General features: G+C 39.5%; 2 protein-coding genes and 2 non-coding genes across 4 annotated transcripts; all 4 read left to right on the top strand.

Annotated features, from left to right (window-relative positions):
- The first annotated feature begins 6,907 nt into the window (after nucleotides 1-6,907).
- Nucleotides 6,908-12,898, top strand: rpl37.S (ribosomal protein L37 S homeolog). Its single transcript, NM_001092508.1, is given in 4 exon segments — nucleotides 6,908-6,925; nucleotides 9,460-9,595; nucleotides 11,525-11,609; nucleotides 12,796-12,898. Coding segments are annotated over 4 exon segments (294 nt in total). The 5' UTR covers nucleotides 6,908-6,922; the 3' UTR covers nucleotides 12,866-12,898.
- LOC121399591 lies at nucleotides 9,311-9,387 on the top strand. The gene has a single exon (XR_005965164.1). It is a non-coding gene; the product is annotated as a small nucleolar RNA SNORD72 (small nucleolar RNA).
- LOC121399590 lies at nucleotides 12,649-12,726 on the top strand. The gene has a single exon (XR_005965163.1). It is a non-coding gene; the product is annotated as a small nucleolar RNA SNORD72 (small nucleolar RNA).
- Nucleotides 12,899-23,139: 10,241 nt separating the features above from the next.
- On the top strand, nucleotides 23,140-55,518 carry prkaa2.S (protein kinase, AMP-activated, alpha 2 catalytic subunit S homeolog). Its single transcript, NM_001090413.1, is given in 9 exon segments — nucleotides 23,140-23,360; nucleotides 31,985-32,126; nucleotides 38,724-38,817; nucleotides 45,544-45,688; nucleotides 46,922-47,009; nucleotides 48,263-48,487; nucleotides 50,278-50,767; nucleotides 52,545-52,671; nucleotides 54,783-55,518. Coding segments are annotated over 9 exon segments (1,683 nt in total). The 5' UTR covers nucleotides 23,140-23,233; the 3' UTR covers nucleotides 55,028-55,518.
- The last annotated feature ends 16,571 nt before the right edge of the window (nucleotides 55,519-72,089 follow it).

The raw sequence follows: 72,089 nt of genomic DNA on the forward strand, positions 1-72,089 counted from the left end.
GCCCATCACTGCTCATATAAACTATATACCCATATCTATACTAATTATAGATTTTAGTAGATTTTAGTATCATAGTAGCCTTTTTATATTTGCTTGTCCAATAAATCATCCAAGCCACTTTTAAAGGCTTAACAGAATCAGTCATCACAACATCATTCGGTAGGGCGTCCCTCAACCTTGCTGCCCTTACTGTGAAAAACTACTTACGTTGTTTTCGCCATGCCAGAGTCCAGGTTCCTACTCACTTCCTCGTAAAAGGCAATTACATTAGTCTCACAAGAACTGTTACGCATAAAACCATCCTGGCACAAACTCATAGTATTATTATTAAAAAAAAATAACAGTTTAGAATCTCTTCTTTTTTTCTGTTTTCATCAACCAGTTGACTCCCCTCTGATATTAATGTTTTCACCCCTTTCTGCTTTTTTTTTTTTTACTATTTACATATTTATTAAATAATTTTGAATTTGTTTTACTTCTTGTTTTAATACCCTTTTCCATCTCAATTTTAGCTTGTCTTTTTTGAATGATTTATTGGCCTCCTAGTACTCGAAAAACATTTCAGCTTCCTTGAAAGCCTTAAAAGTGTATCTTTTCTTATCACCCTCAACACCAACACATCTATCAAGCCACAAAGGTTTTGCTTTGCGACAACGTTCCTAGTTTATAAGAGAGATATAATTATGTGTATATTTATTAAGCAGCAATTTAAAGACATTCCATTTTATTTCTGTGTTTATCTTGTATCCCAGTTGATATTGTTCAGAGATGCCCTTATACTGACAAAGTTTGCAAGTCTATAATTTAGACCCCACTTAAATTCCTGTGTTCATAACTCCATTACAAAGTCCAACTTTAACTCCTGTGTTTGTAACTTCGCTTACAGAGTCCCTACTTAAAAGTAACCCACTTAAAGAGCAGCTATCCAATGGAGTTCCAGGGGTTCTATTTAAACAGAACAAAAAAACTTTAAAAATTAAACTACAGTAGTTAAATATACAAAGCATTTGTTAAAATAACAGTTAATAAAAAATACTTATCATTTTGTGTTGAATTGTTTGCTTCAGTTGTTTCCAAAGCTTAAAGCCAGAGACAGTCCTCTCTGCTAAGCAATAAGCCCTAGCAATAACCCATTGGGCCAAATGAATTTGAATGATTGGGAGGGTAGATGGGCTAATTAACAACTTAGATCTATATTAACTGGCAATCATTAAACATTATCAATCATTCCATAACAATTTTTGGGTTTATAATGAGAATCAAGGTCAATGTACTACTGTATGTACCCGGAAAGCAGAAATGTAATAAACATCAATAAGTATTGAAATTTATCAAATTTACTGGTAAAAAAAACTGGTCTGGACTCCCAACGGCAATATTGATATTGATCATTATTAATCAAATCTATAGAAATAGTCTACTAAACAGAAGACCATCTGGATCATTTGCTAAAAATTCCATCAAAGCTCTAACCCTGCAGGATTCCCAGACTTTGATATATCTACCCTATAGAAAAAGTTCTATTCATTATACAGTGGAATCTCAATTTTACATCCCCTGATTTTAAGTTTTCCCTCATTTTACATTGTTGTTTTGTGGTCCCACCTATAAATTATGCATAATAAATTTCCCGGATTTTACATTTTCCTGGATTTTACACTGTTTTTTTCTGGTCCCCTGAAAATTAAATGGGAGTTCTACTGTATTTGCATACACTCATATGGCTACAGTTTTATATACAAAAAAATAATAAATGGGGACATAATATAGTTTATATGTAAAAATGAAAACAGGGACAAGCACAGCTTATTCTCTAAATTCAGTTCATTAAAAGTAACAGTCCTCTTATATAATAAAGGACAAGGATAATACTGCACAAAGTTCATCCCCAAGAGCTCCTATTAAAACAGCAATACCGTTACATTTAGTCCCAGGAAAGACAAACTGTACAGAGATTGCCAGGGAACTGTGAAGTTAGTGTATACGGTAGAGAGATGTTTCATTTCTAAAAAAGAATGACATCACAAGATATCCCTGATTTCACTAAATTACTTCTCTGCAATGAAAAGCAAGTACTGCTGTTCTTTGTATAATCTTTTGCTGTGGGATAAGTCAACACATATAAAGAATAGTAATAATAATGCATGGCTGACACATTACATATAAATGTATGTACTGAAAATAAACTGAAATAAAATGTCAAAAGCAATAAATTGTTTAAAGCAAGTTAGTGTAGAACGGCAGCTCCATCTGCTGGTTGCAATATACTGCAAACAGCTGGTAACAGAATCATTCATACTGACAGATATATATATAAACAGTACATATTTTTAGGAGGAAAAATTATCTCTGAGAGGAATATTTACAGTTAATAAACAGCATGATAAATTAAATAAAGTTAGAAGCAGAAAAAAATTCCAACCGACTGTTGGTTGAGCATGTGTGCTATTTAGAATCGTTCAGAGGATTGATGGGACATTGTCAGAGATGTTATGGCGGTGCTCAAGGCATAGTAGCCTTGTCTCTACGGTAAACCATCACATTTACTAAAACAGGGGTCCCCAACCTTTTTAACCCATGAGCCACATTCCATTCCAAAAAAGTGCCTCCAAGCCAAGAATTCAAAAATAAGCACCTGCTTTGAGGCCACTGCGAGCAACATCAAATGGGTGTTGCTTGCAAGCTACTGGTTGGGGAACACTGCACAAAAGGGTGCCTATTTAACACAATGGAACCCCCCCGTGAATTTGACTTTTTTTGCTTTTTATTTATTTTAGCAATTTTTCTAGCAATCTGTGCTCTTTCACTTTAGGGGCATTTCCTGGGGGGCATATATATATAGTGAATAAAGTACCCCCTCTTGTAAAATATAAGGATATTATAAGTTACCGAGGAGTTTCATGACCATATAAAAACACGAGGCCGAAGGCCGAGTGTTTTTATACAGGTCATGGAACTCCGAGGTAACTTCTAATATCCTCATATTTTACAACTGGGGGTACTTTATTTATTATAATACACAAATTTTAGTGAGTCATGTGACAGAAATGACATCACTACTCACCGTTTATAACTGATGACATCACTACTCACCGTTTATAAGAATATAATTTACACGATATTCATGGCTTTTGTGTATTATATATATATATATATATATATAATAATGCACATGTTCCGCACTCCGAAAAACAAAGGCTCAACCTGGGTGCCAATAAAAATGGATACAAATGCAGGGTGGCAGCACTCCAAGGATTTTGCAACAAGATAAGGTGTCAAATAAAGCAGGTTTATTAAATCTGACACTTCAGTTCCGTACAGGAACTTTCTTCAGGCAAAAACAGAACACAGTGCACAGTGAGGTGTTTAAATCTGCAAAATGGCGCCAATCAACGTTACTAGGCAACCAGTGCACAACATTGACAACCCCCAGCCCCAGGGAGTGTAGGATAAGAGTGTATCGTGGGGAATAAGCAGTCTTGTAACCAAGGCCTCCTCACCAATTATTAACTAACAGTGCTTAGGAAATGTAGAAGCATAATATCAAAAAACATGGAGCAAGGGGGAGTGTCTACCGCTCCGTCCATGGTCCTGTAGAGGTGGGTGTTGTGCAGTGCGACTAAGGCTTCCGCGGGGCGGAGCGGAATGACGCTCCAATAAGGCACATCCCTCAGTAACCTGGTCCATTGCCCATAGCAATGCACAGCAGCATCTTGCGGCCTTAAAGTTTGGGACACCGTAGCGCAGCGGCAGAGTCGCATATACTGCGGAAGCTCGCGCATTGCTACATTTAGTCCGACTGTTGAGCCAGGGGTAGTTTGTGCCACATATAAGCGTTTACATGTCCCCACTTGCCGCACCACCTCGCCCACTTACCCACATACCAGGACCAGCGAACAGCTCCATTGTAAGGGGGCAGCCCTTTCGCTAGGTTCCATAGCCAACTGTTATCCTATAGGGCATAGGTAAAAGCTATGCCCAATCATAAAATCGTGAGTCATTGGTCTTGAAAGTGGGTTAAAAGCAACAATGTTGCAGATGGTACTGTGACAAATGTCAATACAGAAAAGACATAGTTATAATAATAACAAAGTAGCCAAGGCGAAATCACAAAACAGAGAAGACAATATATGACAATATTTAAATAAAACACCCCAATGGTAATAGTTCATTGAGTCCACGGGGGGCCACGGTATCCAGTTTATGGATCCACCTGGACTCCCTCCAGAGTAGTGCTTGGTCTCTGTTGCCTCCCCTGGCCAGGGGGGGGGTTGGTGGTCAATCGCCATGCACCTGAAAGTTGGAAGTGAATGTCCTTTTAATAAAAAGTGTTTGGCTACAGGTTGTAAAGCTTTACCTTCTTTTAATGCTTTACTTATGACCGAACGATGGTTACCAATCCTCTCCTTCAATGTTGTGCACGTTTTTCCAACATAGTACATGCCACATGGGCAAGTGATGATATAGACAATGTAGGTGGAACAGCAGCCCAATATATGCAAAATGTTGAATCTTTTGCCAGTGTGTGGGTGGGGAAAATCTGGCCCAGTTAATAAACACCGGCATGTAACACAATCAGGGCATTTATAACATCCCTTCTTCCTCTGTGATGTTAGCCAGTCAGTCTCTGTGTTGGAGACCCCCTTGAAATCAGTCCTAACCAGAAGGTCTCTCAAGTTATTGCCCCTTCTAAAGCCCAACACTGGTTTCTTGGCAGCATGTAAGCTCAAAGAGTCATCCATGCTCAGCATAGGCCAGTATTTGTTAATGCTTGCTGATAAGTGACGAGATACAGATGAAAAAGTGGTGGTAAAAATCAGGGGGTTACTGGACTTCTCTATGTCCTTTGGTGTCATGCAGAGGAAATTACTTTGAGTATGCTGTAATGCCCTGGCCAATTGTTCACACAAAGATTCATGGGAGTATCCTCTGTTTAAAAATCTGTCAAACATCTCACGAAGTTGTATTTCAGCCGTCATCCTATTACTGTTGTTACATATTACTCTCATTGTGAGTATGGAATTCAACGAATAGTGGTCGGGGGATGATGGCTTGCTGCGTGCAGGTTTTCTGAAAAGTCTAGTACCCACCCCCGATCCTTCCAAAAAAAATGTTAAGGTCAAGGAAGTCAATATCCATTTGGCTGTGATTCAGGGTGAGTTTGATTGGACTGCCTATTGAATTAAATTCCTGATGGAATGACAGAAGAGCTTCCTCCGTGTCTGTCCATATCAGGAAGAGATCGTCAATGTAGCGAATGTAGGTAAGTATCGAATGCCCCAGACGTGGAAGTATGTTGATAGTCTCAAATTCCAGCACATAGATGTTGGCATACGAAGGTGCCAGAGCACTTCCCATTGTCGTGCCCGACGTTTGGAGATAAAATGAATGTTCAAACCTAAAGAAATTCCTGGATAATGTAAGTTCAAGCAGGTGAAGCAGGAACTCAGTGGGTACATCGCTGGGAGGTATGGTCTGAAGAGCTTTGCGACAGGCTTGGGATCCCCTGGTCATGCTGGATCACAGTATACAGGCTTTTGACATCCATCGTGCCCAAAATATTGTTTGGAGGAATGGGTGGCAGTTCTTTCAGTCTCCTGATCACATGGCCCGGAATCTTGTGTATATGAAGTCATGGCATGTACAAGGGGCTGCAGATACTTGTCTACATAGGTGGAAATGGACTGATATAAGGAACCTACCGCTGATATGATTGGTCTTCCGGGAGGAGCCGACAGAGACTTATGGACTTTAGGCAAAGTATATATGATGGGCGTCCTAGGGTATTGTGTAAAAAAAAATTAAAGGTATTGGTGTCCAGCCATCCAGCATTTTTGGCCATCATCAAAAAGTCATTTTATATATATATATATATATATATATATATATATATATATATATATATATATATATATATATATATATATAATAGGCAAAAGCCATGAATTTCATGTAAATGATATCCTTATAAACGGTGAGTTCTGATGTCATCAGTTATAAACAGTGAATTCTGTGATGTCATTTCTGTCACATGACTCACTGAAACTTGTGTAATTAATAAATAAAGTACCCCTAGTTGCAAAATATGAGGATATTAGAAGTTACCTCGGAGTTCCGGCCTCGTGTTTTTATATGGTCATGAAACTCCTCAGTAACTTATAATATCCTTATATTTTACAAGAAGGGGTACTTTATTCACTATATAATACAAAAAAGCCGTGAATATCCTGTAAATTATATCCTTATAAACAGTGAGTTCTGATGTCATCAGTTATAAACGGTGAGTTCTGATGTCATTTCTGTCACATGACTCACTGAAACTTGTGTATTATAATAAATAAAGTACCCCCAGTCGCAAAATATGAGGATATTATAAGTTACCTCGGAGTTCCATTACCTGTTTTTATATAATAATATCCTTATATTTTACAAGAGGGGGTATTTTATTCACTATATAAAACACAGCCCAGAGCAAACGTCATAAGATTATAAAAGAAATGTGGAAGACTGCCCTAGATCATGTTCTGACTTGTGTGTTTTTCCCACTGTATAACTTATACAATACTGAAGTTATATTACTACACTTCTCTAGGAAAAGTCTTTTGCCATTCAACCATCTCTAGAAACATCAACATTTTCCTGGTTGTTAATTTCTATTCGCATCTTCACGTTCTATTTATTTGTGAAAAGTATAACTTCCAGCATTGTACACATTTATACTTTATATGTTAATAAGTACAAAACATTGTCCGTCCATTGTAATAACAATGCAGTTTTCTTTCAAGCAAAATGGCAAATGCCTTCACTAAACATGGCGCGGAGGACTTCTCGCAGGTCCTGTGCATTCCCGGAAGCGAGGCATGCTGATATAGCGGAAGTTCTTACCTAGTTCCGGTCTCTAGCCTCTGGGCCGCCGGGAAAGATGGTGAGTGTGTGGATTTTTCGTCTTGATGAATCCGTTGGCATCTATCGAAATCCGTCGGCCTTGTGCTTAGCGTTGTTGGTTATTGGTACCAGGACGGTTGGCGGGTTTATCCAGCCCAGTATGTTTCGGATGCGGCGGCTATTGAGCGATTTCTAAGTGTAAATACGGAGAGTGAGGGACTGGATGACTCGGGACTGAGGGAAATGGAGAATGGCTGCGGGATTTATCCTGCTCTTCTGTGGATGCCGAGTAAAGATGTTGAGAAGCGATTTGCTTGTACTCTAGCTCTGCGTAGGTCTTTCTTCTACCCCCAGTAAATTATTCTGTTATTTGTAAATGTAATTGCCATGGAAAACAGTGTCTGGCTGCTTTCTGCACTGCTGGTTCTGACTTTGAATAGATGTACCTTAAAGGGGTGGTTCACCTTTAACTTAACTTTTAGTATGTTATAAAATGGCCAATCCTAACCAAATTTTCAATTGGTCTTCATTTATTTCTATAATTTTTCTTATTTGCTTTCTTTTGATTCTCTCCAGCTTTCAAATGGGGGTCACTGACCCCATTGAAAAGCAAATGCTCTGCAAGGCTAAATATTGATAGTTATTACTAATTATTACTCCTCTTTCTATTCAGTCCTCTCCTATTCATATTCCAGTCTGTTATTCAAATCAATGCATGGTTGCTAGGGTTTGGATCCTAGCAACCAGCTGAATCTGCAAACAGGAGAGCTGCTGAATAAAAAGCTAAACTCCAAAAACCACAAATAAAAAATGAAAACCAATTGCCAATTGTCTCAGAATATCTCTCTTTACATCATACTAATGTTTCGTTCAAAGGTGAACTTTAAAGGGGTGGTTTGCCTTCAAACAAATAGTTTTCAGATTGATCACCAGAAATGGCTTTTTCCAATTACTTTCTATTTTATATGTCCTTGTTTTTCTAATAAAGTTTAAAGTGTCACACTGTAAACTGTTCTAAATTGATACATTTAGTTGATATATTTCTTATCTTTGTCCCTGCTGAGCAGAAACCCTAGATTTTATTAGAGGCAACTGTTAGAATTGATACAATAGTTGCTAATACTCCAGAGATACTGCTGAGAAATGTATCAACTAAATGTATCAACTAAATATTGCAAAATTGTAAGTTTAGAGTCTGCACCTGAATTACTGAGCTGCCAGACTTAAAGGGGTTGTTCCTCTTTAAGTTTAGTATGTTATAAAATGGTCAATTCTAAGCAGCTTTTCAATTGGTCTTCACTATTTAGTTTTTTTTATATTTGCCGCCTTCTGACTTTCAAATGGGGGTCACTGACCCCATCTAAAAATAAAGGCTCTGTAAGGCAAGGCTACATATTTATTGTTCCTACTTTCTATTACACATCTTTTTATTCTGCCCCGCTCCTATTCATATTCCAATCAATGCATGGTTACTAGGGGAATTTGGACCCTGGCAACCAGATTGCTGACATTAAAAACTGGAGAGCTGCTGAATAAAAAGCGAAATAACTCAAACAGCAAATGATAAAAAAAAAATGAAAACCAATTGCAAATTGTCTCAGAATATCACTCTTTACATTAAACTAAAAGTTAATACAAAGGTGAACAACCCCTGTAAACACCAGAGATGGGGAAATTTAGATTTTGGTAAAACCAGTAAAAAATAATGGAAAGTAATTGGAAAAAAAGGCTTTTTTTCTGGGGAATCTGAAAATAACTTAATTGAAAAAGTGTTTGGATGGTGAACTACCCCTTTAAGCAGGATGAGGGTTTTACCATAAGGCAGGGGTCCCCAAACTTATTTATCTGTGAGCAACATTCAGATGTGAAGAGTTGGGGGAACAACACAAGCAGGAAAAAATATTCCTGGGTGGTGCAAAATAAGGGCTGTTATTGGTCCTTTGGTAGCCTATCAGCCTACAAGAAAGTCAGTTTGGCAGTCCAGCTGTTTTTTGTGCAACTAAAACTTTCCTTCAAACTAGGAATGGAAAAATAAGCAGCTGCTTTCAGGCCACTGGTTGGCTACTGGTTAGGGGGTCACTGCCATAAAGGAACAAGGTGGTTAAATATGACTTGCTGGTCTGACTGCTGAGCATGGGATGTGGTTAGGGCTTGGTACCGGCTAAGAGTCACTCACAGGTTTGTGTTTGGTTCTCAAGTCAGAAAGGCTCTTCCCATTGATGTGTATTACTAGCTGGAGATGCATGAATTCCAGAAACCCCCTGATTGGCTGTTTCGGGTTTACATTACAGAACAGAGGATCAGATTTTGTAGCATCCCAACCGATCTCGTGCAAATGTCTGATTAGATTTTGCGAGACCAAGAATTATTTGAGCAAAGTCTTGTGCTGTTCAGCTGTAACATTCAGAGAGTAAAACTGCTTTTGCATTTATCAATGATGTTTGATATAAATGTCTGAACATATGACACTTAGTGATTTCAGTTTTGCAACTGAGATAAATGCAAATGAACGTGAGAAATGGAGCATGTGATATTTATCTCTATTCTAAGATTGTTCCTTTATTTTCTAAATAGACGAAGGGAACCTCGTCATTCGGAAAGCGCCGCAATAAGACGCACACGCTGTGCCGTCGCTGCGGGTCAAAGGCCTACCATCTGCAAAAGTCCACCTGTGGCAAGTGTGCCTACCCAGCTAAGCGCAAGAGAAAGTGTGAGTATGGAGCGAGTAGTCCTCGATAACACTTAAAGGTACAGTAACATCAAAAAATGAAAGTGTTTTAAAGTAAACATTATTATACAGTGTTGCCCTGCACTAGTAAAACTGGTGTGTTTGCTTCAGAAACCCTACTATAGTTTATATAAACAAGCTGCTGTGTAGCCATGGGGCAGCCATTCAAGCACAGGATACACAGTAGATAACAGATAAGTACTACTATAGTTTATATAAACAAGCTGCTGTGTAGCCATGGGGGCAGCCATTCAAGCACAGGATACACAGTAGATAACAGATAAGTACTACTATAGTTTATATAAACAAGCTGCTGTGTAGCCATGGGGGCAGCCATTCAAGCACAGGATACACAGTAGATAACAGATTAGTACTACTATAGTTTATATAAACAAGCTGTTGTGTAACCATGGGGGCAGCCATTCAAAGGAGAAAAGGCTCAGGTTACACAGCAGATAAGCTCTGTAGAACATAATGGTGTTTTCTGTTATGAACTATTTAAGCTGTGCCATATAGACTTTCTTCAATTTCAGCCATTACTACACAACGGCTTGTTTATATAAACTACAGTATTGTTTCTGAAGCAAACACATCAGTTTTACCAGTGCAGGGCAACAGTGCATTATATTTTTATTACTTTAAAACACTTTTATTTTGTCGTGTTTGTTCCTTTAATGTATATATCTTTGGAAAAGCAGCTGTCGGCAGTCATATCCTACATTGAAAGTACGTAAATATTTTTGCTTTTGTGGTTTTTACACAATTTATGCACTTTCCATGTAGAAAATACACAATATTGGACACATACAGCTATTTATCTTTTAATCTGGCAGTCACCTTTACATGAACTCTTATTATGATCGTGATTCGGAGACAATTTACAGTTGGTCTTTATTTTTTTGTCGCTTTGAATTTTGTGCAGCAGCTCTCCATTTGGAATTTTAGCAGCTATCTGGTTGTAAGGGTTTAATTTTTAGGGGGTAATTCCCAACCCAGAATTACCTTAATTTGTCATTAATTATTCTTGACAAAATCAGTGCAGCAAAAAAGTTGTCCATTAGAATTGAACATGTTCCAGTTGTTAAAGGGTGCTCATAAAAGGAAAATCCAGAGGCAATGCACTCTGCATTAAACACACAAAGCAATCAGTTAGTCCTGTGTGCCTTTCGATTTTCCTTTTACGAGCATCATATGTGAGGTGGCCGAACCTCTACCTCAGCGCACCAGGTATCTGACTTTATTTTACTTAGGGGGTTTGAGTGCCGACTTTCTTCCAGTTGTTAAAGGGACCATCTGCCATTAACTTCTACATGAGTTCGATAGGTTTTAGCTGGATATTTTTGGATTCAGATTAACACTATAATCTCAACTTTTTTTCTCCTCTAAAAATTTATAATTTTTGCCCTTTAAGGTCTTTGGGGCGACTAGCCTCCCCAAATTGCTTCCCCCTGTCTTCCGCCTGCTAGAATGAAAAACGCCTGATGCATGGTACTTGCGGGGCGACAAAATCTCCCCAAATCTCAGTGTAACATTACCCTAAAACTAGAAAAATTGGAGGCTTCATAAATTGGCCCCTAAGTGTAGCAACCAGGCTATTGGTTTGAATGTGAGATGGGAGGATGAATAGACATATAGTAAAAGGAATTTCGGTAAAATTGTAGGTTTTAGTCTGCAAGGGTCAGTGACCCTTAAAGGGGTGGTTCACCTTCAAGTTAACTTTTAGTATGTTCTAGAATGGCCAATTCTAAGCAACTTTTCAATTGGTCTTCATTATTTTTGATGCTGAATAAAAAACTAAAAAAATAGGATATTCTATGACATAATGGTTCACTTATATGTGAACTTGGCCGTAATCTTTTCATGATGTTTGTCTGTGTTGCAAAGGATTTACCCAGGACTTTTGATTCTTAGATAACTGGAGTGCCAAGGCCAAGAGGCGCAACACCACCGGAACAGGCCGTATGAGGCATCTTAAGGTTGTCTACCGCAGATTCAAGTAAGTCGAGATACTTGCATGACTTTTGCATTCTAATAATTTAAAAATGTCTATATTAAATGGGAATGAAATGTGATCCAAACAAAAAGAGGATTATTTCACCCATTAGTTGTTGGGATAAGAGGGGAGTTTAGTTTTCACTAGGGCTGCATGCACAGTGGTTCTGTTTCACATTAGACTTGCCTTTCCAGCTGCAGGAAATCTTATGCACAGAATCTTGTGTTGTTGTTAATCTGTGCTCTAAGGTTACAACTATGCAAACGATTTGCAGGCATTTTCGGCGGATCCGACGCGATGCGCTTAAACGCAGGCATCAAGTCGGATGCCACGGAAAACAAGGTAAGCAACAGGAACGTGGGATGTTGTTGCAGCTCTCGTCCGACACGGCTGATGCTGCGTCTGCATCCGACAGTCGTTTCAGATGAACTCTGCGACACCATCTGACGTTCCTGTTGCTTACCTTGTTTTTCCGTCGCATCCGACTTGATGCCTGCGTTTTGGTGCATCGCGTTGGATCCGCCTAAAACGCCTGCAAATCATTGGGCAGTTGTACCCGAATATAAGAATCAAACCACAAACAAGTTCTAGTCACCTCTCCAGCTAAAACTCCAGTTCCAGCAAGCATGCAATGCATTATGGCAAATGGAATTTCGGCTAAAGGGGATTATTAGCAAGTTGCTTAGAATTATTTTCATTTTGCAAATTTATTTTCATTATCTGGGTAGAATTTGACTTTAGATGGGATTTTATAGTACAATATGGTGGCGCAACTTAAAGCTGTGTAAGGGCTCTTTCACACAGACGTTTTTAACTGCGCCTCCGTTCAGCTGCAGGGGAGCGCAGGAGTAAACGCACTGGAGTAAACCTGCGTTTGGCGCTTACATGCGCCTGTGTGAGCACAGCCCCCTTTACAATAATGGAGCGCTGGTAAAAACGCTGTGTAAGGGCACTAAAGCTGCGTATTTGCATGTATCTGCCAAACTGTTGCAGAAGTACACACCATAGGACTGTAGTCATTCAAGAGGTGTGTGTGTAATTAAGCTTATCTGTGATGTTTTAAAAAAATGTCTGAACTTATGAGTCAATTTGTGATTCCAATTTCTAACTGAGATGAGCATCAATATCACAAAAAAATGTACTTGATTGATGGCCTTATTTGACACTCTGCCTTGTCTGTTTTCTGCAGGAATGGATTCCGTGAAGGCACAACACCCAAACCCAAGAGAGCCGCAGTTGCAGCTTCCAGTTCCTCCTAAATCAAATTGCTAAAATAAATTTGGTTAAAAAAATTAGATTTGTTTGTTTTCACTAATATCACCTAATATGACCATCTGCTACTGAAGACACACAGATTGGCTGAATGGGACCGCAACAAAAATATGTCAATTGCAGGAAAACATAAATATGGGGACATAAAAGTGAAGTTCCTAAACAAAAGTTTTGCCAACCTCACTGTCACTTCTAAGCTGTTCCATTTGAAATTTTACTACTAACAGACTGAAGCACAAATATGGCAGCCCCCCCTGTGGAGGAACTTGGGGAATTGGGTAAGCAGTGTAAAAGCATCGGGCAAACGGCTTTATTTTTGGTGTTACAGGGCATCATTGCAGGTAACGGTTGTGCTCTGCTTCATGAATATCTAACTTTGGGCTGCCGGACACAAGAAACAGTACAACAGTCCTATACCCTGGTTTTAAAATGAAATTGATCACAATCGTTTATTGCTCTATTGCTGTATGCCGGGGTTTCCCACATGCGGTGGTATGTTGCAGACCTTCTTTTTCTCTAATACAAACAAAAAGACACATTGTTGGTGTGATGGTGCCATTCATTTTCCTCCAGCCCTATACTGAAACAATACGTTTCACGTTTAAGTGTATAACTAAAAATGCTTGGTGTCAGCAGTGGGCTGTCTGTGTTGCAGAATGATGATGAATTGCAACTCCCAGGATTGCACTAAAGGAGATATGGAAAGAGGTCCTCCAGCCTGCATGTTTTGGAGGGTCTTAACTGTTACTCCTTGAGCAGAATCTCACCAGGCTGCATTTATCAGATGGACTATCACTCTCCCCACTGTATTGGTTATAGAAGCTTTGCACCTCCAGATACACGTGTTACAAAAGGACAGCAAATTGGTTAAGCCTGAAGCCTCCAATTTTACACTTAAGGGTCAGTCCACACAAGCAGATTCAGGGAGATTTAGTAGCCTTTTTCTGGGCGACAATCTCCCAGAACTGCCTTTGCGTGTCTTCCCGTCCGCTAAAATGAAAAGTCGCCTGCGTTAAAGCACAAACGGCACTTCGTTTTCCGAAGTCGCCCTAAGTTTCCTCGTGAGGCAATCTCCCCGAATCTGCTCATGTGGACTGACCCTAAAATGGCAACTGGAAAAGCCCTATAAATGTAGCACAACACATGAAGCCCCGTCTTCCTAGGCCTTGGAGTTATCCTAGGATCTGCCTTGTCTTTCACTCCTCATATTCAGTCACTTATTAAATCACATAAACGTAAGGAACATGTCCAAAATAAGATCATTTATCACCTAAGGTGCTGCCAAAATTCTTAATCACTCTTTCATCATATCATGTCTAGACTACTGTAACTCTATTAATTTGCCTTCCCCGACAGAGACAACTCTCCAGTCCATACTAAACACTGCCTCCAGGCTTATACACCTCTGCAACTGCTCCTCCTCTGCCATGCCACTTTGCCAATCCCTACACTGGCTCCACTAACTTACAGAATAATATTCAAACTCATGACCCCGATATTCAAAGCACTTCTTTACTCCGGTCCACCCTACATCTCTGAAATCTCTAGATGCTCACCCAACCACTTACTATGCTCCAGCTCTTCTCTCATTACTTCCTCACATGCTCAGATTCAAGACTTTGCAAGGGCTGCACCCCTTCTCTTGAATTCTCTCCCACGGTCTGTCCGACTTTCTCCCAACCTTTCTGCTTGCAAAGATCTCTTAAAACACACTTCTTTAGAGAAGCCTACCCTCACTCTGTTTAGCTACCACGTGATACCATATGCTACATCTCACCTGTTTATTTCAGATCTTGCCCACTCCCACCCCTTTTTTCTCATTCCCTTCCCCTTTAGATTGCAAGCTCTTTTGCACAGAGCTTTCCTCGTCTTTAGTACCGGTATTGGTCGTGATGTATGTAACTATGTTCTATGTATGTGATTTCTTTGTATAAACACATTTATCTTACAGCGCTGCACAATAGGTCGGTGCTCTAAAAATACATATTATTAATAGAAATAGTTTCCTGATAAAGTTTTTCTTTATCCTGGATAAAATCTGGTTGTCTGCTTTGTAACTCAAGAAAAGATTTAGCATTAAGTATGCAGCTCCGTTAAATTACTAGTGTAGTTAAAATACTGTATTATTGGGACCCAAACGTTAAGAATTTCATGTCTAATGGGTTCTGTACCTATCCGTAATACTTGGATGGAAGCCTGCCCCATGAATTCGATTGGATATATTATTCAGTTATTTAGATCCAGTCCAAGCAGATATTCATCAGAAATGAAGGGGCCCTCAGAGCTCCATGGATAGTGGGCCCTGCCAATTAGTATGGTAAGACATGTCCCTAATTTGCCCCACTCATAGTCCATTCAGCCCATATCTCGCCTGTTGTTAATTAAGCCCTACCTCTTTGTGGTCCACGATTTTGGACAGTCACATCTTATGATTGCCCAGTGAAATAGGGCCCCTGATTGAACTACCATCTCTCATTCCTAATGCTGGCATTGGATCCAAGGGATATTTTGCCTCATTTTTTGCCCAACTTTCCAAGAAGGTTGCAGAGCTGACTGCAAGGGTTCCACATTTCTATGGGTTTTCTTTAATACACAAATAAGAGCATTTTGCGCCATGCCAGTGGCCAACTACCTGGGCCGGATTTCCTCAAATGCTCCAAGGCTGCGTGGTCCTAGCGCCAGCCTGCAAAATCAACCAGAAATTTAGTGGGTAATGGTGGTGCCCAGTGTGCTCTAACTGAACACAACATAAACTCTCAAGAACTGACACTGGCTTAAAATGGATGACATTTAGTATGTTAAAAAATGCTCTATTCTAAGCAACTTGTCAATTGGTGTTGATTAATTTTTTATATTTTTTTTACTTATTTGCCTTCTTCTGGGGGTTACTGTCCCCATCTAAAAAACAAATGCTCTGTAAGGCTACAAGTGTATTACTACTCATCTTATTATTCAGGCTTTCCTATTCATTAGTGATGCCAATTTACCTCAAAATTAGCGAAGTGGCGAAAATTTTGCGAAATGCATTGAAGTCAATGGACATCAAAATAATTTTGACGCGAGTGACAATTTTTATACGCGGCTATTTTGTCCAAATGCATTAAAGTCAATGGGCGTCTGAATAATTTTGACACGCGACAATTTTATATGTGCGACTATTCTGAAGCATGACATTTTTTTTAGTTGCGGCGCAGTTTCGTGAATTTATTCGCTAGCGGCGAAACGTGGAAATTCACCAAGAAATTATTCGCCCATCACTACTATTCATATTCCAGTCTCTTATTCAAAACAATGCATAGTTGCTTGGGGAATTTGAACCCTAGCAACCAGATTGCTGAAATTGCAAACTGGAGACCTGCCCTTTAGCAGTAAAGATCTGTGTCTCCAAAGATGCCCCAGTAGCTCCCCATCTTCTTTTCTGCTGATTCACTGCACATGCTCTGTGCTGCTGTCACTTACTGAGCTTAGGGACCCACTCACAATATACTGTACACATAGAATAGAAATGTCACCCTATAATAGTAAATAATTCAGATTATTGGTAGATGGAATGATTTTTTGTTGATTCACTGCACATGCTCTGTGCTCAGAGCTTAGGGACTGATGTACAAGATACTGAATATAAATATAAAATAAATGTCACAATATAGGGGAGATTAGTAATTAATTCAGATTATTGGTACATCAGCTTAGGGAAGGTCCCCATAGGCTTGGCTAACTTTTTTTGATCGAAGGATAATCCTTCGATCGTTGGATTTAAATCTTCGAATCGTTCGATTCGAAGGATTTAATCGTTCGATCGAAGGAATAATCCTTCGATCGTACTATCTGCGCTAAATCCTTCGACTTCGATATTCGAAGTCGAAGGATTTTAGTTCCTAGTCGAATATCGAGGGTTAATTAACCCTCGATATTCGACCCATAGTGAATCGGCCCCCTAGAGTCAGGGCACACAGGCAGATTCAGGGAGATTAGTTTAGGTGACAAATATCCTTTTCTTCGGGGCGACTTATCTCCCCCCGAACTGCCTTCCCGCCAGCTTAAATGTAAATCGCCGACGGGATGGCACTCAGAGCGATTCGTTTTTATGGGGATAACTTATTGTTAGATTGTTAGGGACTTTTGTGCAATTTTTGTGTGTAGCAGCCAATTTACTGATGGTGAGGGAAAGTGGCAGCCGGTATGTTTTTTGCACTCTGCAATGTAATTGTATTTTATTTCTCCCAGGTTGTTCCTGTTCTAATTTACAGATATAATGGTTTTGGCTCTAAACAATATAGATGGCGTGCATTGTGACCAAATGATCCCCTTCTTTTTTTGGTTTTCCTACTGTTCACCCTGACCCAGCGTCAGTGACTATGGCAGTTTTAGGGAAAACCAAGACTGATATTTAAAAGAGTTACCCAAACAAAGCACGAGAAAATTCAATTTTATGAAATCAATAATCAATTGGGGGGACATCCATTCGAAGCATTTTTTTCAGGGTCCCATAAGGAACATCAATCTTGACATATATTTTAGAGCTATAACGGGAATTGAAAAACACACACAAAAGGCAGTTATGGACTACAGAGCATTATAGCAGTCAGTGTGGGGCTGCCGTACATGTCATATTATAGCACACTATGGGGCCCATTTACTTAGTTCGAGTGAAGGAATAGAGGAAAAAAGTTCGAATTTCGAATGGTCAAATATGGCTACTTCGACCATCGAATGAGCTACTTCGACCTTCAACTTCGAATCGAACGATTCGAACTAAAAATCGTTTGACTATTCGACCATTAGATAGTCGAAGTACTGTCTCTTTTAAAATTTCTTCGACCCCCTAGTTCGCCATCTAAAACCTACCGAGGCCAATGTTAGCCTATGGGGAAGGTCCCCATAGGCTTCCTAACAATTTCCTGATCGAAGGAATATCCTTAGATCGATGGATTAAAATCCTTTGAATCGTTCGATTCAAAGGATTTAATCGTTCGATCGAACGATTATTCCTTCGATCGTTCGTTCATAGGAATAGCGCAAAATCCTTTGACTTCGATATTCGAAGGATTTTACTTCGACCCTAGGTAAATGTGCCCCTATGACACAGCCCCTTTTCTTTTCATGTTTAGCAGGGGAAGCTGGTGATCAGCACTCTACAGGCAACACTATTACATTTCCCAGCATTCATCAGTTGGCCACTGAGAATTATACTTGGTACAGACCAGCACAGAAGGCTTGCATGATGATGTTCAGCTCGGAACAGGGTACTGATGTGTGTCTGTTGTGTTTTAATAATAAGGACACTGATTTATGTGCAAAATGCTGTGATAAATTACTAATATATTGTACAGATACTACAGAAACTCACTTGTTTTTACTTAAAGGGGTTGTTCGCCTTTGAGATAACTTTTAGTATGATGTAGAGAGGGATATTCTGAGACAATTTGCAATTGGTTTTCATTTTTTATTACTTGTGTTTTTTTGCGTTATTTAGCTTTTTATTCAGCAGCTCTTCAATTTGCATCGTAAGCAATCTGATAACTAGGGTTCAAATTCCCCTAGCAACCATGCACTGGTATTTGAATAAGAGACTGGAATATGAATAGGAGAGGATCTGAATAGAAGGATAAGGAATAAAAAGTAACAATAACAATACATTTGTAGACTTATAGAGCATTTGTTTTTTGGAAGGGAGTCAGTGACGCCCATTTGAAAGCTGCAAAGAGTCAGAAGAAAAAGGCAAATAACTATAAAACTGTAAAAAATTTAAAAGTTGCTTAGAATTGGCCATTCTATAACATAATAAATGTTACCTTAAAGGGCATGTAAAGTCTAAAATAGAATAAGGCTAGAAATGCTGTATTTTGTATACTAAATATAAACATGAACTTACTGCACCACAAGCCTAATCAAACAAATAATTTATGCTTTCAAAGTTGGCCACAGGGGGTCACCATCTTGTAACTTTGTTATACATCTTTGCAAGATGCTCAGTGTGGTCTGGGCTGCTTAGGGATCGTCATAAACAAAGATGCTTGAGTTCTGCATGGCTGGGAAGTAAGGTGGGGGCTCCCCCTGCTGTTCATAAGTATGATTGTTTCCCTGCTCAGCAGTTAGGGACCGTCAGACAATTCCTATCCACAGCAGTGACCTCTAGACACTGGTGATGCTCTGGCTAAGGGCCCAATAAATGATAGCGGGAATCACTCTGTACAGGGCCAACATCACAAATTATGGACCCTATAATTAGTAAGGATGTACCAAATCCAGTGGCAAACTACTGGGGGTCCGCACCCCCTCGTGGCCGCCACTAGTTTGCACGCTTGCGAATTCGCCTACATCCAGGCTCCGCACTGAGTTCTATTACTGACCAAATCCAGGATTGGGTTAGTGATTTAGCCACACCCAAGCCTTTTTTTCAGCAGGTTTCAGTCAAATCCAAGATCCTGGCAAATCCAATCCAAACCCTACAAAACGTAAAATTGGCACATGCATCTCAGATATATATATATATATATATATACCTGCCATGAGCACGCCAAGGGTTCGGATTTACTTTGCCATTCACCCAAATCCATTGGGGAGGATTTGGCCAGATCCATATTTAGGCTTTGCCAAGAAGTACATTGGGGCCCCTGATGAAAAAAATTATCCTCACCTACATCAGCGACTTAACCAAGCCCCTGATCTGCCCAGGCCACACCTAAATACAATTTAAAGGGATACTGTCATGGGAAAACATGTTTTTACAAAATGCATCAGTTAATAGTGCTGCTCAAGCAGACTTCTGTACTGAAATCCATTTCTACAAGGAGCAAACTGATCAAACCAAAGCATCTGTCCAGGAAACCTAATGCCACACGTAATGGGGGGCCCAGAAATATACAACTTGTTGGTGGCAAAAAAAAAAGTTGTTGTTGAGGGCATAGGCAGTCCCGAGCTTGGACAGATCAGGTTCCCACAACCCAAATATACCATCAAGGCAGAGGACTAAGAAACTGGACCCTCTAGAGTGGCAACTCTTAAGTATGGGGTCCCATGAGTTCTGGTTGAGGTCCTGGTCGAGTAGCCGGACAGGATTCCCAACTGCCAGGCATGAGCAGAGATGCCAGCCAGGGCCATGTCATCAGGGAGATAATGATCCACTCCTGGACTTTTTTAGGACCTTACGAAAGGGGCAGATTTTATTTATCAATTCAAATATTTTTTGCAACTAAACACACATATTTGAGTTATATTTTCAAAAACTCGTATGTACAGTATTTATTAAGCAAAAGAAAACTTGAAAATTCGAATGTAAATATTCGCCATCTAAAAGCTGGTGAGGTCACATAGAAGTCAATGGGAGTTGTCCTGGGCAAAGATCGAGTTTTGTGGTTGATTTGGGGGGTTTTATAGGAAAATTCGATACATAAATTTGATCGATTTAAGTTGAACTCGACATGAACTTGAGTTTTTTCCCCTGCGTTTTTCATTAAACTTTTTAACATTTGGATTTTTGCATAAAGAACCAAACATTCGAAATTTGAGTCTATCCGAGATAGAAAAACCCTCACGCAACTCACAAATTAGATTCTTGATAAATGTGCCATGCCTCCCAGCTGTCCTGTTTTTTGCGGGACAGTCCCGATTTTGACAGCTCAACCCACAGTCCCTAATTGTTACTGAAATGTCCCGATTTTCTCTTTGATCTCCTGCACTGAACAGCCAGAAAAAAATACAAAGTTTCTAAAACTCAATTGGCTTTTGGCAGCCCAGAATATGTGGCAGGTACACTTACATACTTTTGTAACAATTTAAGATAAGCAAGGAAACAATTGTAAAAACTTAAGATAAGCAGGTCTCTTGGGGAAACTGTGACTTGCAGCTTAAAGGGTAATTTAGCTTCATTAGCAAAACAGTAATAACACATAAAAACTGTTTGAACTTTCATAACCTGCCAGATTTTGTAAAATGAACACGGTAATTAGGGGATGTGGCCACAAATGGGCGTGGTCACAATTTTTTTTGCTGAGTAGAATGTGTGAAGAAAAATTCAGAAGTAAAAACACCAGGACTGGATCATTATTTATCTCCCTCATGACATGGAGTTAGTTGATGTCTCTAACTAGTAGGGCCATACATGAGTGTCTCTCTGTGCTTGGAATTCTGGACCCTGATAGCTGCCTGGAGGGGGTATTGGGCTATTATGATATAGGACCCAAGGATTTCTCATGGCTGTTCTGCATGTGCTACACATAGGATATTTCACACACTTATGCCTAATAGTTTTGCGTGCGCATGTATACGCAGGGTTGTAGGGTCTAATATTCAAAACCAGCCAAAGTCAGCTACAAAACCAGCCCAACACTAACCAAGAGGCACTTCAAAAGTAGCCCAAAAATAGCACATGTGCAGTGGAAAAAAAAAAGTCTAAAAAATGAATTTAAAGGCGACCTGTCACCCAAAAAAACTATTCAGAATCCTATTTTATCACATTAGTCAAGCAAAATGAACTTTAATTACACAATATAAATTATTTGAATCTTGTTTCCATCAGTCTGGGAATTCATAATTACAACATGCAGGCAGGAGCCATTTTGTGGTCACTGTTATTAAGACAAGCCTTGCATCATCTCAGAATCTTGTTTGTGCACCAGAATGGGGGACCCGATGTCCATCCCCCATGCCCTGGCTACACAATTAAACGGTAAAGAGAACGGGGGAATGTGGGGAGAGAAGTGACATCTAGGAAGTGCTGAATAGAAAGTGAAAGTAATGCCCATGGCATAGAGGAGTGGCAGACAATATTTGATTGACAGCTGAGATTTTTAAATGAGCTTACAACAGCTATGAATGCTTAAATAAAAAATAGAAATTGGATTTCATGTTTAATTTGAAAAGGACTTTTATTATACAGATTTTTGTGTCTGGGTGACAGGTCCACTTTAAATGAAAATACGTATTTTTAAAATTTTTCCATGAAGCAAAATGGGACAGATTCGCTCGTCGGCAGGGGGTATAGGGGCCCCATAAGGCCCTAATAGTTATACAATTTCTGTTAAAACAGGTCAAACCTCTGTATATTTTGGTGGCCAGCAGATTTTTGCCACAAAATTGAGGGAAGTCACCAGAAAATGCGAGAATGCAAAAGAAGAATAGGAGACTGAGTTACAGAGCCCAAAATCTGGTAACTCATGACTTCTAAGTCAGTCCTGTTGCATGCTGGGTATTGTAGTCTTACATTAAACTTGGCAGTTGGCTGGTCTCCAAAGTACAAACCAGCCAAAGGCTCCAAAAGTAGCCCAAATCCGTACCTTGGCTAGTTTGTACTTTCAAAACCCACCTGGACTTTAAATTAGTAGCCCAATTTGGCTGGAAAATCGCCAACCTGGCAACCCTGTGTATACGCCTATATCTTTTCTTTCTCATTAACACCTATCCAAATAACCCGGCCATGACTTCCTCCACCAGGGTTGTCAGGTTAATTTTCAAAACCAGCCAAAGTCGGCTACAAAACCAGGCCAAAACTACCAAAGAGACACTTCAAAAGTAGTCCAAAAGTAGCACAATATGTGCAGTGGAAAAAAGTCTTAAAAATAAATGACTAGATGTGAAAATATGCTCTTTTCCATTTTCACTGATTTGCACATTTTTCCATGAAGCAAAATTGGAAAGATTCACCCCTTCACCAGGGGCATAGCTACAGAAGGAGGCTCAGGAGGTATAGGGGCCCCATGAGGCCCTAATAATCATACAGTTTCAATAAATATTGGTAAAACATCTCAATGTCTAGACATTTTGGTGGCCAGCAGATTTTTTGTCTGAAATCGAGGAAAGTCACGGGAAAATGGGAGAATGGGACGGGAGACTTGGGTGCAGAGCCCAAAATCTATCAACTCCTGGCTTCTACACAAGTCAGTCCCATTGCATGCTGGTTATTGTAGTCTTATATTAAACTTGGCAGTCGGCAAATTGTTAAACAAAAACTACATTACCCAACATGCACCGGGTCTGGGAGACGCAGGCTTTTGGCACATTAGGGCGAAAGAAAACTTTGGCTGGTTTCCAAAGTAAAAAACAGCCATAAAAGTAGCCCAAATCCGTACCTTGGCTAATTTGTAGTTTCAAAACCCGCCTGAGTTTTAAATTAGTAGCCAACCTGGCAAACCCTGCCCTCCACTATCAACCAATAACAACAACCGGTCCTGGTTTAGCCAATCAGCTCACTATCACCAATAACCCCTGCGCATTACGCTTCCGCCTTAGATAAATGACGGGAGCGTGCACGCGCGTCGCTGTCCCCTGTTGCTAGGATACGTCCACCTTTTTTCGTTCCCGCTTGGAGACGAATTCTGTGCTCGCGCAGACTGGTCTGTCGGGAACGCGCGGCGATGCGCAGGCTCAGTTCACTCATGAAGATGGCGGCGGATAAACAGAAGCATCATGACGGGAGGGTGAAGATCGGTCACTATATTCTGGGCGACACGCTTGGGGTGGGCACGTTTGGCAAAGTGAAAGGTATGGAAATGCGTGGGTGTGTGGAATTGGCCTGCTGGAAAGAGGATCTTGAGTGTGTGTGGAAATGACTGGGGAGGGAAGGGGATAGGTGAGGGCAGCACTTAGGGTAAATACCTGTTACTGGGCGGGACTGCCTCCCCCTACGGCATGGTGGTACTTTCCTGTTATCTTAGTTGCCTCATCTGTAGGTTTCCGGGCTGTGCCAATACCCCTCTATTTCAAAGGGTGGTAAACGTGCAACAGAATTGCCCAGATATTAAAAAAAGGGCGGGGGTTCTCGAGAGGTATATAAGGCTGGGAATCCATGAATCTAATTTCATATAGTTTTGCAGTTGTTTCCTATTCCCCATGAAACCCTTCCCTTCTTTTAAGGGTAACTCCGCCCACAAACAGCTTCTTTGCTTCATGTAGGAAAATGTAGCAACTTTTATAACTTACAGTGATGAAACATTCTCAGGGGTTTTAAAGTTCTTTCTATCTGGCTTTGTACTGACTTGCTACATAGTTTTAAAGCTGGCCATACACGGGCCGATAAAAACTGCCGCCAGACCGAGTCGGCTCATTGGCCCGTGAGTGTCCCTCCGACGGGGTTCCCTGATCAATATCTGGGCGAAATTTGTTAAAAATCCAGTCCAATCGCTGCCGCGTCTGTTCGTTGATGTGGTCCCGCGATCCAGCCGCCCATATTGGCTGCATATTGATCCCACGATCGGATCAGCCCGATATCGACCACCTCAATGAGGACATATTGGGAAGAGATCTGTTCGTTTTGCGAAATCGACAAACGAGCGGATCTCTACGTGTATGGCTGCCTTAAGAGTCAGAACTGGAGAGCAGAAAGGGATGAAAAAAAGATGTTTCAGGAGATATGTCTGTCGCCTGCCTCAGACAGATGTAACCCTCTCCGTTCTGCTCTACCCATGACCCTCTTCTTGTGTTTTTATGTTGTCATTTCCCTTTAATTTGCAGTAGGGGGGCAGATAATCTTCCAATAACTCCATTATTTAAAGTGATGTTTACACTTACAGGTTTTGACCAGAATATATAAAAAGCTTCCTGGCTCTAATCGAATAAGTTCTACCCGCTTCCCTCCCCATTACTTGCTTCTGTCAGCCTCTGAGACCTATTCAGCCATGACTGCTGTCACAGGGATTTTTGGAATCTGCTGTTCTCCTTAACCTCCCGAGCCTGAGCTGCACTGGTAAAACTGGCATCAGAGAGACTAATATAGTTTGTATAAACCAGCTGCTGTGTACCCATATGGGCAGCCATTCAAGCACGGAATACACAGTAGATAACAGATAAGTACTACTATAGTTTATATAAACAATCTGCTGTGTAGCCATGGGAACAGCCATTCAAGCACAGAATACACAGTAGATAACTAGGGATTCACCAAATCCACTATTTTGGATTCGGCCAAACCCCCGAATCCTTCGTTAAAGATTCAGCCAAATACCGAACCAAATCCTAATTTGCATATGCAAATTAGGGGTGCTAAGGGGAAAGCATCTTTTACTTCCTTGTTTTGTGACAAAAAGTCACTAAATTTCCCTCCCTGTCCCTAATTTGCACATGCAAATTAGGACTCGGTTAGGTCGGTCAGAAGGATTCGGCATAATCCTGGCCGAATCCCAAACCGAACTGATAAGTACTAATATAGTTTATATAAACAAACTGCTGTGTTATCGACACCTTGTAAAAACAGCAATGTGTTCGTCTCACTTTAAACTGACACTAGATGCATCCCTGAAAACATTCTAAGAGATACATGCAAATAGTAGGAAGATACGGTTTTTGTTGCTTCTAATCCTGTTAATTCCATGTTGGTGGAGCAGACTGGTGAGCATCTGCTGTCTCCTAAATTTAAGCTTGCAGCACAAGAAAGCAGATGCTCTACCTCCCCAGGTATAATGAGACAAATCCTGTTATTCAGTTTTCTTCTTTTTGCTTTATATTCACATTATAATACACAAAAGCCATTAATATCTTGTTAATTATATCCTTATAAACGGTGAGTAGTGATGTCATCAGTTATAAATGACGAGTAGTGATGTCATTTTTGTCACATGACTCACTGAAACTTGTGTATTACAATAAATAAAGTACCCCTTTTGTTGAAAAATATAGGAGGATATTAGAAGTTACCTCTCTGTTCCATGACCTGTATAAAGCCTTGTGTTTTTATATGTTCATGAAACTCCTCGGTAACTTATGATATAGTGAATAAAGTACCCCCTCTTGTAAAATATAAGGATATTATTAGTTACCGAGGAGTTTCATGACCATATAAAAACACGAGGCCGAAGGCCGAGTGTTTTTATACAGGTCATGGAACTCCGAGGTAACTTCTAATATCCTCATATTTTACAACTGGGGGTACTTTATTTATTATAATACACAAATTTTAGTGAGTCATGTGACAGAAATGACATCACTACTCACCGTTTATAACTGATGACATCACTACTCACCGTTTATAAGGATATAATTTACAGGATATTCATGGCTTTTGTGTATTATATCCTTATAATTTACAAAAGGGGTACTTTATTCACTATATATTTTATTAAGGGGGGGATATCGGTCACTGCATAATTGGTGCTACTTAGGACGTTATCAAGATCCTAATTTATCGAATTATTTTCTGAAAAATACCAAATCTGCACTGGTTATCAATACATTTTCCCGAAAAATTCCAGTGTGGGGAAAAAACCTCAAAAGAATTGTGGAAATCGTAAGAAAATTCCACCCAAAAACCACAAAATCTTCGGATTTTTGCACGAAACCCACCGCAGATTGGGTTATCTTCAGGACTTCTCCCATTGACTTATAAGCAACTTGAGCAGGTCTGAGATGCCAGATTTTCGGATTTGGACTTTTTCCATCTTCGGGGTATAATAAGTCACGAAAAGGTTTTTTTTTTTTCACTAAAAATTCAGATTTTATAGTAAAAAAAAAAACTCGAATTTTTCTGTTTTTTGGCATTCAGACTTTAATAAATAACCTCCTTAGTGTCACAAGACTCATTGACACGTGTTTATTATACAAAGTAATTATACTTCATCAGAAATATCTGTTTAATCCTTGCACGTTCCTTCCATTAAGTATTGAGCTGAGGCACGGCATTATCTGAGAGAATACCATAAATTTTTATTACGTGTTCTCATACGTGCCACAGCCTTACTGATTAAAATAGAAAAGCCAATGGGAACAAATTGTTCATTTTATCCTGCTCTTTTCATAGGTCTTTAAGGGGAAAGGAGAGCCAAAAATAAACATTTTGCCCAACGAAAGTAAATGTAAATCTAAGCAGCTTTCCTAATATACATTCATTAAAACATTTCTGTGGTTGTTTGTAAATTTAATTGTACTGGTGGTTCTGACCAGGGCTGCCATTAGTAATCATAGAGCTCAGTACTACTGTTAGTAGGGTACTCCCCCTGGCTGCCCCAGTTATTAAAGGAGAACTATCGTGAAAATTCAAATTTATTATAAGCTTCAGCATACTGACATAAGAAATTTTCTAAATATAATTCAATTAAAAAATCTGTATTGTTTCTGAAATGATCACGTTTATCTTCACTATTCCTCTCTCCGCATCTGTTTCTCCTCATTCTGTCTTCATGCAGCTGTTGGGTGATCCAATATATCTTATAGGGGGGGCTACCTTTCGTAGCAGATGAATTTAAGCTCACTCAAATAAATGATGCCAATACAAACAAAATCTAACAAAATAACTGCCGTTTGCACAAATCCTGCATGTAGAGAGACATGATGTCTGTTGAATAGAGTGATCTCTAATACATCTTCCTAGCCAGGGGTCCCCGACCACTGGGCTGCGCCCCAGAACCGGGCCGCGGTCAGTCCTAAACTGGGCCGAAGAACAATAAATGCGCCCAAATTGGACAGCGGCGCGCCAAATTGGAGGCTGATGTTGGGGACCTTCTTTAGGCAAAAGGAGCCCCCCTATAAGATATATTGGATCTAACTGTCAATGAATATCTGACACCCAACTGCTGCATGAAGACAGAGTGAAGAGAAACAGATGCTGAGAGAGGAATAGTGAACATAAACTTGATTATTTCAGACACAATGCAGAATATTTAATTGATTGTAGTTAGAAAGTTTCTTACCGGTATTTCATTTAAAGCTTACATTTTTGAAAAACGGCAAGAAATATAAAAAGATGGAAAGCAAATGGAAAAAAAAAATCTTTATTGTGAACGTCCTGAAAACTACTGAACTGAAAAAAAGTGTTTGGAACTTAAACAACACCAGGTCTTCAAAGTTGTTTTCTGGCGTTTCCCATCTTGGATTCTGTTAAGAGTGTCCTTGGCTATTGCGAAGTTAAAAGGGTTGTTCACCTTTATATAAACTTTTACTATGATGTAGAGAGTGATATTCTGAGACAATTTGCAATTGGTTTTCATTTTTTATTATTTGTGGTTTTTGAGTCATTTAGCTTTTTTATTCAGCAGCTCTCCAGTTTGCTATTTCAACAGTCTGGTTGCTGAAGTCCAAATTACTCTAGCAACCATGGATTGATTTGAATAAAAGACTAGAAAGATGAGAAATTAACAGTAGCAATAACAATCAATGTGTAATCTTACAGAGCATTTGTTTTTAGATGTTGTCAGTGACCCCCATTGGAAAGTGTCAGAAGAAGAAGAAGGCAAATAATTCGAAAACTGTTAAAAATAAATAATGAAGACCAAATGGAAAGTTGCTTAAATGAGTCATTCTATAACATACTAAAGGTTAATTTAAAGGTGAACCACCCCTATAGGCTTAGGGGTCACCACAAATTGTGAAGCAGAAAATTAGGTTTGTCTGTCATATAAACTGATGCTACACAGATGATTGCTAAATTCTAATGCTAATTGCACTGGTTTCTGTGCTGCCATGTAGTAATTATCTGTATTAATTACTAATCAGCCTTATATTGTGACATTTCTATTCTATGTGTACTAGGGATGCACCGAATCCAGGATTCGATTTCAGCAGGATTTTCAGACGAATCCTTCTGCCTGGCTGAACTGAATCCAAATCCTAATTTGCATTTGCAAATTAGGGGTGGGGAGGTAAATCTCATGACTTTTTGTCATAAACAAGGAAATAAAAAATGTTTTCCCCTTCCCACCCCTAATTTGCATTCAGGGTTCGGTTCGGTATTCCGCCGGATCTTTTGTGATGGATTCGGGGGTTCGGCTGAATCCAAAATAGTGGATTCGGTGCATCCCCAATGTGTACTGTATATTGTGAATGGGTCCCTAAGCTCAGTAAGTGACAGCAGCACAGAGCATGTGCAGTGAATCAGCAGAAAAGAAGATGGGGAGCTACTGGGGCATCTTTGGAGACACAGATCTTTACTGCTAAAGGGATGTGGTTGCCTTGGCCTGGTACAGAAGCCCAAAACATAATGTACAACATTTCTAGTCTACTTTAGTTAGGCTTTAGTTCTCCTTTAATCACTTGTGAATGCATTTTGCTCTTTTTACATAGTGGGTGCAAATGCAAAGATTCAGTTGGGTGACTGAGACCTACATAAGTTGTTGTTGTTGGCTGTTTTCTTTCCCCCATCTCTGTAAATGTGACAAATGGCCAGTTGCATATTACGCTGTATATTTAAACTCTACACTAATAAAGCTGCACACTTACACATAGAGGCGCCAGTATATGAAGTGCTGCACCAATAAATAGCTGAGCTATTAAAACAAGCCTTGCTGGAGGCAGCTCCGTTAATAGGATCCTGTAACACATTTGTACTGTAATTTACTGCCCCTTTTCCAACTCGTTTGTGGGGGCTGTTCATTCTGATACCATACCGGCTTCATGGAACAGCATGATGTTCTGCTTTCTATTTAAAAGCCAAGTCATTCTGCATTGCTGTACAATAAGTGGGTGTATACATCAAAAATACCCCCATTCCAAGAAACTGTAACTTTCCAGCAAACGATCTCCGTGGTTTTAAAGTTATTTGTAAATGCAATCGCTATTGCCAACAGTCTATTGTTGCAGCTTTTTGTTCTCTGGTTCTGACTCCTGAAACAATATAGCAGAAGTGGGTTTGAGGCCAGGTTTGTTAATGCGCTGCCTTCTGTTACTTTGTTTTCAGGAGTCAGAACCGGCAGTGAAATCCATTTACAATGTATAGTTGCTTAGAATAACGTTTTCGTTGTGCATTGGGTGGAGTTCCCCTTTTTAAAGGAATTGCTGAGTATAAAAATAAAAACTGGGTAAATAGATAGGCATTGCAAAATAAAAAAATGTTTATAATATACTTAGCCAAAAATGTAATGTTTAAATGCTGTAGTAACTGGATGTCTAACATAGCCAGAACACTACTTCCTGCTTTTTAGCTCTCTTGGTTTCCACTGATTGGTTACCAGGCAGTAACCAATCAGTGACTTAAGGGGGGACCACGTGGGTCATATCTGTTGCTTTTAAATCTGAGCTGAATGCTGAGGATCAGTTGCAAACGCCATGAACCGATATGTACCATGTGTGCACCCTTAGGGTCTGGCCGCACGGCAGATTCAGGGAGATAAGTCGCAAGGCTAATCTTCATGGCGACTAATCTCACCGATCTGCCTTCTGCAGGCTAAAATGTAAATCACCTGGGGGAAGGCATACGGAGCGCTTCGTTTTCCGAAGTCCCCCATAATTGCTTCACATGGAAACTTCGTGTGACTTCGGACAACGAAGTGCTCCAGGTGCCTGCCCGCAGGTGATTTACATTTTAGCCGGTGGAAGGCAGATAGGGGAGATTAGTCGCCTTGAAGAAGAAGAAGGGTTTTGTCGCCTGGCCACTAATCTCCCTGATTCTGCCCGTGTGGCCAGACCCTTAAAGTTGCTGATTAACTCAGAGTTAGAGAGCTGAAAAGCAGGAAGTAGTGTTCTGCCTATTATGTTAGACATCCAGTTACTACAGCATTTAAACATTACATTTTGGGCTAACTAACTATATTAAAAATATTTTTTTATTTTGCACAGCCTATCTATTTACCCAGTTTTTATTTTTGCACCACACTGTTCCTTTAATGGCGAACGTTCTGGTGGAAGTGATATGTCAAGTGAAATAACAGGCAAAGAAAACAGTTTGCTGCTGTGTAAACAAGGAGAATAGATGGTCAGTAGAAGGCTCGGGGCCCCTTGTAGCTCTGCTGCTAAACATTCAGCTTATTGACTGCAGGGAGAATGGCTCTTTATGTTTATTGTAAGGCAAGTGGTGTTTAGCTTGGCCGGGTGCCACGTGACTCGCCAGTCAGGATGACTTTTATGCTGGAGTGTAACCAAGGCTCAACACTAGTCTCTTCTCATAACAAGGGCAGTGTTGTAACTCCCAGGGGAGAGGTGCGGCTTTATCTCATGTGAACATTGCCCCAGTGTGTGCGACTAGCTGTTCCAGTGGTGTAAACAATGCAACTTTATTTGTTTGTTCCCCTCCAAAATATACAGTTAGGCCCATAAATCTAATTTTGGTTCTGTACATGACCACAATGAATTTGAAATGAAACAACTCCGATGCAGTTGAACTGCAGACTTTCAGCTTTAATTCAGTGGGTTGAACAAAAAGATGCATAAAAATGTGAGGAACTAAAACATTTTTTTTCTTAACACAACCACTTTATTTCAGGTGCTCGAAAGTAATAGGACAAATTAAAAAACTGAAAATAAAATGTTCATTTCTAATACAGTCTAAGGTCCCTATATAGTTCACACACACTATGGTCCGTTTCATGAGGAGTCCTTTTGTGGGAGGAAACCAACTAAGAATCTGGGAGAACCTGCATATTGCTTGTGTGGTGGTGTGGCTACAACCAAACCTACTGCTGCCATCATGTTGCCCTGGCTTGGCACTGCTTCAAAAAACACACCAGCCTGTGTGTAGGGTTTTTCTCTGACAAATTATTCAGCTTATGTTTGAATTCATGTTTTTTTATTTGGGAATGATTAAAAGGATACTGTTATGGGAAAAAAATGTTTTGTTTTTTTTTTCCAAACAGCCTCAGCTAATCTTTTTCTCAGAAGAGCAGTTATTTAATTTTGAAATCTGACATTGGGCTAAACATATTGTCCGTTTCCCAGCTGCCTCCAGTCATGTGCTCTGATAAACGTCAGTCACTCTTTACTGCTGTAAAGTGAGCGATATCACCCCATTCCCTTTCCCCCCCAGCAGCCTAACTATAGAACAATGGGAAGGTAACCAGATAGCGGCTCCCTACCCTAACACAAGATAACAGCTGCCTGGTAGATCTAAGAACAGCACTCAATAGTAAAATCCAGGTCCCACTGAGACACATTCAGTTACATTGAGTAGGACAAACAACAGTCTGCCAGAAAGCAGTTTCATCCTAAAGTGCTGGCTCTTTTTGAAAGCATATGACCAGGCAAAATGACCTGAGATGCACCTACACACCAATATTACAACTAAAAAAATACACTTGCTGGTTCAGGAATGAAATTTTATATTGTAGAGTGAATTATTTGCAGTGTAAACAGTGTCATTTAGAAATAATATATTCATCATAAAAATTATGACAGAATCCCTATAAATATAATGAAAATATTTGCTTTAATGAAACTATTACTGATCTGCGTTCTGCTTTTAATCTTACCAGTTGGCAAACATGAGCTGACGGGACACAAGGTTGCAGTGAAGATTTTAAACCGGCAGAAGATCCGCAGCCTCGATGTGGTTGGGAAAATTCGCCGCGAGATCCAGAACCTGAAGCTCTTCCGGCATCCTCATATTATTAAGCTGTAGGTATTTGTATAACCTGTAAATCAGAGATGGGCACCCTGTGTGTGTCCTTAAACTGCAATTGTCAGCCGCTGAAGGGAGTTGTAGTTCAAAAGCCGCAGGTCGGCTGCATCTTATGTTAAACTTGTCTTGTTATTAAAGGAGAACTAAACCCTAAAAATCAATGAGGCTAAAATTGCCATATTTTATATAATGACCTTATTGCACCAGCCTAAAATTTCAGCTTGTCAATAGCAGCAATGATCCAGGACTTCAAACTTGTCACAGGGGGTCACCATCTTGGAAAGTGTCTGTGACTCTCACATGCTCAGTGGGCTCTGAGCAGCTGTTGAGAAGCTAAGCTTAGGGGTCGTCACTAATTATCCAGCAGAAAATGAGGTTGGCCTGTAATATAAGCTGATGCTATAGGGCTGATTATTAAATTCTGATGCTAGTTGCACTGGTTTCTGTGCTGCCATGTGGTAATTATCTGTATTAAAGTATATGCAAAGGCAAACAAAAATAAAATCCCATTTTTACTTTCTTTAATGAAAAAGAAACCTATTTCCAATATACTTTAATCAAAAAATGTGTACCATTTTTATAAGAAACCTGACTGTATGCAGTGAAATTCTCCCTTCATTTACTGCTGTGGATAGGAATTGTCAGACGGTCCCTAACTACTGAGCAGGGAAACAATCATACTTATGAACAGCAGGGGGAGCCCCCGTCTTACTTCCCAGCCATGCAGAACTCAAGCAGCTTTGTTTATGACGATCCCTAAGCAGCCCAGACCACACTGAGCATGTGCACAGTCTTAGTCTTGCAAAGATGTATAACAAAGTTGGTGACCCCCTGTAGCCAACTTTGAAAGCATAAATTATTTGTTTGATTAGGCTTGTGGTGCAGTAAGTTCTTGTTTATATTTAGTATACAAAATACAGAATTTCTAGCCTTATTCTATTTTAGACTTTACATGCCCTTTAATTACTAATCCGCCTTATATTGTGACATTTCTATTCTATGTGTACTGTATATTGTGAGTGGGTCCCTAAGCTCAATAAGTGACAGCAGCACAGAGCATGTGCAGTGAATCAGCAGAAAAGAAGATGGGGAGCTACTGGGGCATCTTTGGAGACACAGATCTTTACTGCTAAAGGGCTGTGGTTGCCTTGGGTTGGTACAGAAGCCCCAAACATAATGTATCAAATTTCTAGCTACTTCTTTAGTTATCCTTTAATATTTGCCTAGTGTTTGCATGCCACAGGGATGGGGTTACTTCTTGTCTATGACACATGAAACAGACAGATGTAGATTGGGTAACAAAATGTAGAAGCTGACAGTAATGGCATGGCCCTGTGCCAAGCATGCATTAAGGGCGGTATGTTAAAGGGAAGGAAATCAGAAGGAACAACAGGAAATGCTCTTATTCACCTCTGATTTACAAGGTTTGCAGTTGACACTGTATTTATAGACTGCTGTAAATGTTTTTTTTTTTTTTTTGTAAAATATTCAGCGGCCCTGTAGCTAAAGCTCATCTGCTTGGGAATCATTTTCAGTGGCTCTTTGGATGCATTTTAAGAGCAGCATCTACATATTCTGTTAATGTAAGAAGTACGTGGATAAAGGGAAATTGTTAGATTAACACAAGATATTTCAAACATATTTTTAAAGGGATCGTAAAAGGCAATTCGAGAGCCATTAAAAATGGTTCCCACACAGATGAACCTTTTGCCTGACTTTTTGACAATATCCCTAATCACATCGCAGCCAACCTGCCCAACAGCATCTGCTCATTTTAGATCGTAAGCTTACGTTTGCCTGTATAATGTTTGTATACACCCATTTATTGCACAATGCTGCAAAAATATGTTTGTGTTTTGTACATACATGCTAATTATACTGTATGACTGCGGCTCTACTGCATCTCTGTTTTATCTGTGCCATGACTAATCAAGCCTCCAGTATTACTTGTACGGAGATTATAAGACTTAAAGGGCAAGTCAAGAGTCCAAGGAAATAGGGTTGCGGACACCTCCAAATTATGTCAACACGTGCGAACCGGAGTAGTTTAAAAAAGATCCATCTTTATTAAGCAAATTAAAAGGTGGCGGGCAGGGGAAAAAAGGAAACAGGCTTGACGCGTTTCGTGACGCAAAGTCACTTCATCAGAAGCATGAATGCCCCCTGCTGGAACCTCACTAAAATAACATTCACAATTAAGAACATTAGGAACATATGTTAAAAGTCACATAACGAGTATGCCCTGTGTTCAAATAATGAAAAGGTATATAACACCAAAAATATATGTTTAACAAAAATCTAGAGGGGTCATTATAATATGGTGTAAACATAATTATATAAATAATATAAATATTGAGTGAGGATGTGCTAGCACCACCCAAAGAAAATCGAAAAATCAAATGATCAGAAAAAATCAGAAAAAGTATATATTCAGAAAAAATATATTCAGAAAAAATATATACTAATTGGGAAAAACACACACACGGAGTAAGCAGGCAGCTAAGGATAATGTACGTTAGGGATGAAATAAGTAGTAAATAAATAATGAATGATAAACAATCAATGAAACATGTCAGTTCCCATTCTCTATTCAGCCCATATGGGGTCACCGTATTTAACTTATGAATCCAGGAGGCTTCTTTCCTTAGAAGGGAATTATCAATATCACCCTTACGTATATCAGCTAGTCAAGTCAACCCCAAAATAAAAATTTGCCTAATAAAAGAACCTAATTCTAAGCAGCTTTCCATTATATATTTAATAAAAATTTCCAGTGCTTTTAAAGGAGAAACAAACCCCTTATATAAAAAAGAAAAAGCTACCACAACCTCCCTGCTCCCCCCCCCCCCAGCATAGCTGCTACCCCGGGCAAATGGTCCTAACCTTTTTCTTACCCCTCTGTGCAGATTCAGGGATCCAGAGTTCACGGCTGCCATCTTCCTTGTCTTCCGGTGCTTCGGCAATTCCCGTCAGTTTCGGTGCATGTGCTGTTGTTGCGAGCCGGGAAATTGCTTCAACTGTACATGCGTTGCCACACCGGTCTCGTCAGATAACCGAAGACCCAGAAGTTGGCTGCCATGAACTCTGATCCCTGAATCTACACCGATGGGTAATTAAAAAGTTTGCATTTGCCCGGGGTAGCAGCTAGGCTGGGGGGAGGAGGGAAGGGGGATTCTATGTGGGGCAGGGGGGTAGGGTTTTTTTTTTAATAAGGGGTTTGTTTCTCCTTTAAAGTTATTTGTAAAAACAGTTGCTATTGAAAGCAGGATATTAGCTTGCTGTGACATCACATTCTGTCCCTGTTCACTCATAGCTCTGGACTCCGATTACAGCAGAGAGGGGAGGAGGGAGGGGAGAGGAGCAAACTGAGCATGCTCAAGCCTGTGCCCAGGAGGTTTAAGCTGAAAACAGGAAGTCTGATACAGAAGCCCATGAGTACACAATAGAAGGAAAGAAATGCTGTGTTTCTTTTGACAGTGGACTCGGAGCAGCATTACTTTGAGAGTTTACTGGTGTATTTATATAGACCTTTCTGATAAAGCTTACTTAATTTTAGCTTTTCCTTCACCTGTAAGAGCAGTGGGACAGGATAAGGGATATTGACAGGAGTCGGAAAAATGACTCAATTTCACCATTGATTGGTTTATGCAGTTGCACAGTTTTTATGTCTAGTCCAATACAGCAAGTGAATAATGGTTCAGACTTGGACATGAAAGGCAACTTCCCAGCTGCAATTGGCACAGGCGTTCGTCACTTGAGATAAGGTCACCGGGTCTGTAATTTATTCTGGAATCACAAATGAATGACAAATGAATGACTGTAGAAAGAGAGAGGCCGACAATAGCGGAGCAACTGGTTAACTTGGCATCAATCAACATCATTTGTGTTGTTCCGCTGTTAATTGGCTGGCTTCACACAGGATGGATTTGCCACTTAGTGTAATCACCTGTCAGGCATTGCTACTGAGCAGCTACTGTTTAGTTATGTTTAATAGGATCCTGTCATCATATCATTTTCTCTTTCTTTATAGTTAACAATTTAACAGTGTGTTATATTGTGTCTCATTCTGTATGTAGCTTGTGCTCATCCTGTATATAGCTATAAAGCATACTTAATTAATGGGGTACAGTGTCCGGCTGGGGAGCCTGGGGTTTATTGGGGCTTCCTCCTCAAAGGACCCTTGCAGCCCCCCCTGCACGTACCATTTTCTTCTCATGGCAGCAGCCAATGCTTTTTCCCCAGTGTCCCACCGGCCAAGTCCAACCCAGCTGGTGTATATTGTGTCTGTAAAGGGCAAATAATGCCAGGTTTAATGTGTTTAACATGTTAAACTTTAACCCATATGACTGAGCTGTTAAAACATTAAGGGGCAGAGTATCAAGGGTCAAATTGAAAATTTGAATTCGAAATTTGAATTTTCCAGTTTTTTTTATGGTCAAAACTGTCATTCGACTAGGGAGTTACTCAAATTCAATTGGAGTTTTTTTTTAAAAAATTTGATTTTCAAAATTTATCATACTTTGGCCCTTTAAGAACTCAAATTCGACTATCCGCCACCTGAAACCTGTCAAATTGCTGTTTAAGTGATTGGGAGACGTCCAGAAATCAATTTTGAGGTGTTTGCAGCCTTCCTGAGATTCGAGGGTTTTTTTCGGAGAAAACACTCGAATTAAGTTTTCAAAATTCAATTCAAGTCTTTGGGTCGATTACATTTATCCGAGTTTAAAAATGTTATATTTTTTTCTTAATAAATTTCGAGGCAGGCCCCTGTGCCTGTATACGCTGATTCCAAGCTCTAGCTCCATGAGCCAGTGTAGGTGAAGAAGTGGGAGTCTCAATAATGATCAGCTTGTTGGACAGACTGTAGGACAGGGACATCACTTGGGTTGGATGTTTGCGTTTTACTTGACTGCTTTAGCTTCAGTTATGCACATCAGTGCCATAGTGTGGTCTAAAATCCATGGTTTGTTTGGGAACAACATTGCTTTGTGATGCCCAGCTAGTTTGTATCTTAGTTGCACAACAGGATATGTGAGGGTGGTGCCATGAAAGGTGACTAAATGCCTCATCAGCCTCTGTTGTAAAAGGAACCCAATAGTAATAGAACAGTCTCTTTGCAAAGTAACAGGATATAAATGTACTAATGGTTTCAAATGTATTTTTGTTCCATCATAATACTACTACTTCTACTTTATTCTTCTTCTACTTTCTTCTTCGTCTTCTTCTTTCTTCTTCGTTGTCTTCTACTTTCTTCTTTCTTTTTCTTCTATTATGATTTGCATCCTTTTGTCTACTTTCTTAGTTCCAACCCTTTGGGGCAAATTCACTAAAGGACGAAGCGCCTAACGCTAGCGTTAATTCACTAGCGCAGCGCATTTTCGTTAATTCGCCGATTCACTAATGGACGCTGGCGTAAATTCGCTAGTGTTACTGCGCACCCTTATACCTGGCGAATTTGCGCAACGGACATAACTACGCAAATTCACTGACGCACGAATTTTTCAGAATGCTACCTTTTACGCCAGACTTCCTTCACCACCTCAGACCAGGCGAAGTGCAATAGAGTAGAGAGGGATTGCTTCAAAAAAAGTTATACTAAGTTTTACTCCTGATTCAAAAAAAGTTAAAAAATTTTCTAAGTCCCAAAAAACGCTGGCGTTTTTTCTTTATGGGTGATAGGCTGAAAAAGATCGAAATTGTTTTTAGGGGCTACCCTCCTTCCCCCCTACATTTCCTAACTCATGGGACCTTAACTATACAGTGGGCACATGTGTAGGGCAAAATAAAAAATTTTATTTGTTGTTTTGAAGGTTTCCCAGGCTTGTGTAGTGATGTTACATATACGTCCTCAATTTTGCGCCGTATGCAAATTAAGCTTTGCTTGGCGAATTAACGCTGGCGAAAATACGCCTGGTGAAGTGCGGTGACGCGGACGGATTTTAGTGAATTTGCCCCAATGTGTTCTACGTGGCAGTTTGCTGATAGGGCTAGCCAATGGGGGCTAAGAAGAGGCAAGGATTTGTTAAATGGGTTGACCACCTTTTAAATGAACTTTTAATACGGTGTAGTGAGTGATATTCCACAACAATTTGCAATTGGCTTTCATTTTTTATTGTGTTTTTTTAGTTATTTAGCTTTTATTCAGCAGCTCTCCAGTTTGCAATATCAGCAATCTGGTTACTAGGGTCAATTTGCCCTAGCAACCATGCATTGCTTTGAATGAGAGACTAGAATATGAATAGGAGAGGCCTGAATGATGTAATGAAAAATAACAATACTTTTGTAGCCTTGCAGAGCATTTTAAAAAAAAAATGAAGACCAATTAAAAATATGCTCAGAATTAGCAATTCTATAAAATTCTAAAAATTATCTGAAAGATGAACCACCCCTTTAAGGGGCATGCTAGAAATGTTTCAAAAATGGCACTTTCCTTTATCCTGGTATAAACAAGCGATATTGCAGGGAAATGTCAAGGTTTAGTGACTTTTTATATCCAAAAACGTATTGATTTGCATGACCTTAAGTAATAAAAGATCATCTTATAGATGTGTCCCAAATGTATTTATTAATCTTGTTTGTCTTTCTCAACCTAGGTACCAGGTCATCAGCACGCCAACTGATATCTTTATGGTTATGGAATATGTTGCTGGCGGGGAACTCTTTGATTATATTTGCAAGAATGGCAAGGTAAGACTTTGCAGCAACATAAAAAAAATGAAAGCGTTTTAAAATAATAAAAATATAATGCAGTGTTGCCCTGCACTGGTTAAACTGGTGTATTTGCTTTAGAAACGCTACTATAGTTTATATAAACAAGCTGCTGTGTAGCCATGGGGGCAGCCATTCAAGCACAGGATACTCAGTAGATAACAGATAAGTACTACTATAGTTTATATAAACAAGCTGCTGTGTAGCCATGGGGGCAGCCATTCAAGCACAGGATACACAGTAGATAACAGATTAGTACTACTATAGTTTATATAAAGAAGCTGCTGTGTAACCATGGGGGCAGCCATTCAAGCACAGGATACACAGTAGATAACAGATAAGTACTACTATAGTTTATATAAACAGGCTGCTGTGTAGCCATGGGGGCAGCCATTCAAGCACAGGATACACAGTAGATAACAGATAAGTACTACTATAGTTTATATAAACAAGCTGCTGTGTAGCCTGGGGGCAGCCATTCAAAGCAGAAACGGTTCAGGTTATACAGCAGATAAGCTGTAGAACATAATGGTGTTATCTGTTATCCACTATTTAACCTGTGCCATATAGACTTTTTTCAATTTCATCCATGGCTACACAGCAGCTTGTTTATATAAACTATAGTAGGGTTTCTGAAGCAAACACATCAGTTTTACCAGTGCAGGGCAACAGCACCTTCTATTTTCATTTTTTGCTGTTACTTTCCTTTAATATTATACTATCCCTGTATGAACGAGTGTTATCTGGAACAATATATGCTGTGCCCTCCTAGACATACCCCACTGAACCTTTCTCTTTAATAATCTTTCATGATTTATATGTAAATATATGTATTTTCTTTCAGAAGGACATTCTAGGAAACCCCTGTAAGTTCTTGTCCTCTCTTGGCAAATAACTGTCCATAATCTTTGTGGAACTACTCTTAAAGTGGACCTATTGTCCTGTGGAAGCAGCATCGTTTTTTAATTTTTTTTATTTAACTAGTCGCTTTACCCATTTGGAGGAATAATTGTTCGATATGCATGTATAATATGTGCGTGCCTACCTTTATGTCCTTCTTCTGGTTTAGAACCAGCTTTTGATATGACCAGCCCGTTGCTTAGTGCTTCCTTTTAACATATACCCTAGTGTTCATGTAGATCAGGCCTGGTTTGAGGGGAACCCCCCCCCCCTAATATTAAAAAAAAAAAAAAGTCTGTGTGTGTTTTATATAAATGTTCCCAAACTTTGAAAGAGTTAAAGAGGAACTATAGCCTAAAATAATTAAGCATTTAATATACTGAACTTTCTGTACCATCCCTGATGTCAAACATAGCTATAACAGTTAGGCATGTACCGAATCCATTATTTTGGCCGAATATGCAAATTAGGGGTGGGAAGGGGGAAACATTTTTTACTTGCTTGTCACGCATATGCAAATTAGGATTCGGTTCGGCCAGGCAGAATCCGAATCCTGCTGAAAAGTGCCGAATTCGGTGCATCCTTAATAACAGTACAGGTATAGGATCCGTTATCCGGAAATCTGTTATCCAGAAGGCTCCAAATTACAGGAAGGTCATCTTCCATAGGCTCTATTTTAAACAATTCTAATAATTAAAACTAAAGCTGCTCAGGGGGAGGGGTCGCTGACTCTTTGACTGTTCTAAATTGTTACATTTAGTTGATACATTTCTTATCTTTGTCCCTGCTGATCAGAATCCCTGAGTTTCATTACAGGCAGCTGTTAGAATTGATACAATAGTTGCTAATACTCCACAGATACTGCTGAGAAATGTATCAACTAAATGTTGCAAAATTGTACCTAAATTACTGAGTTGCCAGACTCAAACACCAGAGACAGGGACATTCAACTTTGGAAACACTGTAATCAACTTAAAAAAGTGTTTGGAAGGTGGACTACCTTTAAAGGGGTTGTTCACCTTTGAGATAACTTTATGTAGGGAGTGATATTCTGAGACAATTTGCAATTGGTTTCCATTTTCTATTATTTGTGTTTTTTGAGTTAATTAGCTTTTTATTCAGCAGCTCTCCAGTTTGCAGTCAGCAATCTGGTTGCTAGAGTCTGAGTTAACCGAGCAACCATACAGTAAATTTAAACAGACTGGAATATGAATAGGAGAGGGCCTGAATAGAAAGATGAGTAATGAATATTAACAATAACGATACATTTGTAGCCTTACAGAGGATTTTTATTATTAGAAAGGGTCATTGACCCCCATTTAAAAGCTGTAAAGAGACAGAAGAAAAAGGCAAATAATTATAAAACTATATAAAAAAAAATAAATAATGAAAACCAGTTGAAAAGCTGCTTAGAATTGGCCATTCTATAACATACTAAAAGTTACTTTAAAGGTGAACCACCCATTTAAGGTAAGGAGATCAGATTATGATAAAATCCCTTATCCAGAAAACTCCAGGTTCCAAGCATTCTGCATAATAGATCCTATACCTTTAATGCAAAGCTGTGCTAATATGTTTGCCATCTTGGAGCTTATTCGGCTGCCTTTTGAGTGTCAGTGGCACCGCACATGCTCAGTGTGGACTGGGCTGCTGTTGAGAAACTTAAGCTTAGGGGTTGCCAGAAAATGACATTTGTATGTAGAAGCTGATGCCGCAGGACTGATTGTCGAGTTCTGATGTGGAGAGCAGTGATTCTCTTCTATTAAAAGATAGATAAAAACGTTATTAATCCCGAGGGAAATTATTATGCTAGAGTTTACTTGTTTAACATACAATCACACAAAACACACATATTATACATAATTACATTAAAATACATTACACATCATAAATAACTAAAACAAACACAATTACTTGCTTGAAAGAGAAGAATTAAAAACAACAATAGCTGCAGGTAAAAAAGATCTCTTATAACGGAAAGGAGCTACTATATGACTCCAAACTTTCATGTAAAGGATGAGAATCATTTCCAAAATACTCATCATTTTAGACAACATCTTCTTCTCTAAAACCATCTCTAAGGCCTCTAATCTCATACCTAAAACAGAACCTGCCCTCCTTATCAATTTCTTAAGTCTGTTTACATCAGACGCCTTCAGTCGACTTCCCCAGCTCACCACACCAAAAAACATAACACTGGCTACCACAGAATGATAGAACATTAGCATCATTTCCTTGCACACATCGAATGATCTTAATCTTCTAAGGAAGAAAAGTCCTACTCATGCCCTTCCTATATAATACCTCTGTGTTTTTGGCCCAGTCCAACCTATTATCAATTAAAATACCCAGATATTTATATTCCTCTACCACATCTACAACAACCCCATTTATACAGACTGGTTGAAGATCAGTTCTCATTTTTCTAAAATCCACTACGAACTCCTTAGTTTTGGCCACATTTAAATGTAGACAGTTTGCAGCACATCACCCTACAAAACTATCAATTACACTTCTATATTCAGCATCCTGTCCCCCTCTCGATTACAGTCATCTGAAAACTTTTGTAGGTGACATAATTGTGAAGAATACCTAAAATCAGAAGTAAATAGTGTAAACAGAAAAGGAGATACAACTGTCCCCTGTGGTACACCAGTACTACAAAGTAGAGTTAGGCATAATACCTGACTTTCTTACATATTGGGGCCTACTGATCCAGGCCACTAAGTGAGCATCAACCTTCATTTGTAGAAGTTTAGGCCCAATCAAAGCAGGACGTAAGGTGTTAAAATCACTTGAGAAATCAAAGAACATAATCCTTAAATAGCTACCTGCCTCCTCCAAATGAGCACCCACCCTATTTAACAAGAAGATAGTGGCATCCTCCACACCAAGATGAGGCTGCTAAGCAAACTGCAAAGGATCAAGGGATGACTCCACCACCTTCCTTAGCTGTTTTAAAACTATTCGCTCCAATACTTTCATGACATGATGAGATGTAAGTGCTATAGGTCTATAGTCATTAAAGGGCATGTAAAGTCTAAAATAGATTAAGGCTAGAAATTCTGTATTTTGTATACTGTATATAAACATGAACTTACTGCACCACAAGACTAATCAAACAAATAATTTATGCTTTCAAAGTTGGCTACAGGGGGTCACCATCTTGTAACTTTGTTAAACATCTTTGCAAGACTAAGACTGTGCACATGCTCAGTGTGGTCTGGGCTGCTTAGGGATCGTCATAAACAAAGCTGCTTGAGTTCTGCATGGCTGGGAAGTAAGGCGGGGGCTCCCCCTGCTGTTCATAAGTATGATTGTTTCCCTGCTCAGCAGTTAGGGACCGTCTGACAATTCCTATCCACAGCAGTAAATGAAGGGAGAATTTCACTGCATACAGTCAGGTTTCTTATAAAAATGGTACACATTTTTTAATTAAAGTATATTGGAGATAGGTTTCTTTTTCATTAAAGAAAGTAAAAATTGGATTTTATTTTTTTGCCTTTACATGCCCTTTAAGGGTATTAGGGCAAGGCCAGACGTGGCGTTTATAAGTTGCGTTTTTAAAAAAAGAACAGCCAGGCATAAATACGCCACTGAAACCACATGCGACCATCAATGTGCGTTTTTCAGCTCGTAGGATTCTTTTCCCAACATGCACTTCTCATTGTTCTCATTGAATTTGGACGCCATATTTATAATACGCTGCGGATTTAAGTAAAGTGTGGTTTCAAATGTGCAGATCCAATAGAGTCTATTGATTTGGTAGTTTTTTGACTTATTGGCGTTTCTGCTAAAAAAAACGCCGATACTGGCGTCCTGTGGCGGATTTCAGCTTGCAAGTGCCCCATGTGAATTGCCATAGTGCGTTTTCCATTAGTTTGAGTGGTAGTGCAGTTTATGCTTATTTACGCCTGGCTGTTTTTTTTAAAAAACGCAACGTAAAAACGCCACGTCTGTCCTTGCCCTTAGGGTGCTTGCACTTTGGTACAGGAAAAAATTGGTGGAGTCTTATTGGACCTTATAAGAACAGCCTGAGAGGTGCAGTACAACTACTCCTGGTGTATGATTCTTATCATGGCTTGACAGGGGCACAGATATGCTGCTAGTCACAGGGGATATGTCCACTTTAACATTGAAGCATGGCAAATGCTGATTGTGTGTTATACGTAAAGCCAAGTTTGCATTACCCAGGTGTTTGATTTGCACAAGTTCTTCTCTATACGGCTTTTCCACATTTTATAAATGCTCTGTGAAAATGTATTTCCCTGTAACCAGGATGAAAATGATGAACTCCTAAAAATGAGTAATTGTAGAATAAATGTGTGGTTAGAAGGCGGCAGTGCAAGAACACTTGATAAAGGAGGTTGTGCCTCCGAAACGTTGTGTTTGAGATCACAAGAAAAGCACTTTAATTCAAGCACATTTGCCAATGTGTGTGCCATCCTATTTTTCTAACGTATGGATATTGGAACCCAGTCGAGCAGCAAGGTTTCTGGATAGAGCACCACAGCGATACAGCCGCAGTCTTTTGAACTATTGTATGTTATAGCAATTATCCAGACCTTCAAAACTGTCACAGGAGTTTCCCATCTTGGATTTTGTTAGGAGTGTCTGTGACACGCACATGCTCAATTGGTTTTGAGTGGCTGGTCAGAAGCTAAGCTTGAGTTTTGCCTGTCATAGAATCTGATGCTAATTATGTTGGTTTCTGTGCTGCCAAGTAGTAATTATCTGTATTAATTACTAATCAGCCTTATATTGTGACATTTCTATTCTATGGGTCCCTAAGCTCAGTAAGTGACAGCAGCACAGAGCATGTGCAGTAAATCAGCAGAAAAGAACATGGGGAGCTACTGGGGCATCTTTGGAGACAAAGATCTTTATTGCTAACGGACTGTGGTTGCCTTGGGCTGGCACAGAAGTACAAAACATCATGTACAACCAGGGCCGGAACTCGCTGCAGGAGTGCCAGGCACGCACCTTCTCTGCTATCCCCTAGTCCGGTCCCTGCTCTGGCCGACTAGCGTGTATCTTTGATTTGCGCATGCGCACTTTCGTTCTTCGCGCATGCGCACTTGTTTTTTTTCGTGCATGCGCACTCGCGTATTGGATGCTTTGCAGGGCCAGGCTGCCTAGGTCGCCTGCCCGCGTTGGCCCGGGCTGTGTACAACATTTCAAGCTACTTCTTTAGTTCTTATATTGTTGAACTTTAGCAAGATCTGGGCTGATTGGAGAATCTTGTCGGTCAAGGATCACTTCAGGCTGATTTCAGCCCAGTCTGGCCCTAGCCTTTAAAACCCCCCTACTAATAAAAAATCGCTACCCCCCAGCCTAGGTGTTAACTCCTGTAACTGCCCCTACTTCTTTACTTACCTTTCGTTGCAGAGTCAGCGCAGCGGAGCTCACGGGCGCCATCTTCTGGCTCTTCGGTCTTCATCGGGTCTTCTTTCTTCCCTTCGGCAATTTCCATCACTTTTGGCGCATGCTCAATTGTCATGAACCAGAAGACTGCTCCAACTGCGCATGTGCCAATACGGCGCTCAATTCCTGAAGAGCTGAAGATGGTGCCCGTGAGCTCCGCTGAATCTGCAACGAGATGAGGGGAGCAGGGAGTGGGCACTATATAGGGTAGCGGGAAGAAATTTTTAATAGGGGGTTTAGTTCTCCTTTAAGCTCTGCCTGTGTATGCCTTAGGCACAGTCACTAGTGTGTTTATGAGGTTTATGGTCTTAAGCCTAAGGTCAACAATTTGCTCATGTGTATTTTACAGGTTCTCTTTAAATATGACTTTTCCCCCCTTAGTTGGATGAAAAGGAATCCCGGCGCTTGTTCCAGCAAATTCTTTCTGGCGTTGATTATTGCCATAGACATATGGTTGTACACAGAGACTTGAAGCCTGAGAATGTTCTCCTCGATGCCCACATGAATGCAAAGATTGCAGATTTTGGTAAGTCAGAACTTCCTGCTTTTTTTTAATGCCTCTACTTTCTTGCTGCCCATTCTGGCAAGGCTTGTTTGTCTACTTTAGGGTTATGGGAAGGCAGCCAGTTCCTGCTGGAGCTTCTTGCTCTATGTACTGCAATAAAATAAACTTGTTATTGGCAAATGTTTCTAGTGATAGGTCTGCACAATAAACTCCATGACGGATCAGTCTTCAAAAAGAGCAAAGCCAGTGTATTTAAATTATGAATACCGAACTTCCCCCAAATAGACCCCTTTTGCCCCACCTGTCTCAATAATCAGAATAATGGGTTGGGAACTATCGCAAAAATGAAAATGTAATATTAGCTTTAGCATACTGAAATAAGAAACTTTCTGAATACAATCAATTAAATATTCTGCATCATTTCTGAAATAATCAAGTTTATATTCACTATTCCTCTCTCAGCATCTGTTTCTCTTCATTCTGTCTTCATGCAGCAGTTGGGTGTCAGATGAATGATCCAATATATCTTATAGGGGGCTCCCTTTCCTTGCAGATGTATTAGAGCTCACTCAAATAACTGATTCCAGTTCAAACAAAATCTAACAAAATTACTGCCTTTTGCACAAATTCTGCATGTAGAGAGACACAATGTCTGGTGATTTTAATAGAGTGATAATAATACATCTTCTAGGCAAAAGGAGCCCCCCTATAAGATATATTGGATCTAACTGGCAATGATTATCTGACACCCAACTCCTGCATGAAGAGAGAATGAAGAGAAACAGATGCTGAGAGAGAGAAATTGAAAATAAACTTGATTATTTCAGAAACGGTACAGAATTTTTAATTGATTATATTTGCAAAACGTACTATTTTGGTATGCTAAAGTTTGTTACATTTTATTTTTTGCGATAGTTCCCCTTTAAAGGAGAATTCAACCCTGTAGAACAAAAGGCTCATATCTAGACATGTTTACGTGAGGGGGTTATTTATCAAAATATTAATTTTTCTGATGTTTTTAATAAAAAAGTCTGATCAAACTAGAATCCATGATTCCAAGTCTAAAAGCAATAAGGCAACTCCCACTCATGTATAAATGCAAATACAGCATTACATGTTGTATGGGAGGAAATGTTACCTTCTTGCTTACCCTGTTTACCCCATAGTGCTCTGTGTCTATTCAAATACAGGCTAACAAATGTTATTTATGCCAGTATAGTATTAACTCTTGCCATTTGTAACTGTTGCATTTAGGGCTCTCTAACATGATGGCTGATGGTGAATTCCTACGAACTAGCTGTGGCTCCCCTAACTATGCTGCACCGGAAGTTATTTCAGGAAGGTATGTATTAAAGGTAGTTTCTATTTCTAAATGACACTGTTTACATTGCAAATAATTCACTCTACAATATAAAAATTTCATTCCTGAACCAGCAAGTGTATTTTTTTTAGTTATAATATTGGTGTGTAGGTGCATCTCAGGTCATTTTGCCTGGTCATGTGCTTTCAGAAAGAGCCAGCACTTTAGAATGGAACTGCTTTCTGGCAGGCTGTTGTTTCTCCTACTCAATGTAACTGAATGTGTCTCAGTGGGACCTGGATTTTACTATTGAGTGTTGTTCTTAGATCAGCCAGGCAGCTGTTATCTTGTGTTCAGCCTATGATTAAGTATCCTGTTGATACGAAACACATTAGGCTGTGTCCTAGTGTTCTCCAATAAATATATACTTTTTAATTGAAAAGTCTGTCTAGAAGTGCCTGCTCAATTTCTACAAAGGGGGTTGATATCACTCCAACTTGCAGTAAAGAGTGACTGAAGTTTATCAGAGTACAAGTCTCATGACTGGGGGCAGCTGGGAAACTGACAATATGTCTAGCCCCATGTCAGATTAAATGTAAAAAAAAATCTGTTTGTTCTTTTGTGAAACGGATTTCAGTGCAGAATTCTGCTGGAGTAGCACTATTAAAAAAAAAAAAAATTAAATACATTTTCCTATCACAGTATGCCTTTAAGAGGCACATTTATCAAATGTTTTAAACTCCCATAAATTCTAAATTCGACCAATTGAAAGTGTATTATTAAAATCTAATTTTTTCAACTCGGACGAATTGATAGGACCCGAATCTAATCGAATCTGATCAAACTCCATTGCAAACAACTCCAAATTGATCCCTGGACCTCTCCCATTGACGGCTATTCGCAAGGTTTTAGGTGGCAACTAGTCACATAAAGGGCTAAATAGTTCTTAAAGGGTCAAAGTATGATAAATGTAAAAAAAAAAAAACTAATTTGATTTAACTCCCTAGTCGAATTTGACAGTTTTGACCATAAAAAAAAATGTGAACATTAGAATTTTCAATTCAACCCTTGATAAATCTGCCCCGAAGTTGCACAACAGAAATGCCTTATATCTGGAGCACTCTGTATCCCTTTATATCCTCTTGCCCATTTACTTCTCCTTCAGCAGAGACTTTTATTTCCCGCGGTAGTGATGTAGTTGCACTGAAACCCACAGGTTAGGCCTTTTGGCCCAAGCAAATCTGTTATTGTGCCTAAATAGACAATTTATTCTACCATTTTCTTTTTATGTGCAGACTTTATGCTGGCCCAGAGGTGGACATATGGAGCTGCGGGGTTATCCTATACGCTTTACTCTGCGGAACTCTTCCGTTTGATGATGATCACGTGCCAACACTTTTTAAGAAGATATGTGACGGCATCTTCTACACACCCCAGTACCTGAATCCTCCCGTCATTAGCCTTCTAAAGCACATGCTATTGGTCGATCCCATGAAGAGAGCAACGATTAAAGATATTCGGTAAGTTATTGATCTGCAAAAATGACTGCAGACCCCATTGTTTGTAAAAACGACCCCAAATGACTGACATGAATACCCAAGACTCTGCCGCACTCCATGGGGGTTATTTACTGAACCCGAAAAATTTGTTTTGTTTTTTTTTAGTATAAAAGTATAGTATATTTTTATAGAATTTAACTCTTTTTAACACAATTCGATAATGGGGCTATTTCTTAAAAAAAATTTGAATATCTAAAACTCGGACGAATTTTACCAACCCGAAAGCTCAAATCGAATTCGACCAAACTCTATTCGAGTTTTTCTCCGAGAAAAAAAAAACCTCAGATGTCAGGAAGGCTACAAAAAAACATCTCCAAATTTGTCATTGGACCTCTTCCATTGACTTGTACATGCATTTGGCAGGTTTTAGGTGAATAGTCGTATTCGAATTCTTAAAGGGCCAGAGTATGATAAATCTCGAAAATCTAATTTGAATTTAAAAAAAAAAAAAAAAAAAAAAAACTCGAATGGAGTTTGGATAATTTCCTAGTCAAATTTTCGGGAAAGCGTATTGATAAATACAGAGAAAAAACTCGTACGGATTAGGTCAGAGTTGTTTTCTGAAAATATTAAGAAAAATTCGAACTTTGATAAATGGGCCTCCCCGTGTACAACATTGTGCTGAGTTGCTGTGTCTCCTAAAACTGCCTATTCACCTAGACCGCCTAACAGTGCTCTTCCTGCTTACAAATCTGATTCCAGACAAAATGTACTAATTACTTCCAGGGGGTTTCCACTATTGTGGGTGGAGGGCTACGGTGAAAACCAACAGGGCAAGTGACGTGACTCAGAATGCCATTGGGGGGGGAAGGGTTCATGTTGGACCCAGCTTTTCTCTCTAACTCCATCCAGGGAAGCCACATCAGTTTTTGGTTGTGGCTTTTCCCCTGTAATTTGCGCTCTGATGGCCTCCATTGATCTAATCCACTTCACCTTAGAATGTGTCTGCGCTTAGAGGAAGATTTATCAAGGTTCGAATTTTGAATTCATGTGAGTTTTCTTTAACTCTATTAAATTAGATATTAGAAAAATCTAATATCTAAATCTCGGACGAATTTTACCGACTTCGACCAAACTAGAATGTCAGGAAGGCTACCAACCTCTGCAAATTGGTCACTGGACCTCTCCCATTGACTTATACATGAATTCGGCAGGTTTTAGGTGGCAAATAGTCTCGTCTGAATTTTTTTTTTTTTTTGCTAAATGCATCAGTTAATGATGCAGTTCCAGCAGAATTCTGCATTGAAATCTGTTTCTCAAAAGAGCAAAAAGATTTGTTCATGTTTCATTTTGAAATCTGACATGAGGCTAGACATATTGTCAGTTTCCCAGCTGCCCCCAGTCATGTGACTTGCGCTCTGATAAACTTCAGTCACTCTTTACTGCTTTACTTCAAGTTGGAGTGATATCACCCTCCTCCCTTCCCCCCCAGCAGCCTAACAACAGAACAATGGGAAGGTAACAGCTCCTAATACAAGATAACAGCTGCCTGGTAGATATAAGAACACCACTCAATGGTAAAATCCAGGTCCCACTGAGACACATTCAGTTACATTGAGTAGGAGAAACCACAACCTGCCAGAAAGCAGTTCCATCCTAAAGTGCTGGCTCTTTCTGAAATCACATGACCAGGCAAAATGACCTGAGATGCACCTACACACCAATTTATGTGTGTATATATAATTTTTTTTTTTTTTTGCAAAAATCTAATATTGTATTCGTAAACATTGCCATGTTGTACTGCCACTTAGGGAACACGAATGGTTCAAGCAAGATCTTCCCAAATATCTGTTTCCCGAGGACCCATCGTACAGTACAAATATGATCGATGACGAAGCCTTAAAGGAAGTGTGTGATAAGTGTGAGTGTACGGAGGAGGAAGTGCTGAGCTGCTTGTACAGTCGCAACCACCAGGATCCATTAGCCGTCGCCTACCATCTGATCATAGATAATCGCAGGATAATGAACGAGGCCAAAGACTTCTATTTGGCAACTAGTCCTCCGGATTCCTTCATGGAAGAGCCTCCTATATCCCGACCTCACCCAGAGAGAGTGCCCTTTTTAATAGCGGAGTCGCCTCGGCAACGGCACACACTCGATGAGTTGAACCCGCAAAAGACCAAACACCAAGTTGGTGTAAGAAGAGCCAAATGGCATCTTGGCATTCGAAGTCAGAGCCGACCAAATGATATTATGGCCGAGGTTTGCCGAGCAATGAAACAACTGGGCTATGAATGGAAGGTAATTCCCCTTTGCTTTCAATCTGTAATCGGTTTGTTTTCCTTTCAGTATGATGTAGAGAACGATATTCTGCAATTGTTTTTTATTATTTGTGGTTATTTAGATCTTTATTCAGCAGCTCTCCAGTTACAGCAATCTGGTTGCTAGGGTCCAGATTTCCCTAGCAACCACACACTGATTTGAATTAGAGAACATGAATAGCAGAGGCCCGAGCAGAAAGATGAGTAATACAAAGTAGCAATAACAATACATTTGTAGCCTTACAGAGCTTTTTTTTTTAGATGGGGTCAGTGGCCCCCCCCATTTGAAAGCTGGAAAGAATCAGAAGAAGAAGTAATTTAAACACTATAAAAAATACATAAAGAAGACCAATTGAAATGATGCTTAGAATTGGCCATTCTATAACATACTAAAAGGTAACTGAAAGGTGAGCCACCCCTTTAACATTGGGAAGAACAACAAGGGAAGAGATTACACGACAGAGTAGTCCATTTAAGGGCTGAGGGTCTATAGTTTTATGTATATGCAAAATATTAAAGGGATGATTCACCTCTGTTAACTTTTAGTATGTTATGGAATTTTTATTCTTCCTAGTAACTTCGCAATGATTTTTGTTATTTAAATTTACAGTTTTTAATTATTTGCCTTCCTCTTCTGTCTCTTTCCAGCTTTGAAATAGGGGTCACTGACCCCTTGCAGTAAAAAACGACTGCTCTGTGAGATTTAGTGGCGTAACTATAGAGGAAGCAGACCCCGTAGTCCCAGGGGGGCCCGGATTGTGGGGTCGGCTTCCTCTATAGCTAATAAAACCCCCCTCCTCCCCAGCCGTTCTTTTACCTGTTGCGAGGAAGGGGGGGATGCAAGTCCAGTGGGAGTGGGTGTAGTCAGCGTGGGCTGGAGGTGGGACTGGGTGGGGTAGAGGTGGGACGGGAAGTGGGCGGGAGGATGGGGGATCGGGTTGGCCCGGGCCCCTCTAAAGATATTTTTGCTGGGGAGCGGTCGGCCCACTCTAGTTACGCCACTGGTAGAGTCCTGCAACAGGTCGGGTACCCGCGGTTTACCCACAAAGATTCGCGGTATCCTGTGGGTTGCAGGTAGAAGTTCCGGTGCGGGTATAGACGCGGTTCTGGCCGCTGGTCTTCTCAATAGTGATTTTTACTCCTTTTTTCTGATCACACCTACTTCTGATGGTGTCACTTCCGGTTTACAATGACAGCGATGTGGGTTGCGGGTCTGGGTTGCGGGTATGGGTCGGGTATGGGTTACAAAAAATGGACCTGCGCTGTACTCTAGCCATTGGTTTTATTGTTACTTCCTATTACTTGCCGGTAGGCTTGGGCGAATTTGGCCCGTTTCGTTTTGCCAAAAATTGCCCATTAAAGTCTATAGGTGTTTACGCGTTTTTTTTATTAATTTTTTTTAATTATTATTATTATTTTGATCATACAAGTCTATGGGCGACTTTTCCATGGCAAAACAAGGTGGAAAAAAATGCGCCCATCCCTACTTGTCGGTCTATGCAGGCCCTATTCTGTTTTCCATTTCTTGTTCAAAACGCTGCCTGGTTGCTAGGATCATTTTGATCCTAGCAACGAGATAGCTGCTGAAATAACAAACTGGAGAGCTGCTAAACAAAAAGCTGGGGGGGGGGGACACAAAAAAATGACGACCAATTGCACATTGTCTACATAATACTATATGTTAATTTAAAGGTGAACTAAATGGAAACCATTTTCAAGTAAGAAGAATTTCCTTCTTTGTTTTTCCCTGTATTAAGCTTGTGAATCCTTACTACCTGCGTGTGAGAAGGAAGAACCCAGTGACTAGCATGTGCACTAAGATGAGCCTCCAGCTGTACCAAGTGGATAGCAGAACTTACCTGCTGGATTTCCGCAGCATTGACGGTATGTGGCATTTCTGCGCTACTTTTTGGATAGTCGAATTCACATGTTGTGCCTTTTTATTACCTTGTACTAGGGATTAGGGATGCAACAAACCCACTATTTTGGATTCTGCCGAACCCCCGAATCCTTTGCGAAAGATTTGACCGAATACCGAACCAAATCCTAATTTGCATATGCACATTAGGGGTGGGGAAGGGGAAAACTGTTTTACTTCCTTGTTCATCAGTTTTGAGAAGCTAAGCTTAGGGGTCGTCACTAATTATCCAGCAGAAAATGAGGTTCCCCTGTAATAAAAGCTGATGCTACAGGGCTGATTATTAAATTCTGATGCTAATTTCACTGGTTTCTGTGCTGCCATGTAGTAATTATCTGTATTAATTACTAATCAGCCTTATATTGTGACATTTCTATTCTATGTGTACTGTATATTGTGAGTGGGTCCCTAAGCTCAGTAAGTGACAGCAGCACAGAGCATGTGAAGTGAATCAGCAGAAAAGAAGATGGGGAGCTACTGGGGCATCTTTGGAGACACAGATCTTCACTGCTAAAGGGCTGTGGTTGCCTTGGGCTGGTACAGAAGCACAAAACATCATGTATAGCATTTCTAGCTACTTCTTTAGTTAGGGTTTAGTTCTCCTTTAAAAATGCCATTAAATCAGAGCAGCAGAGAGATCCTCTCTACTCCGTGTCCGGCTGAAACAAGACCTGGGCATTATGAGAATGAAAAGAACATCAACAACTTCATTTATCCTTACATTGAACAAATTGCAGTGTAAGTACAATTGTAACTAGGGGGCAATCGGAGGAACACCTTCTCTTTATCCAATAGCACATATTTATTGTTAGTTCCAGGCTGGAGTCAGCAGGTCGCCAGGGTTTAGTGGAGCAGGTTTGCAAGTGGCGGCTCTTGCATTGGGCACCTGTACTTTTAGGCCTAGCTCTGATAATGCTCTTCAGATGGAAAAGAAATCGGGAAGAACTACATAATTGGTTTTAGGACACTGTTCAGTGAGTTTGATTCCAACTTAGGCACTATCTGCAAGGTGCTTGTATATTCTTCCTCTGTCTGCATGGGTTTCCTCCCATACTCTCCAAAATATACTGGCAGGTTAAAGGAGAAGGAAAGGCTACATTTAAGTAAGCATTATCAGAAAGGTCTATATAAATACACCAGTAAAACCCTCAAAGTAATGCTGCTCTGAGTCCTCGGTCAAAAGAAACACCACATTTCTTTCCTTCTATTGTGTACACATGGGCTTCTGTATCAGACTTCCTGTTTTCAGCTTAAATGAATGTTCAGTGTAAAAATAAAAACTGGGTAAAAAGATAGGCTGTGCAAAATAAAAAATGTATCTAATATAGTTAGTTAGCCAAAAATGTAATGTATAAAGGCTGGAGTGACTGGATGTGTAACATAATAGCCAGAACACTACTTCCTGCTTTGCAGCTCTCTTGCTTTCCACTGATTGGCTACCAGGCAATAACCAATCGGTTACTTGAGGGAGGGCAACATGGGTCATAACTGTTGCTTTTGAATCTGAGCTGAATGCTGAGGATCAATTGCAAACTCACTGAACAATTATGTCCCATGTGCCCCCTTCAAGTCATGACTAACTAACAAGTCACTCCAGCCTTTATACATTACATTTTTGGCTAACTAACTATATTAGATGTTTTATTTTATTTTGCACAGCCTATTTATTTACCCAGTTTTTATTTTCAGACTGAACTGTCCCTTTAAACCTCCAGGGCTAGGGCTTGAGCATGCTCAGCTTGCTCCTCCTCCCCCGACTGAAATCTGAGCCCAGAGCTATGAGTGAGGAGGGAGAGACTCAGCAGGACGCCATGTCATAGTAAGCTAAAATGGCAGCTGCTATCCTAAACAAACAGAGAGCTTCTAGAGCAGGTATGGTAAAGTATTCTACAGAATAAATACAGACACAATAGTACAAGCTATTACACTAATCTATTGGCAATAATCTGCCTCCGTAGCTTTCCTTCCCCTTTAATTGCCGCTGTTAAATTACTTCTATATTACAGATTATTGTACATTTTAAACAACGAAATCAAGGAATATTCTTGGAAAGAATTAAACATATTGCTCTTTTCAGATGAAGTTACTGAATCCAAGTCGGAAAGCGCCACCCCTAGGAGATCAGGCTCCATTAGCAATTACCGACCTCCAAGAAACGACTCGGATCCTGAAATTCAAGCAAAGTCTTCAGACGGCTCAGGGCCGTCCTCCTTAACCTCATCAGTGGACTCTTCCAACGCCGACTTACTCCCCAGGCCTGGAAGCCATACCATCGAATTTTTTGAAATGTGCGCAAATCTAATAAAAATCCTCGCACGATAGGCCTCCAGCAACATGAGCGAATCCATATCCAGCAATAAGCATGCAGTGATCTGTAGCCAAATGCTTCCACTTTCAGTCCAGTTACGACCAACAGCTGAGAGCTCCGTCACAATGCAGTTTGCACAGAAGATTCTAAGACCTAAATCCGTAGCGATTATGATTTTTAACAGTTCCTTGTCGACGCATATAAATTGTATATATTTTTCAGGTTGACAAAAGTTTTAATTGCACATTTTATCGAGCACTGGGCTACTTCGCATATCCCCGAGATAAACCTCAACATCTTGTCTTCGTTTTTTTGTTTTTTTTCTCGTCTTGTGAAATACATAGAAAGTGATTTTCATGATAATTTAGTGGATTAAGCATGCCGGCCATAATTCTGCATCTTAATCTCCACTCGGATAGATCAGTCTGATGAATAAGGGCAGTAAATGTGGATACAAAAAGGCAGTTTGTACAAATATATAATAAAAAAAGGATTTTTTTTTAAACAAAACATGACTGGTGTATGTTCTTCAAGGCTAGCTATTGTTTATGTTGGAGGGGTGGGGTGTTGGAATAATCCATTGGCCCTTTAGGGTAGAACTACACGGTGCGACGAAATGCATGAGACGTGTTGGATGTCCTGAAGATACAGGAAGTGAAGGAGAAATAGCAGGTAAGAACTACACAGCGTGCATCGTTTTCATCCGACAGTCGGATAAATGTAGAAACAATAGAATTCTACCTGTATCTGACAATTAAGCACTAACAATGGCCTATGTACAGGTTCCTTCAAAGGCGCCCGATCAAAATTTTCCGTCCAGCCCGATCGATGATCTGACCGATATCCAAGTCTTCTGCCAATATCAGACGACTTTTCCCACCATACACGCACCGAATATCGTACGAAAATTTGTTTCGTAGATATTATCTGTGTGTCTATGGCCACCTTAACACAAGATAACAGCTGCCTGGTAGATCTGAGAACAACACTCAATAGTAAAATCCAGGTCCCACTGAGAGACATTCAGTGACATTGAGTAGGAGAAACAGCCTGTCAGAAAGCGGTAGATTAGTCGCCCAGCAACAAATTGCCTCTACTCCGGGAAACTAATCTCCCCTAAATGCCTTCCCCCCGGCTAGAATGTAAATTGATGGCGGGATGGCACTCGGAGCAATTCGTTTTCCAAAGTCGTTTCCTCATGAGGCAACTTCGGGCGATTTCGGAAAACAAATCGTTCCAAGTGCCATCCCGCCATCAATTTACATTCTAGCCGGTGGGAAGGCATTTAGGGGAGATTAGTCGCCCGAAGTAGAGGTGATTTTTTGCTGGGCGACTAATCAGATATACATCATAATATTGTGAATAATCAACATGACATGATCTTGGGGAAAAAAAAGAAACACGGGGGGGACCAATAGGGTTGCCTCCTTTAATACTGGCCACATACCGCCTTCATACTGGTCTTTCTCATGAATAGGGGAATTCATAGAAAGTGCACAGAATAAATCTGCACATTTTTATTTGTTATTGTTATAACGTGTTTATTGATACGTATATGCTTTTGTTGTATTATTTTTTTTCAAATTTACTTTATTAGCATGACATATGACAATTGGATAGTGTGTAAAAGGAAATGCCTTTATAAATTCCATGGCCGGTTCTTTTTAATGGCCAGTGGGGGTCCAACCACATGTAAGAAATACTCCGCTTTATGAATATGATGTTAATTCCAAGTGGCTTTTTACACAGCTTGATAAATAGGCTTGACATTTTATAGTTAAGTTATAGTTGCAAATTTATGTAAGACTATAAGAAGTAACTGGAATCTGAGCATGGTCACTTTCAAACACAGAACACACACAAAACACAGCATGCCTGGGTGCAGGTAAAATGTGTACAAAATAACCAAAAAAGTTCTTCACTCAACAGGCTCAGAGTTACTGATTTTAATAAACAAGCAAAAAAAAACGGGGCCCGGAGGGTGGTCGCTAACAACTGGTCTGGGCTGGGGGTTTTTTCCTGGTGCCCAGCCGGGCCCAGTCCGACCATGTGAGTGCGGTACTTTTTTGTTATTATATATATATATATATATATATATATATATATATATATATATATATATATATATATATATATATATATATATAATTTTCCAACTTTTGTGTTGCACAATCCATCCGTTAATTGGTTAGTTAATCTTATATCACTTTCTTCGATGGTGCCCAGACCCAAACTGCGGAAGAGTCACTCCGCCAAACAGCCTGTTGGACTGAATATATATATATATATATATATATATATATATATATATATATATATATATATATATATATATATATATATATATATATATATATATATATATATATATATATATATATATATAAAATACACAAAAGCCATGAATATCCTGTAAATTATATCCTTATAAACGGTGAGAAGTGATGTCATCAGTTATAAACGGTGAGTTCTGATGTCATTTCTGTCACATGACTCACTGAAACTTGTGTATTATAATAAATAAAGTACCCCAGTTGTAAAATATGAGGATATTAGAAGTCACCTCGGAGTTCCATGACCTGTGTAAAAGCACTCGGCCTTCGGCCACGTGTTTTTATATGGTCATGAAACTCCTCGGTAACTTATAATATCCTTATATTTTACAAGAGGGGGGTACTTTATTCACTATATAATCTACAGTCTGGTCATTTCCCTATAGGACCAGACTGTAAATTATATAGTGAATAAAGTACCCCCTCTTGTAAAATATAAGGATATTATTAGTTACCGAGGAGTTTCATGACCATATAAAAACACGAGGCCGAAGGCCGAGTGCTTTTACACAGGTCATGGAACTCCGAGGTAACTTCTAATATCCTCATATTTTACAACTGGGGGTACTTTATTTATTATAATACACAAATTTTAGTAAGTCATGTGACAGAAATGACATCAGAACTCACCGTTTATAACTGATGACATCACTACTCACCGTTTATAAGGATATAATTTACAGGATATTCATGGCTTTTGTGTATTATATCCTTATAAACCGCGTGTTTCTTACGTCAGAACGCACCGTTTATAACAGGGGTCCCCGGCCGCCGAATTTGATGCAGAGTGTCCGAATTTGACTTCGCCACGTTCAAATTGAACGCCGACAAGCCCGAATTGGACGCCGGCGCACCCGATTGGGACACCAGCAACCAGAATTGGACGCCGACCCCCCCTCCCAATATTTCACACAAAATGTAGATCATAATGCATAATGTACCCCCTACTGAAATTTATAAAGATATTAGAAGTCACTTCGGAGTTATGTGACCTGTATAAAAGCACTCGGCCTTCGGCCTCGTAATTATATATGGTCACAGAATGACACTGCCCAGAATTAGACAACTTGTTATCTACAAAGACCCCTAGATCCTTCTCATTTAAGGAAACTCCCAACACACTGCCATTTAGTGTATAACTTGCATTTATATTATTTTTGGCATTGTTCAGCTTGCAGCTGGCAAGGAAAGGCTAATCACTGATTGGTTGCTATGGGTTACTGCCCAGGTGCAGATTTGCTCACTGTTTATAAATGAGCCCCCTGGTGTTTTTAACGATGGGGCACCTAACTATTATTTGAGTGCAACTATAGTTAGGAATTCATTTTTACATGTAAATTATATTGGATGATACATTTTTAGTGCTATCACATGTTGATTAAGGCCATGATATAACTGTCAGTAACGTAATTGGACAGGAGATTTCCAGGCCCTTTGCTGCCCTAAGGTGACCTTATAAATTGCACTCTTTGCACTGGCAGAGCCAAGTTACCAGTAGCTGCTCTTTGTCGGCCTTGGTAACTTAGGGCTGCTACTGCCTGAGGCCAGTTTCTCTCCTCATGGGACCGCAGTGCACAATCAGTTGTGTTGTATGATATACCCTTATATATATATATACAGTCATATGAAAAAGTTTGGAAACCCCTTTTAATTCTTTGGAGTTTTGTCTATCATTGGCTGAGCTTTCAAAGTAGCAACTTCCTTTTAATATATAAAATGCCTTATGGAAACAGTTGTATTTCAGCAGTGACATAAAGTTTTTTGGATTAACAGAAAATATGCATCATAACAAAATTAGACAGGTGCATAAATTTGGGCACCCCAACGGAGATATTACATCAATACTTAGTTGAACCTCCTTTTACAAATCTCTCCAGTTCAGTTAAATTTGATGGCTGCCGAGCATGGACAGTCTACTTCAATTCATCCCATAGATTTTTGATGATATTTAAGTCGGGGGGCTGTGACGGCCATTCCAGAATATTGTTCTTCTCCCTCTGCATAAATGTCTTTGTAGATTTCCAAGTGGGTTTAGGGCCATTGTCTTGTTGGAATATCCAACCCCTGCAGCGTAACTTCTACTTTGTGACTGATGCTTGAACATTATCCTGAAGAATTTGTTGACATTGGGTTGAATTCATCCGACCCTCGACTTTTACAAGGGCCCCGGTCCCTGAACTAGCCACACAGCCCCACAGCATGATGGGACCTCCACCAAATTTGACAGTAGGTAGCAGGTGTTTTTGTTGGAATGCGGTGTTCTTCTTCCGCCATGTAAAGCACTTTTTGTTATGACCAAATAACTCTTTGTCTCATCAATCCAAAGCACTTTGTTGACTGTGGCCTGTCTAAATGAGCTTTTTCATACAACAGGCGACTCTGTTTGTGGTGTGAGTGCAGAAAGGGCTTCTTTCTCATCCCCCTGCCATACAGATGTTCTTTGTGCAAATTGCGCTGAATTATAGAACGATGTACAGATACAACATCTGCAGCAAGATGTTCTTGCAGGTCTTTGGAGGTGACCTTTGGGTTGTCTGTAACCATTCTCACAATCCTCCACATATGCCGCTCCTGTATTTTTCATGGCCTGCCAGACCTGGGTTTTACAGCAACTGTGCCTGTGGCCTTCCATTTCCTGATTACATTCCTTACAGTTGAAACTGACAGTTTAAACCTCTGAGATAGCTTTTTGTAGCCTTCCCCTAAACCATGATACTGAACAATCTTTGTTTTCAGATCTTTTGAGAGTTGCTTTGAGGATCCCATGCTGCCACTCTTCAGAGGAGAGTCAAACAGAAGCAAATGGCCACTTTAAATACCTTTTCTCATGATTGGACACACCTGCCTATGAAGTTCAAGGCTTAACGAGCTAATCCAACCAATTTGGTGTTGCCAGTAATCAGTATTGAGCAGTTACATGCATTCAAATTAGCAAAATTACAAGGGTACCCCAAATTTTTGCAGAGCCAGTTTTTCCCATTTGATTTAATTTCATACAACTGAATACTTCACTAAAAATCTTTGTTCCGAAAACACCCCAGTACTCAGATGAGGAAATGAAAGACATACCACTGTTATCTTTATTGTTGAAAGTGGAGTAAATTATTATGTAGGCTGAGAGGGCTTCCTAAACTGTTTCCTATGACCAGGGCCGGAACTAGGGGTAGGCAAAAGAGGCACGTGCCTTGGGCGCAAAGCTTGGGGGCGCCAGGTACTTACCTTATATGCAGCTTACCCCTAGTCCGGCATTGAAAAGTGGGTGCACTCTGTAAAATCGAAGTGCTTTGGGCACAACAACGCACGCACACGCCCTCGGCTGCGCCGTTGCACACGTGCGTCCTCTGTTACGCATGTGCGTCCTTGGTTGCGCGCAGCTGCGGTGGGGACCGAAGTTATCAACGGCAAGCTGGGTTGCCTGGGGCAACTGACAGACCTGGCCCGGTACTGCATATGACTGTAAATAAATCACATAATTTCAGCTTTGTTTGGAAAATAAGACCCTCTGCAGTAGCTACGCAGACCACTAGAGGGGGGTATTGTGTGCTGGTTTGAAATAAATATAGGGTTTTTGTTACTATCCTGTTGACAAAATTGTATCTCACAGGTCACACATTTGGGAGTTTCAAAAGACAAATATTCAACTATATACATTTACAACAGTGCGTTTTTTAGCAGCTCAAATGCAGTTGTGAAACGTAACACAGGTATATTGCTACAAGTGGGAAGTGTGCAGATAAATAATGCAGCATGTCAGGCTCAAAATAATCATTCTCAGTGATATTCAAAACAGACACTGACAATCATCACGTTTAATAACAGATACAGAAATAAATATATCTGCACTGTCTAGATTTCATGTTCAAAATATGAATAAAGCAATGCTAGTCTAGTATGGCTGAAGCATCAGATCAACATCAGTATAGGTATGGGAAACCCATTATCCAGAAAGCACAGAATTATGGAAAGGCCGTCTCACATAGACTCCATTTTTATCCAAATAATCCAGATTTTTAAAAGTGATTTTTCTCTGTAATAATTAAACACTTGGTCCAAATTTAGATATAATTAATCCTTATTAGAAGCAAACCCAGCCTATTGGGTTCATTTAGGGGCCGATTCACTAAGGGTCGAATATCGAGGGTTAATTAACCCTCGATATTCGACTAGGAATTAAAATCCTTCGACTTCGAATATCGAAGTCGAAGGATTTAGCGCAGATAGTTCGATCGAACGATCGAAGGATAATTCCTTCGATCGAACGATTAAATCCTTTCGAATCGAACGATTCGAAGGGTTTAAATCCAACGATCGAAGGAATTATCCTTCGATCAAAAAAAGTTAGCCAATCCTATGGGGACCTTCCCCATAGGCTAACATTGACTTCGGTAGCTTTTAGATGGCGAACTAGGGGTTCGAAGTTTTTTTAAAGAGACAGTACTTCGACTATCGAATGGTCGAATAGTCGAACGATTTTTACTTCGAATCCTTCGTTTCGAAGTCGTAGTCGAAGGTCGAAGTAGCCAATTCGATGGTCGAAGTAGCCCAAAAAAAACTTTGAAATTCAAAGTTTTTTACCTTCGAATCCTTCACTCGAAGTTAGTGAATCGGCTCCTCAATGTTTACATGACTTTCTAGTATATTTGAGGTATGAAGATGGATTATCTGGAAAGTACTATTTTAAGCAAACGATTTTAATTTTTAAAAACCATTTCCTTTTCCCCTGTAATAATAATGATAATAATAATAAAACAGTAACGTCTACTATTTTAAGCAAATGATTCTAATTTTTAAAAACGATTTCCTTTTTCCCTGCAATAATAATGATGATAATAATAAAACAGTAACGTCTACTATTTTAAGCAAATGATACTAATTTTTAAAAACAATTTCCTTTTTCCCTGCAATAATAATGATGATGATAATAATAAAACAGTAACGTCTACTATTTTAAGCAAATGATTCTAATTTTTAAAAACAATTTCCTTTTTCCCTGTAATTATAATGATGATAATAATAAAACAGTAACTTCTACTATTTTAAGCAAATAATTCTAATTTTAAAAAACAATTTCTTTTTCCCCTGTAATTATAATGATGATAATAATAAAAAAAGTAACGTATACTATTTTAAGCAAATGATTCTAATTTTTAAAAACGATTTACTTTTTCCCTGTAATAATAATGATAATAATAATAAAACAGTAACGTCTACTATTTTAAGCAAATAATTCTCATTTTAAAAAACAATTTCTTTTTTCCCTGTAATTGTAATGATGATAATAAAGCAGTAATGTATACTATTTTAAGCAAATAATTCTAATTTTAAAAACGATTTCCTTTTTCCCTGTAATTATAATGATAATAATAATAAAACAGTAACATATACTATTTTAAGCAAATGATTCTAATTTTTAAAAATTATTTCCTTTTTCCCTGTTATAATAAAACCCTAGCTTGTACGATTTTAAGCAAATAATTGACATTTGTAAAATTGATTTCCTTTTTCCCTGTAATAAAACAATACCTTGTACTTGATGGTAACTAAGCTGCTTGAATCCATATTAGTTGCAAAACAATCCTACTGGGTTATTTTAATGTTTAAAACCCAGGTCCGAACTATTCCGTAAAATAGACTCTATACATGTACCGTATGGGATCCGTTATCTGGAAACCCATTATCCCGAAAGCTCTGAATTATGTAAAGACTGTCTCCCATAGACTCAATTTATCCAAATTATCCCAATTTTTAAAAATGATTTCCTTTTTCTCTGTAGTAATAGAACAGTAGCTTGTACTTGATCCCAAACTAAGATATAATTAATCCTTATTGGAAGCAAAACCAGCCTGTTGGGTTTAACGTTTACATGATTTTCAAGTAGATTTAAGGTCTCCATTTTATCCAAATAATCCAAATTGATAAAAATGATTCCCTTTAATATCCCAAATATCCATTAATAACAAGGAATACCCTAAGACAATGGGATCAAATAGTAAAACAACACAACGAGATTATAATTCGCGCAGGCCACACTATGCCAATAACTGGAAACCTCCGGTTTTTACCGGGTATGACAATTGGAGGCTTCTTAAACGGCTCAGAAGGGAGAAGCATAAGAGCCTACGATGGGATAAATGAAGAAGGATTGTTACCATTCAATGAAATAATCACACCACCAGATCAGAAACCAAAACACAGTTTCCATTATATCCAACTATTACACCGGTACAAGGGAGCGTTAAAAAAGAAATTAAATCTAATAATACCACTCCCTTTGAGAAGCTGATACAATTAAATATACCACCAACCAACACACTGTATCACTAGGCGTCAAAATCATAAAAGAGCTGAAGTTTAAAAAGCGACCATTATATGCTACAAATTGGGAAAAATAAATTGGACGCGTTTTTACAGACAGCGACTGTCAGAAAGAATATGCTCTCACTCATAAGATGAGTATAGCAGCAAAAGAAACTAATTTCTAAATTCTCACAGGGTGGCATCTATATCCAACGAAATTAAAAAAAATGTACCCAGCAATTTCAGACCTATGCTGGAGATGCAATAAAGAAAAAGGCACGCTATTGCAAATCTGGTGGACATGCCCCAAAAATAAGATTATTCTGGGATCAGATTAATAAGCATTTGACACAAGCAGTAGGAATAAATTTACCGGATGTACCTGAGCTGTGGTTGTTGTCCATGATACCAGGATCTATGAAGAAGGTCAAAACAAGCTTTATAAGATTTGCACTACAAGCTGCAAGGGTAGGAAAACGTAGGAGATGGAAATCGATACAACCAAGAGTGTATACAGGAAATAGAATCTATGAGGAAAATGGAGGAATTGATTTCCAATGCCAATCGTACGCAGGATAAATATATTCCCATATGGTCAACATGGATAAAATATAAAGACACACCAGAATATAAAAACATATGGCAATAGAAGCAAATAGAAGCCACACAGAATAAGCCGAGATAAGGACATCCCAAGATATCATAGAAAGCAAGAATACCCAAAAAGGAGAAGGAAAGGGAGGAGGGGAGAGAAAAAGAAAGGAAAAAGTGGTGGGATGACTACGGGGCTGATTCAATAAGGGTCGAATATCGAGGGTTAATTAACCCTCGATATTCGACTAGGAATTAAAATCCTTCGACTTCGAATATCGAAGTCGAAGGATTTAGCGCAAATACTGCGATCGTACGATCGAAGGATTATTCCTTCGATCGAACGATTAAATCCTTCGAATCGAACGATTCGAAGGATTTTAATCCAACGATCGAAGGAATATCCTTCGATCAAAAAAGCTTAGGAAAGCCTATGGGGACCTTCCCCATAGGCTAACATTGACTTCGGTAGCTTTTAGCTGCCGAAGTAGGGGGTCGAAGTTTTTTTTAAAGAGACAGTACTTCAACTATCGAATGGTCGAATAGTCGAACGATTTTTAGTTGGAATCCTTCGATTCGAAGTCGTAGTCGTAGTCGAAGGTCGAAGTAGCCCATTCGATGGTCGAAGTAGCCCAAAAAATACTTCGAAATTCGAAGTTTTTTTACTTCGAATCCTTCACTCGAATTTAGTGAATCGGCCCCTACATGTCTCTGTTCTTCTTTTTTTTTTCTCTTTTTTTTTCTTCTCTTTTTTTTTCTATACTAATATATCGCAAAATATAAAAATGAGAAGGAAATTGTAATGTCATGGAATTGATAAACTGTGACTTTTTTTATTTTTATTTTCTTTTCCTCTTTATGCTGTAAATCTTTCTAAAAAATAAAGAATATATATATATATATATATATATATATATATATATATATAAAAATTATTCCCTTTTTCTCAGTAATAATAAAACAGTAGCTTGTACTTGATCCAAACTAAGATATAATTAATCCTAATTGGGAGCAAAACCAGCCTATTGGGTTTATTTCATTTTTACATGATTTTCTAGGAGACTTAAGGTATGAAAATCCAAATTACGCAAAGATCCCTCATCTGGAAAACTCCAGATCCCGAGCATTCTGGATAACAGGTCCCTTACCTATACTAATATTAAGCACGAAGTGCAATATTGCTGAAATGCAGTACAGTAGAAGGGGCCCCAGGCAGAATAAGAAATTCTTGGTTAGTTTGTTGTACAAATTATAGTGGATAGGGAAGATATTTACTGTGCAGTGCTAAACTGAGCTTATATTAATTTTGCTTCCGTGTATGAGACTGTGACGTTAAGCAACTCCTATAATTTTGCTTTATGCTTGGGATGGAGTTGAATTCAATGTAGTTTAGGGAAGCATTCAGCATTTGTTTAAATTCCTAGCAACAGGGGCTCTGCACCAATGAGGAGCGTTGAAAATCTCGCTTCAGGTGGCAAGTTACAAATTGATTATGCTTTTTAAGTCTACACATTAGTGATGTGCGGGTCGGGATTTCCCTGCCCTCCCTCCACTCTTGCCCGCCCGAGCCCAACTTCCGGGTTCCTTTTATAGACCTGCGCCGACCCGCTCCCGGCGATGACGTCGCAAAAGGGGTGGGGTGAGCAGGCACAGCATCTATAAAAGAAGAACCCGGAAGCCGGTATTTAAAGGTGGCAGGCGGAGAAACCAGGAAAAGAGCTCAACCCACCAGCCACAAGGAGCATGAAGTCAGATCGTGAATAGGATCGACCTGCATACTTGAATCGAATTTGATTCAAGTTTTTTTCCAGAAAAAAACTTGAATGTCAAGAAGTCTGCAAACAACTCCAAATTGATCCCAGGACGTCCTGCATAGGTTGAAACAGCAATTTGGCAAGTTTAAGGTGGCGAAGAGTCAAATTTGAGTTTTTAAAGAGCCAGTGTATGATGTTTTTCGAAAATCGAATCCGAATTTTAAAAAAAGCACAAATCGAATTTTAACAATTCCCTAGCCGAATTTGACAGTTTTGGCTCTAAAAAAAAGGAGAAAATTCAAATTCGAAATTCAAAAATTCTAATTATCACTTCGACCCTCGATAAATCTGCCCCTAAGTCTACTGGAAAATCATTTAAACATTAAATAAACCCAATAGGCTGGTTTTGCTTCCAATAAGGATTAATTATATCTTAGTTGGGATCAAGTACAAGCAACTGTAATTTTTACAGAGAAAAATATATTTTTTTCTACATATTTGGATAAAATGGAGTCTGTGGGAGATGGCCTTTCTGTAATTCAGAGCTTTCTGGATAATGGGTTTTCGGAAAACGGATCCTATACCTGTACTGTGCTTTAGTAGCAGTGAAGAGTGGTCAGTTTGTACATTGCCAAAGCCAATTATTTCAAATATCAGGATCACATCTAGGGGCAGATTTATCAAGGGTCTAATTTCAAAGTGATGGGAGTTTTTTTTTTAAACTCCCATCACCTCAAAATCAGAATAAAAAAGATCAACCGAAATTTATTTAAAAAAAAATTAATTAAGTTAATTTTTAACTTTGGGTTAACTTTGGGTGAATAGGCTGTATTCGATCATTCAATTCAAATTAGTAACGTATTTGATCGAATTTGAATCGAAGTATTTTCCAAAAAAAAACTTTGATTTTTCAAAGTCCACCAAATGACTCCAGATAGGTTCTAGGAGGTCCCCCATAGGCTAAAACAGCAATTCAGTAGGTTTTAGATGGTGAATAGTCCAAGTAAAATTTTTAAAGAGACAGTACATAATAAATTTCAATACTCAAATTTTTGAATTTTTTTTTAAATTTGATTTGAATAGTGCATTTCAATTAGAATTTGAAATTCGAATTTTTAATTCGACCCTTCATAAATCAGCCCCTGGGTCAGCTCACACGGGCAGATTCGGGCAGATTTGTCGCCCCAGTGACAAATCGTCTCTTCTTTGGGGCCACAAACCCCCCGAAATGCCTCCCCCCTGCCCTCTGCCGGCAATTCACATGCATCGCTTCAGTTTCTGAAGTTGCCTAAGTTTCCTCGTGAGGCAACTGTGGGCGACTTCGGAAAACGAAGCGCCGCGTGTGCATTGCCGCAGTCGATTTTCATTTTAGCCGGCGGAGGGCAGGGGGAAGGCAGTTCAGGGAGATTGTATCGGCCGTGTGCACCAGGTATCGTTCTACTAATTGGCAGAGGGTGTGCGGGAGCCAAAGTTGAATCACATCTATTTCCGCCACACAATTCAGTTTTATGGCTCCTATCACATTTAGCAATAGAACTGGACTATAAAGCGTCACTTTATTGTAATAATGTTTGTTATAATATTAATGTAAAGCACTGCGTCATTTCCTAGTGCTATATATATATATATATATATATATATATATATGCGAAAAAGTAGTAGCGCACTCCAAGGTCTTCTTTTAGTTAAAATTAATTTTTATTAAATTAGTGGCATAAAAATCAACGTTTCGGCTCCTATCTAGAGCCTTTCTTGAGAAAGGCTCTAGATAGGAGCCGAAACGTTGATTTTTATGCCACTAATTTAATAAAAATTAATTTTAACTAAAAGAAGACCTTGGAGTGCGCTACTACTTTTTCGCATGTTTTACTGAACCCCAGGAGCAGCACCCAGGCAAGGTTGGGAAAAGTTTGAAGAATTAGAGGAGTGCGGACTGTGGAGAGGTATATATATATATATATATATATATATATATATATATATATATATATATATATATATATATATATATATATACAGGGCAGCCATCAGGGGGGGACAGGGGGGAGAGTTGTAGGGGGCCCCAAGGGTAAGGGGGGCCTGGCCACGCCTCACTTACTTGATTCGTCGGGCCCCCCATGTTTCTGAGAGCTGCTGACTTCAGGAAGGCATGGACGTTTAAGGGGCCCTGGCCACCAATTTTCTCATAGTGTGTGGGGGGCTGGCCACCAATTTTTTTTCTCATGTGGGGTCCTAGCCACCAATATTTTTTAATAGGGGGGGGCCCTGGCCACAAATGTTTTTTATGGGGGGCCCTGACCAACAATATCTTTTTATTTTTTACTAACATGTGGGAACCCTAGCCACTAATATTTTTTTAGTTTTTAGTGTGGTGGGGGCGGACCTGTAGGTGGGGCTTGCGGTGGGTGCAGCCCAGGGGCCCAGGAAATGTTGTCGTACGGGGCCCTGCGATTTCTGATGGTGGTCCTGTATATATATATATATATATATATATGACAAATGGGTGAAGACATACAGATGCTGCAGTAAATGAGGCATAAGAGAGAGCTTATGAACTAAGCAGCTGACTTTATTTTACACTTTATTGTCTATTTAAGGGAACATGAATGAAAGTACAATTTTATTTAGAAGAAACCGTTTTCCTTCTGAAGGCCTGGATATATTTTTTCTACTGCAGATTCCAGTATAATTATATTTATAAGAAAGGAGGAAAAACACCAAGATAACATCTGAAAGGGCTTCATAACTCAGCACAGCAAACATATATGTCACAGCAACCTCATTGGATTTGACAGATGTAGCCTGTTACGGTTATAGGAACATTTTGGTCTCATTCTCTGACTTTCTTTGGCTGTCATGGGCTCCCACCAGAAGGATAAATATATAAAACCTTACCCTGGACAGCTTGGAGAGAATAGTGCCAGGCCAGAAGGGTACAATTTACAATGCATGGAGCAATTTGCTGCAGAGAGAATAAAGATAAAGATTAAACCTGAATAATATCTTGTTATTTTCTTGCCTAGCCTCCTTCTATTTATTAGCAGCATATACGAAAATCATACTTGGTGGTGAATGTAGCTGGTGGTTTAAGGTTGCACATGATATCACCTCAAAGGGGTAAGTGAAAACACTATAGTTACATACACACATATTATCAGACCTTGTAGTGAATGGAGTGGAGGTTTGTTCTGATCCAGTGACCTGTAGCATTTAATCAGCAGTTATTCCTTTGCTGGTTTTGTGTTGGTGCACGTTCATCTCAAAAATATTACCAATTAAGCCCCCTTGTTCATTTAAGATGCCAACAGAACTCTTAGGGGGTTATTTATTAAGGTCTGAATTTATCTCAATATGTTCTACTACAAACGCTGATCAAATCCACTCACGTATTTTACGCTTATTTATAATTAAATTTTCCTGAAAATTTGCTTTGAGGGAAAAAAATCAGATTTTCACGTTTTTTTCCGATTTTCCACCCGAAAACTCTAAAAACTTCGGTAATAGCACGAAACCCAGCGCACATCAAAAAATAATTGGAGCTTTTCCCATTGACTTATATGCAACCTCGACAGGTCTGAAATGCCTGGATTTTCTGATTCTGACTTTTCCATCCTCTGGGTTTAATAAATTCCGAAAATTTCGTGATTTTTTTAAAAAAAAATTCACATTTTTGATTATTTTTGCATTCGGAGTTTAGCAAATAACCCCCTTAAAGTGGTTGTTCACCTTTGGGTTAACATTAAGTATGAGGTAGAGAGTGATATTCTGAGACAATTTGCAGTTGGTTTTAATCTCTTATTATTTGTGGTTTTTGAGTAATTTGGCTTTTTATTCAGCAGCTCTCTGTCACGAATCCAGACCTAAATCCAGAACCCAAGCTAAGCTCCCTGGTCTCGGCTCTCAATTCCGCCTATAAACGCCGCCTTTCACCTCGGGAGGAGCCCTCGGCTAATTCGATGCCACCAGGTCTTAACAGAGAGAGGAGCAAAGCTAACGGTTCTGGACGAGCAAAGGGTTACGATCGTCTCACCAGGATACTGGAATGGAAGAACACCTCAGGAGAGCAGGCCAGACAACACAGCGTGGAATAGGTAGGCCGGTCCAGCACAAGCAGATTAGAATAGTCAGACAGGCCGGAATCAGGATTGGAGAGCGTAGAAGAGTCGGTGGACAGGCAAAGGTCAAATTGGAGAGTTCGGAGTTAAACAGGCAGGCAAGGGTCAAGATTGGAGAGATCAGAGAAATCAAGAAGGCAGGCAAGGTCAAACACAGAATATCAATCAGGACTCACAAAGAATATACACCCAGTAACTTTACTAATAGAACCTAACAACAGGCAATGAGCTATACACTGAATTCCCTTTTATACTTTTTGAATCTTGCACCATTGCACGATGATGGCATCACACCGGCGCATAAACCCAGAAGCGCTCCGGCACGCGCGTCATAGGAGAACCAGCACTGAAGGAGATAGGACTTCCACGCCGGAGCAACACCGTGCGTCCCCGATAGCCACTAGACCACCAGGGAAGGCCACTGGACCACCAAGGTAAGAGATATTCTTTACACTCTCCAGTTTGCAACTTTAGAAATCTGAGTGCTAGGGTACAAATAATAAGCAATAACACAAAGCTTTTTTTTTTTAATATGGGACCAGTGACCCCAATTTGAAAGCTGGTAAAGTGTCAGAAGAAAAAGGCAAATAATTAAAAAAAAACATAGCCATTCTATAACATATTAAAAGTTAACTTAAAGAACAACTAAACCCTAAAAATGAATATAGCAAAAATGCCATATTTTATATAATGACCTTATTGCACCAGCCTAAAGTTTCAGCTTGTCAATATCAGTAATGATCCAGGACTTCAAACTTGTCACAGGGGGTCACCATCTTGGAAAGTGTCTGTGACACTCACATGCTCAGTGGGCTCTGATTGGCTGTTGAGAAGCTAAGCTTAGGGCTCGTCACTAATTATCCAGCAGAAAATGAGCTTCCCCTGTAATATAAGCTGATGCTACAGGTTTGCTGATTATTAAATTCTGATGCTAATTGCACTGGTTTCTGTGCTGCCATGTAGTAATTATCTGTATTAATTACTAATCAGCCTTATATTGTGACATTTCTATTCTATGTGTACTGTATATTGTGAGTGGGTCCCTAAGCTCAGTAAGTGACAGCAGCACAGAACATGTGCAGTGAATCAGCAGAAAAGAAGATGGGGAGCTACTGGGGCATCTTTGGAGACACAGATCTTTACTGCTAAAGGGCTGTGGTTGCCTACTGCTGGTACAGAAGCCAAAAACACAATGTACAACATTTCTAGCTACTTCTTTAGTTAAGCTTTAGTTCTCCTTTAACACATGATTTTTGTTCAGAGACAATCTAGGGCAAACAATTGGATTATCTTAATTTCGCCCACTGTTTGGATGGCCAAATTGGTTAAAGATACGCTAATAACATGAATTAAGCATACCTCCCGATATAAGACCCATGACACACCTAGTTATGTTTAGACACATCCCAATCCACTTTCATGGTTTCATGGAACCTTCCCATACTTCCATTATTTGGCAAGGACCCACCTAAATCAGAACAGTTTTGGGGGGGGTGGGAGGGTATGCTTTTTTATATTTAATATACTTGCTGGTTCTTTGTCTTTTGGATGGTGTTGTTGCTGGAGTACTGGCTGTGCTTAGTTCTTTTTGCTCCGTGGCTGCTTTTGGAACGACATTGTACTGGGGAGATTGCTAGCAATTCTCAGTTGCTTATGCCTCGTGATTGCTGTCATTGGGACCCCTAATACAGTGATCCCCAACCAGTAGCTTGCGAGAAACATGTTGCTTACTAACCCATTGTATGTTGCTCCCGATGGCCTCAAAGCAGGAGCTTATTTTTGAATTCCAGGTTTAAAGACAAGCTTTATTTGCATAAAAACCATGTGTGTTGCCAAACAGAGTCTCCAGTAGGCTGTCAGCCAAATAGCCAATCACAGCCCTTATGCAGTACCCCCAAAAAATCTTTGCATATTTATGTTGCTCTCCAAATTGTTTTTACATTTGAATGTGACCCATTAGTAAAATAAAGTGCCCTAATACAATGG

The sequence above is a fragment of the Xenopus laevis genome, chromosome 1S, assembly GCF_017654675.1.
Source record: "Xenopus laevis strain J_2021 chromosome 1S, Xenopus_laevis_v10.1, whole genome shotgun sequence".
NCBI classification, from domain to species: Eukaryota; Metazoa; Chordata; class Amphibia; order Anura; family Pipidae; genus Xenopus; species Xenopus laevis.